Genomic DNA, 72,089 nt, shown 5'->3' with positions numbered 1-72,089 from the left:
TTTTGATAGCAGAAGCAGAATTTTTTATTATGACCTAAAAGTGTTGAAAATAATATTAACTCCTGTCATTTCACACGGTGAAACAAGTGGCAACACGCCTTTTAGCCATGAAACATATACCAATTTTTCTCTAAAATAGTCAGATAGGGTATCCCGAGTGTTAAATTTGAAGCGGATATTTAAAATTTTTAAATGTCGAGGTAAATTTCGAGGTAAATGTACATGAGAATTTCCAGAAAAAAGAATGAAATGATCGTAGCCTTAAAAGATTAGTTCTTTTTTATGTATTTAATTTTTCAAAACCTGCATTCCAATTAAATGTTATTGAATCTTGAAAATATCACATAATCTTAAATAGAATCGCAAATCACCTTCAACACTGTTTAGGAAAATTTTAAATCAGACAACAATGGTTTAAATTGGCAGGTATGTCTTTAAGGAAAAAATGAAAATAAAAATACTTTAATACGGTTGAATAACAAAAAAATTAAACATAAATTTTCTCCTTTCAAAACCAAATTAAATTCCTTTGAACATTAATCCAATAAATAAAGTCTTCTTGATTTAATTTGCATTTTTTGCTCGAACAAATAAAAAAAAAGGCGAACTTTTTTTTTGAACATGATTTTGATGAAAATATGGAAATAAAAAACCACTGCTTCCAAAGGCGAGGAAAGCGAAGCTGCTTGAAAATGGTTTGTAAAAAATCTTATCTAATGTTTTTATTTCTTCAGTTCTAAAAAAAATATACCATCAAAAGCTACTCGGGAGCTAAAAGTGCTGCGCTAGGCAGAATATTGGGCAAAACTCCATAAATTGTCCCGATATTAAAAATTCTTGTTCCATAAAGTTTCATATGCAATGAATTCCAATAAATGAGAAACTTTTGATTTCGATTTAAACCTTAAAGTGAACTCGAGCAAAGCGGTGAAAATCTACTAAATGGTAAACAATAATAAAAACATAGATATAATCACATATGTTATTTATGGAAAAGTTATAAAGAGTAGATTTTTTTTTTAGCAAGATGCTTGCCAAGTTTGATGGTAACGTTGCAACGCGTTGAGTGCTGAAAAAATCGAATTTGCAACGGGAAGCTGTTACCTGATTTCATTCGCCAATATTCAAAGCATCCGAATCAAAGAAAAGTAAACGAAAAGGATTCATGTAATATGCATGTAAAATTGATAGGAGAGAATTTTTTAATATTTTATGAAAAGACCCGTGGAATTGAGTTAAAATTCCTAGATTTGATTCCGATATAATTGAGCGGGACAATTCGAGCAAACGGAAAAGATGGATATGTTAAAAAACTAGGACATGTTCAAGAAAGCGATACGATTAACAACTCAAGACTTCATGTTGTTTTTAAGTCAAACAGCGAAAAAAAAAATTAAATTGACGCCAAGTTTAACATGGTAAGACGAAGTTTACCGGGTCTGCTAGTATCATATATAATTGACATATCTACCTACATTTTGAGCTAGAGATTTTATTGGAATTTCCTTGATCTGCAAAATGCAAAATGCAAAAAAGACAGCTTTAAATATGTTTCCAGTCACAGTGATTTTATTTGTTTGTTTGCAAAATACAAAGTATAACTGCGCCTATTGAGTCGAAGGATTTGCTATTTGCGAGATGACACTCATGTAACAAATGATTACCGATAATGTATTTACATAAATATTAAAGATTAAATTTGGCTTTCAAGATAAGTTTCTAAATTGTTCAAGCCTAGAGCATTACGCTGAAAAAAAGTGACATACTAACTGGACATACAAACTAAATCGAAGTACCTACGCTAGATTTCAAAAATTACTTATTTCAAATATTTGTTCTTGTATTTTGTTGCTTTGTAAAATGAAAACATCTTGCGTATCGCCCACATTTCATTGAACTCCATCACCTCAAATATTATTTAAAGGAAATTCCTTAATTTTCTCACTGGATGTTGCCCTTAAACGATACGCACTACATACTGTCGAATACGGTCATTCCGCTTTGAAACATGACTCTCCGAATAGAGGGAAGATAGTCATCATACCTAGCAATCTTTGCTCTTGAAATTTTAAGGAATTCTGTTCAGAGTGCTCTAGGAGCACGAACAAACTCAGGACGATTTTCCCCTGTATGAGGCAGCTGACATAAACTGCCGCTGCCATGGTCTCCCACATTGGGGTTTTTATTCTTGGCAATCGTTCGTGTGAGACGATTAGAGATTTCTTTTTTGAATATTACAAACAATTTAAACTGATCTGGTTGCTGTTTCACCAGCCCAACAGTCAATCCTTCCACATTCCGACGTTTCCGTCAGCAATCTTCATATGAAAAAAACGACTACAAAATTAAAAGTAAAAATATACTTACTGTGGTAGAGTTACACTGCGTAAGTATACACTGATATATTCTACTCCCACGCTCACATGTACGCCCTCGCTGATCATCCCACTCGCAGTCTGGTAAGTACAACATCTATGCCTGCTCCGCATTCTAAGTCTGGCTTCCGAGCGTATAGCACCGGTTACCACAGAGTGGCGACGAGTCGTGAAAAACCCGCGCGTGCGTTGAAAGTCGAAAAAGTAGCGTGCCTAAGCTTGCGTTGAAATCGTGAAATTTGCTGTTAGAAAGCTGGAGAAAAGGGTGATAAGAGTTTGAAAGAAGAAAAAAAAGAATAATTTCATCAATCCTTAGTGGGGTAGTGAGTTGAAAAAAAATATGGAAAAAATGGAAAGTTTCCCTGTTTACTTAAGCAAGATCGTAGATTCAGTGGAAATATTATAATTATTTGATTGAAATCTTGCTGGTGTACTGAGTTCTGAAAATTTTATTTCAGAAAAATTCAAAAAAGAAAAGGGAATCATAAAGGTGCGAGAATCTGTAAAACCAGTGAAAATCGTCATCTATAGAAGAAGAAAAAAGTGAAAGTTTTACAAAGCGCTCAAATAAGAGTGCAATTGAAATGAATATGGGGATCTCGAAAAAAAGGGTAAATTAGTTTTCAAAGTGAAATGATGTAGAAGAATGGAGTGAAATTTAGTAAATCCTCATCAGCCTAAGAAAAAAAGTAACTACAAGTTTCAAGTAATGATGCGCGTTGACTCCATTTTTATTTAGTTTCTCGGGAGACGCATCGGGTGTTGAGTTTCTCGCTTGGGAAATGGGCGAAAAAAAAGTGTACGAATGTGTGAGTAAATGTTGGAGATTCTGCCGTCCCCTTTACACCCACGACTTATCGAGCTGCACGAACAGGTATGTTGCCATACAGAGAATTGAAGTTAGAACTGTTCAAGAGTGTAGAGTTTATTTTGTATCTATTTTTCATGTAGCAACTAAAATGGTTCATGGTTTATAAAGACATAAATTATTCTTGATCATCATGAGGTAATAACAGAAAAAAAATAGGATCAATTCAACATTCTCTGATCAAACACACTCCTGAACAGCTACATTCAAATGAATTCCACTAACTTAATAATTATAAAAAAAAAAATTTTTTGAATCCGCCTTACATTGCGTATAATTTGCAGAATCTCTGCACCATTTCAATTTGCTGGCAATAAAAACTTTGAGCCAGAACCCAGAACGAACCAACACATATAAGATCGAAATAAATGCAACGGTATGTGGAATTGCGCCTCTCCACAACATAACCACGATCGGGTGATCATCAGCATGCAATGCTTCATAAAATAAAAGAGAAAGAGAGGGAGAGAGTGCTTTCAAGACCACTGTAGGCGATGAGCTTTCAAGAGACCATTCAGTTCGAATGGCTTGAATAGTGAGTGTTTCAATACACTGACAAGCTGAAACTAAAGTAAGCTTGGGTATGAATTTTTTGCTTGAATGGGCTGAGGAGGCAGACGCCCGGGATGATATAAAAGTGGTAGTAATTAAATTTACTGTTGAGAACTCTAGACTGAGTTGTGTTTCAATACACTAGTAAGATGGAGTTTTTACAAACCTCTTGAGTCGTCGTATTGGTAACGAATTTTACCAAAGATAGAAGCGTTTTAAAATTGGTTCGGGATGAATGATTCCACATGAATAATTCAAATCACGGGAAAAAGGAAAAAAAATGAAAATTGGTTTGGAAGAAAAGCTCTCAATGATTGGTTTGGTTTCGGCGTTGAATCGCCTAATTGAAGAGTTTCGATCAGCATGTTCAGTTCCATATTCAAAGGCAGTTTGGTGTACAGTTTCTAGAAAAAAAACGATTCTCTTTTATTCGAAACATGCTGATCATAGATGCACATGTGATTAAATTCACTTGATAAATGAATGGAAGGACAGTGTAGGTGCGTAATTTTTTCTTCAAGATGATGATCCATTTTCACTGAAATTCAATGAATCAATGTTTCTGTAGAATTGTTTACAATGAACCTCCACAAGAAGTTTTGATAAAATTATTCAATTTGATCATGTTAAAAAAAAAATCCCAAAATAAGTTTATTTTTAATAGGTGACTCCCAACTTATTTTTAGTCAAGGTTTTTGAAGTTTGCTTCAGTTAAAATTTGCACATCTACCGGCTTCTGGTATTAAAAAAAGGCATGGACCACGTATTTACGCTGGTTCGAAAATGTAATGATTGCTACCAATATCAACAAAAAAAAATCGGATGAAATTTTTTCTACAAAACATCACGAGTGTTGGTGTGAAAGGTCTGAGTTTTGGGACATGGAAATCGAGATTGATGAAACCATTGAGAATTTCATACCTCGTGTTCAACAATAGGCTGAGATTTGTAACTTTGGTAAAATGGAAATGTAAAGCGAACAAATCGCTTTTATTGACAAAACAATCAAACATGCGCCGTAAGACATAAGACGCAAATTGCTTGAAAAGGTGGACTTTACAATGGATCAAGTTATAAAAACTATCATATCTCATCAAGCAATCAAAAAAAAATCAAGTTTCCCAAATAAATTCCCAACCCCCTTCCAAAACTAAAATGTATCAGCTCACCATTAATAGAAATGGCATTCCAAGATACAAAGATTCTGGTTGAACCACCTACAGATCTAAATTTTCTGGATGTGGGAACATGAGGCACGTCCTGCTTACAACCTTCAATGTTACCGATGTTCGAATTATGGTCATTACAATCTTAAGTGTAAAAATCAATCGAATGATAGCGCTAAAAGCCGTGAGAGGTTTAGTTTTAGAAGAAACAATTCTCACTCGAGCAATTTTGGATACCAGCCCAACACTATACGTTTCCAGAACGTCAGAAATGTGGAAACTGATGAACATTAATAAAAAAAAAAACTGGAAAATATTCCGTATATAAAATAGAAAATGATAATGATGAGATCTGTCATGAAAAATAGGAGGTGTTGAAATAGACATTCGGACCCGAATTATTGACCTTAGTCTATAATTCTATTTATTTGCATATTTCCCTATCTCTTTAAAACGTAAACTAAAACTAAGCAACCAATTGTAAACAAACAAAACGAGTTTGGCTTTTTAAACCCTGAAGGTATGAGCCGTTTCAAATGAAGAATTGAAAAAAAAAGAAATAGAAATGTTTATTGATTCTGGTTCTGTTTATAATTTAATTGACGATAAGACGTGAAATTAAATCTTACGTTACATGAATAAAGAATGAAATAATAATAATAATAATAATAATACATGATAAACGAATGTGTTAACATACAAGCTGAGCGGTTAGACTATACTAAAAAAAAAACTTTTCAGGCTTATGGTAGAGTACCTCTGAAATTAAAGACACATTTTTGTGCAAAAAAAAAAAATAGAGGATGGTTCTGAAAAATCTCAACAGAAACTACTTTTTACGTTAAGAAAATAGACAACAAGCTCTTCCGGGCAAAGAAACAGCACAAACACTTGGAGTACTTCAGGTTGGACTACATATTTCAATAAGATTCGGGATAAGCGGTGTCCGTACAACGAAATTGTTTCCAAAATTCAAAAACTTTAAGTTAACCCTTCTTATAGACAGAAGTATTACCCCTGAAATTCGACCTCTTTAACGTTGCCCTATCCCCTTGTTGGAAAAAAATTAAATTGAAAATAGATAAAATACTTAAAAATGATATAATCGAACGAGTAACAAAACCTTCAACATGGGTTTTTACCATTAACTCTAATTCTAAATGATAACGAAGAACTGAGATTATGCGTAGATAAGCGACGAACAAATAAAGCAATCTAAAGAATGAATCATCCATTACCAGTTTTTGAGGACCTGGCTAAAAATTCAATGGAGCTAAATTCTTCAGTATACTTGATAATAAGCAAGCATTTCATCAACTGGCAGAAGAGAGTAAAGAAATCACAACGTTCATTACGAATTGGGGTCTTTTCCATTATACCAAGTAATTATTTGGAGTCAACTATGCATCTGAGTTTTATTCAAAACTTGATGAAACGTATTTTATTAGGTTGCAAAAATACCGTGGTTTACATGGATTCATCGATTCATATTTTTATCTAGGGTAAAGCTGAAAAAGATCACGGTCAATCGGTTCTAGAGACACTGACTAAGCTAAGGTCATTTGACATCCTGTTGGATATTAGTAAATGCCAGTTCAAACAAGTAGAAATTGAACTGGCTTGTTCTCCCGGCTAAAAAAAAAGTTAAATCTCTTCTTCAGTGCCGACAGCCAAAAAAAAAACCAAAGATTAGTTGAGTAGTTTTCTCGGACCGGTAACATCAAGATTCAATAACAAACTTAGCTATCGAAAGTCATCTCTTATGTAACTTGTTGAAAGATTCTTCGTCGTTTTGCTGGGATGCAGCTGATTGTGTGCGTTGAGAAACAACGAATTGGATCAATTGAAAATCTAGGGTACTGCGATCCTCAAAACTACACCTGGCTTGTTGTTACTGACGCTTAAAGAGTTGTACCGAGCAGTTCTGATCCAAAAAAAAAAAAAAAAAACCATCAACATCGAGCTATTAGCTACGCGTCGCGTAGTTTATCGTAGTTGTGTAGTAGTATCTAGATTGTGATTCCTACAGCATTGTGTAACCGTATACTAAGCCTTGCACACCCTGACCATTTGAGTATGAAAAGGAGACTAAGAGATCGGTGCTGATGGCCAAATAGCGACAAGGAAATGTGAAATGTGTCGTATGAAATGAAGGGTGTCGTATTATCCAAATTCCTGATCCTCCTGAACCAATGCATCGTCGACCTTTACCTAGCAAACCTCGGGTAGATATCGCTCACGATTATCTGGGGCTAATGTCAACGGGGAATATATCCTTGTTGTGGCCGATTATTACAGCCTCTATGTAGAAATCAAATTAATGACAGTCATAATCACTCAAGAAACTATCAAGTGGCTCGAAAAACAAAATGTTCAAGCACTGGGGACTTCTCAAGCGATAACTCTAGGTAATGCATTTATTCGAAATTACACGAATTTTCTAATAACATGAAGATCCACTTCAACCACACTACACCATATTGGCCACAGGCTAATGGAGGCGTGCAACGTTAAAATCGTTCACTTCTAAAAAAGGATGAAACTCACCAATGCTCTCTACGGTGATTGGAAATCAGAATTACAACAGTATTTGCAAATATACAACAGCACGCCTCACACAGCTTTCTGGAAAGCACAAAGTGAGCTACTTAAAAAAAAAAATGTTGATAAAAATGACCTGATATTGGAGCTACTGAAACATCTTCTTTGCTGAACAAGATCGATTATCGAAAAAAAAATCAATGCAAAAGAATCGGAGGATTAAGACACAGATCTAAAATTTATTCATAAGAAAAACGAGATATTGTACTGATGATGGATCTTCATACCCAGAATAAACTCTCCACGAATTTCGTGAAAGAGAAGTTCGAAGTTAAAGTCACAAATTGTATGATCTTATTTAGGTAAACCGTATGACAGGAAACTGTCATACTTGAACTGATAGAAGGTCCCTCGTACGTTCAGGAAACTCATAGTCATTGTAGTACTTTGTCAAATGGTACTGGAGTTGCACAGCTTCGTCGGTCTCTTCGAGTGCATCAAAAACAACTTAAATAAAATAACGCACAACGGAATATATTTTCTAACTAGATGACAATCGTTATCAGAAATATAAAACGAAATAAAATGTGCAATAATAAACTAAATAAATTTATTATTAAACAATTAATAATAACTTATTATTCGTTCTTTAGAGAAATGGGGATGTGGTAGAGTTACACTGCGTAAGTATACACTGATATATTCTACTCCCACGCTCACATGTACGCCCTCGCTGATCATCCCACTCGCAGTCTGGTAAGTACAACATCTATGCCTGCTCCGCATTCTAAGTCTGGCTTCCGAGCGTATAGCACCGGTTACCACACTTACTAAATGCTTTTCCTGCTCCACCGGAACACCCGGAGAGAAATTCACCCATTAGTTTGGAATCTCCCCAACATCTCCTGATCCATCGAGCCACGAAATTTCGATACCTGAAAGAAATGGTCAAGTGCCAAACATCGAGTTCCGCTACTAATTCAGCTAATTGCAAGCCACGTTTGCAAAGGTCGAAGACAATTCTGCGCCATGTATCTTTCGAGATCAACGTTTCATTTTTGTTTTAGTGAGTCCGTTCTGTTTTTTTTTAATATGTGTTTTGTTCTTATATTTACTTCATTTATATGAAAAAAGGTTCCTGTTTAGGCACCGGCACAATTTTCGGACGCGATTAGTAACCCGAACACCTTTTGATTTAACTTAATCAAAAACTACTTTATTCGGTTCGACTTGGGGGGTAATTTATTATAGAGCGATCTTAATACGGCGGTGGTTTCGTTTGGACTGTGTCAGGTAGAGTTGTCGAATATCCTCAAAACGTATCCCAAGCTTTGATTTGTTCCTCAAGAAACTACAAAAGCAGCTCACGTGGTTCTAGGATAAGGTTGCCAGAATTTTTTCCACCCCCATCCGGGCCTAGCAATTCCGGGCATTTTTTCAAAAAAACCTGGCAAAATCCGGGCATGGATTTCAATTTTTCAAATCCAAAAACCGGGCAAAAACCGGGCAAAATTTAGGTGTAATTATACATAAAAGCAAAGAAAAAATGCAAAAAAATTGAAATTAATATTTTATTAATGTAAATGCAGATTTCCAAAAACTTTTTGGAACACTTAAATATTTAAAGGTTTATAAAAGTAAATCAGCGAAATTATTTGAAACAACCGTTAAAAAATGGCCATACCGTTAATCGATTTTGCTAAAACTTACTCAAAAACTTTGATTTTTTTGGGTTTCTTAGTGAAAATTGTGAAAAATTCCGGGCAATATCCGGACTTTTTTCACGATATCCGGGCAACCGGGCCGGACCGGACTTTATCGAAATTTTGCATCAAATATCCGGGCAAACCCGGATAAAACCGGGCAATCTGGCAAGCTTATTCTAGGAGCTCGAAACATGCCGCGTTGAGATCTCGAACAATTGAAGCATCAACATTCAGAGTTAAGCAGAACGTTTTGTCGGTACCCTACCCAAGATTGAGTCAGATTTGTGTCAGTCAGAATGATCCATGCGATCGCGTCAGATATGCTACGTCAGAGTTAATGAATTCTATTTGAATGTCATGGAGAAAGATTTATGTCGAATGAAAGTCCTACTGAAAGAAGGTCCTGCAGTCGATCTTCGAGAAACACTAATAGGAGAAATTATTCTTCCCTACCTTCATCTATATATATAAAAATGAATGTTTGTCTGTCTGTCTGTTCCCTATAGACTCGGAAACTACTGAATCGATCATCGTCAAAATTGGCATCTGAGGGTTTTTGAGGCCGGGGATGGTTTCTGTAATAGTCAAAACTCCATCCGATTTAAGGGAGTGGGGGCTTCCATACAAAGTTTGTAGTTTTTCGGAACAAATTAAAGTCATGACATCCATTTTCTCGAGATTTTTCCTTCCTTTGGGCGGTTTGTTTTTCGTCTCCAAGGTCGAGGCGTCGCGAGCCAACGTCGCAAAAGGATAGTAACCGCGGCATAGCATACTGATCAGTGGGAATATTTTGGCGCGTATTTCTCAACCAAGAATATTTTCAATGCAAGGGGTGGCGATATGAAGCCTTGATGTGATTTTTTTTCTACTTGGTTCCTAGCTCATTTGTACAGCACATGGTTATGAATGACGTCTAGATGAGACCCAGATTGACATTTTGCCGATCGAATTAAACATATACCTACATTTTTTTTTGCCAAAATCTGAAATTGAAAAGTCATGGCACCCATTTTAAGATATTTTCTTTTATTTGAGGAGTTTGTTTTTCGTCTCTATGGTCAAGCAAACGTCGTCGCAAGTGGATAGTAACTAAAGCATACTGTTCATTGATCACTGGAAAAATTTAACAATCAGGCGCCTGTTTCTCAACCAGGTACCTATGTTTCTTATGCACGTGGGGGCGATATGCAACCTTGATGTGTTTTTTTCTTGCTTAATTGCACTTGGTAATAAATGACGCCTAGATGTGACACGGATTGGTATTTTATCAATCGAATCATAACCAATTGAAAGATTCGCAAAAATACATCCATATTTAGTTCGTGTTAATGTAGGTAGCATTCGACTTTTCGTTCAAGGAACATTAGAACATGTTCAAACGTTCAACTTTTTCTGTTAAAAAAAAAATTATGTTTTCTTCTAGAAATTGTTACTTCGGCCCAAAAACACAACTGAAACGAATTTAGAAAGGAAACTGGGATCTTTTTACTTTAAATAATTCTGAAAAAAACCATCGTACTTTTTTATTACATACCAATTCAAGTATGTATTTAACATGAAAAGTGTTTTTGTTCTACATGGCTGCATAAAAGAGACTTTTGATCCGCTTCGTTTTTGAAAAGCGAGACTTTAGAACTGATATTCAACTTAACGCAAAAATTTTATGAGAAATTTTAGTATACCCTTAAAGTGTTAAAACAATATACCCTCCTATCAACTTACACGGTGGGGCAAGGGCAAACGTCGAACTTTTAAGAAATTCATCTTCAAAATTATTCAATATGTTGGAAAGACCAGAAGGAGTATTCCGAATGTTGAAACTGAAGCGGATATTGAAAATTCTTAAATGTCTTTGTAAATGAAGGTCATTCCTTTTGATCAGCATTCGCTAAAAGTAAAGTAAAAACATAAATTTATACTGCAGGAATACTGCAGACATGGCCGTAGGAACGGGGGGGGTTTTGGGGGTTAAACCCCCCCCATGAGGGTCCAAAAAAAGCAAGCGAGGTATTCTACTCTACACTCAAAACTTTAAATCCATAATCAAATTATGATAATAGAGCAAATATATTCAAGAAAAACAATTTCGACTAAATATTAATGCCAAAACCTCCAAAACCCATCCCAAGTTCAAAATTTTGCTACAGTTTTTCAAAATTTCTCACTTGTTCATAGACTAAGGTTGTCAGAATTTTTTCAGCACGTATCCGGGCCGAACAAATCCGGGCTGTTTTATATAAAAACCAGGCAAAATCCGGGTATTTGATTTAAAAAATTTCTACCAAAATCCAGGCAATATCGGGCAATGTTGATCAAAACTTAGGAATTGCTCATCAAAACTCATGAAAAAATTTGGACGCATGAATAAAAATATTTTACAACTCAATTTGCTTTTTAAAGTTTGATTTAAAATGAGAACAAACCCGGCTTTTCCAATGAAATCCGGGCAACCGGGTCAGACCAGATTTTCCCCTAATTTTATATTAAATATCCGGGCATATTTAAATTGATTGTCGGACAATCTGGCAACCTTGTCATAGAAATTCAGGTCTGAATATTAAATTTTAAATTAAATCCATTTTGGAGGTTCTGATTCTATATTCCCGTAACCAAAACTGTATTTCTACATATTTTCGTATTTTTGATTCTGTATAAAGTTTAGGATTCTTGATTTTCAGTTCGAATAATCATAAGAAATTTGGAATGAAAAGCTGCTTTCCTGATTCGGTTTTGCATTTCATATCAAATTTGAATCATGTTTTTCGAAAATCACTGCATTTTCAATATTTTGATAACTATTTTCCGAATATGTAAAAAGAAGAATTTTGTTTTTCATTTTAAATCGAAGTTCTCAAACTTTATTCTAAAACAAACATTAAAAGAAGCTTCTAAGTGGCGATCCATAATTGAAAACTCAGATTCAGATTCATTTAAATTTAAATTCTGATTCACAATACAGATTGAAAATAAATAATTGAAAAAATGAAATAAGATTAAACCAGCAATACAGAATTTAAATAAAAGATTCATGAATGATGGCTCTAAAACTTGGCTCATGAAATTTTGATCTGGAATTAAGACTCGGAAATCGTATTTTTTGTACATTTCAGAAATGGTCTAGAAATTCGGAAACTGTTCAAATTCAGGAATGAGTGAACGAGTTTTTCAATCAGCATAAAATTGTAAAGGAATTTAAAAGAACATGAATATAAAAATCTGCTTGTCAATTTTCAGATTTAATTTCTTTAATCAGAAGAAGTTTGTACACACAATTCAGTTGAAAACCACAGATATAAAGTAGAATTTGAGTTAATTTTTTATGTTTTATTTTATGCAAAATATCCCAAATTATATTTTTTGAAATTACCCACAGGATTTTTATTGAGGAATTGATTCTTTATGAAAAATATTTCCGGTTAAAAAAACAAGTATCTGATCTTCACCTAAAAAATCTGCACAAAATTCTATATTTTCTCGGTGTATTGATTAACATGATTGATATTGAAGTTTTTTTTAAAGCTGAATTTCAAACTGAAATCATAAATTAAGTTCAAGTTTGCATCGAGTAGATTTGATTCGAAAATTTGTTATCGCTAACTGTTTTTTTTGAAAATTTTTATTTATTCTCCTCAAAGGTTAAATTTTTGGAATTTGCAAAAGAGTTTGGAAGATTGGGCTCGTATGAATTGAGTATAGAATTCGTTTTAAAAAAAAATTGAAGGCTAGTTTGAAAAGAACTTATTTTATGCTTCGACCTACCAGACTCTTAAACAAATTCTTAAATTTTAACTTTAGATGAAAGCGAATTCCATATTTTGTTTCTAAAGGTTTCATAAAAAAAATAGCTCATCCTTTAGGCTAAGGACCATTTTTCTAAAGTTACGTGTTAATACAAAAACTTTTAATGAAAACTTAAAAATGAATTATCATATAAATAGTAACAAATATAATTTGTTTTTTTTTCGTACGTTGTTGGGCAAAACATCACAGGTAAATATCAGTCTCCAAAACCCCCCCCATGAGCCGGTTCTTCCTACGGCCCTGACTGCAGATATATCAGTAAAACTTGATAGAACAAAAAACAGGAATACGTATTAAATCCATTTTAAAGCCATTACTCTGACGCATCTGTAAAAAAGCTTTACATTAGCACTTGCTCCAATATACGGGACAAATGTAAACTTAAAAGTTTGTTTTTGCCAACATTTTTGAATATTCAACTTTCTCCACCTACATTTTTTTTTAAATATGTATTTATATTTTTGGCCGTAGTAAATTTATCAAAAAAAAAGAAATTTTCACGGTATTTAACACATAACTAATTTAATATATTTTTCATTACCATGATAAGTGCTGTTTGGGAAAACTTCAAGCTATAATGTCTCATGTCCACGAGTTGGGAATATGGCAAAACATTTTTTTAACATCATTTTGGCGCGAAAAGGATAGATATTCAAACTGCTTCGTAGGCGAGGATGGTGAAAAAAGCTGTTTGAAAATGGTTATTAAAAATCCTTTTCATCGTTTTGTTTCATATTTCTATAGCTTATTTTTTCAACTCCGAAAAATACTCCATCTAAAGCTTTTCAGGAGCTGGAAGTGCTATTAATACAGATTATTAGAAATATACTCAAAAAACTGTCTCGATTCAAGCTATTCATCGATTTAAAAAAATTTCTCTCAATAAAGTACAATTTGCAATAAATTCCAATATGCGAATCTTTTTCTTTCAATTAGTATTATGTAAACTCGAGCCGGCTAAATTTGCCTACCTTCTTCAAGCAGTGTGGGACCAAATTGGAAATGATGGGGGAGCTCCCATGTAAATTTAAGATAAAGAGTTTTTCAAAAAAGGGACCATATTTAAAAAGGTTTTTTTGGGTACAGAGTACAAATTTCAGATATTGAAAAACGAGTTTAGAGATCAAGTTTCAGTAAATAATATATACCATCTTTGAATTGCAATTCAGAACTACAGCTGCAGCTCTCATTTCAAAGTTGTTGGTTCTGAAGTATGATGAGTTTGATTAAAAAAAAGACTCTCTAAGAGCTAAATTTGAATGAATTTTTACAAATTACATTTATTTTCGGAAGGTGTTGCAAAGCACAACGGTCAGCTAGTTGGCAATAATAGTTTCGAAGTGCCTACATTGAATTCATAGTTTCCAAATTTACTCAGCATGTACCATTCCCCTTAAGTCAAATCGTGTTAAGTATCCAAGCGAAAATTGTTCCGGTGCCTAAACATTTGGTCCTTCGAGCCGGATGACCGTCCGGAAAGTGGTTCCGGAACATAAATTGGACATTAAGAAGTTTTAAGTGAAGTTTGGACTTTGCTCGACAGCAGCAAAAGTGTGAACCATTTTGTGGTCACAAAATCGCCATCGCAGTGCTGAACATTGTTATTGCGAACAATCAAAGTGTATCTATCGGGACGCCAACTACGCTTGGCTTGGATGCAATTGCATCAGTGCATCAGTGGACATTGTCAGCCATTGCGAAAATCAGAACAATTGTTTCCGGATTCCTGAAGCCAAACTAGTGAAGTGAAGCCGATAACAGAAGCGTATTGGCCAGCAACGCAGCAGAGATCAGCTGATTTTCAACCAGCTCGACGCAGCATTCGGAGAAGCAGCAGCAACAAGAAATAATAGCAGGAAGTATTTACTGGCTTGGTGCATGAGGCCAAAGAAAGTGCAATTCAATAAAGATTTTAAGTGTGAATTGGTCTTTTTAGTTGCATGAAGTGTGTGCCCTGTCCGTAACTATAAATTGGTCTTGGTTCACTATTGGCATTTTTTACTTTGCAATTTTTCACTGGTTGTGCCCACTCGCTGCTGTTAATATCGGGTTGCTATTCTCGGTAATTCGCGTCGCGATCGGTTGGAACGTTGAGTTGATCAAACTAAGTGCATATACCCTGAGTCAGAAGCACATCAGGTGCATGTCAGAGCACATAAAGGTGCAAGTCAGATATTTTGGTCAGAATTATTCAGTACTGGACGGATTGGGTACGAGGTGTTTGAGTTTGTCAGAAAATTCAAGTTTGCTGAAGAAATTAAGTTTGTGTCGGAAAATTGTCAGAATCAAGTCTGAATTTGTCAGAAAATACAAGTTTGTTTAAGTTTGAGTCGGAAAAATTGTCAGAATTAAGTCTGAATCAGTTTGTGTCAGAATTCTTAAGTGAATATTGTCGAAAATCTTTTTCCAAAACTCTTCAGAATTGAGTCTGAGTCTCAAAATAAGCTTGTGTCAGAAACCTTGTCTGAAATATTGTCAGAAATTAAGTCTGAAGAAATCTTGTCAGAAATCGAGTCTGAATTCAAATCGTTTCAAAAACATTGTCAGATATTAAGCTTGTATCAGAAACAACGTGTCAGTTTAAGGACTTGTCTGAAAGTACAAGTCTGAATTCATCAAAATTTTGAAGCCTGTGTCAGATTACCAAAAGTGTTGCAATGTCGAGAAGTATGCTGAAGGCTTTGCAAAAACGTGAGCGGCAGTTATATGTGATTTTTGATGGTAGAGTAAGGTGGGGTTAAAGTACGAGTCGGGTAAAAGTACGTTTTGAGATTATCACAAACCGATAATAGACAAAATTAAAACTCTGGCGTGGGTTGATAGTGATTTGGAATGCCTTCATCCAGACAATGTTTTTTTTTTTTTGGAAAAATTGAAAATACTCCGAAAAATGAGGTAAAGCAGCTTTTTTGCCCAAATGATGTAATATTTAAAATAATGGCAAACATGTTTGAGCAATCAAAATTCTGGCTTTCAATGAAAGTCTTAATGTGTCTGTTTAGTTGTTTTCAACCACTAGCAAATGTCGAAGAAAGAATTGAATTAATATGTCTCTGTTTTGCACAATAAACTGTGAATCTCAAGAAACCTTGAAGGGGCAAAAGTACGAACTGCAAATGGGGCAAAAGTACGAATGATATACAGGATCTACTGAAGTAAATCTGAACGGAAAGTTTTAACTTCTTCCTAAAATTCACTGGGAACATCAGCGCATATTTTTGTTTTTACAAAGACTTGCTCTCGCGAAAAATTGCTGAAATACGATGAGAACTGGATTTCGTAAACCTGTTGAGAATGGACAATTAGTGAAGAACTCTAAATCCGCACAGGTTGTTTGCCCATGTATTAGATTTGTATCAGAAGCGAACACAGAAGTAAGCAAAGATTGATGTTAAATAATTTTCCTCTTTACTTCATGCAAAATTGGGGAATTCTGAATGGTCGTACTTTTACCCCGCATCATTCGAACTTTTGCCCCAGAGGTGGGGTAAGAGTACGTTTCGATAGCAGTTTGGCGTTTTCACTACTGCTATCAAATGCGTTGATCGATTATCTTCGTAATTTTTTAGAAGAGAGATAAAAGTCTAAAAAATACAATGCTGTTCTTGGTTTTTTAGAAAAACAACTGCTAAATTTTCTAAAAATAGTGTAGCACTAAGGTCGTACTTTTACCCCTCCATACTCTACTGATAGATTTATCCAAACCTATCACATCGGTAGTGATCGGTGCCAGTTAAGCTCGAGGTTGCAAGTGATTGGTACAGTGTACAGCGAGTTTTTCGAAATTCGGAGCAAGATTGAAATGTTGCTGGATGAAGCGGCCGAGAAAGAGCAGAAAGATGCTGACAGCGAAGTCAAAGGGGAGATTGCAAAACAGCGCGAAGAAGAGAACGACAAAATTCTGCAGCAGTTTGATGACCGATACTTTGCAATTCGAGGTGACCTCCTTAGACTTCAAAGGGGTAAACACAACCAGCAACCAGAGTCAGTCTGCGTCAGGAAATAAGTCAAGAGTAAAGCTGCCCGAGATTCGTCTGCCATCCTTCAGCGGAACAATCAGAGAATGGGTTACATTTAGAGATTCGTTCCGTAGTCTCATTCACGACAGTGAGCAATTGACAAAAATGGACAAGTTCACCTACCTCCGGTCCTCTCTGCATGGTGATGCACTGAAGGAAATAAACAACATCGAGCTGTCAGAGGCAAACTACGACGTCGCCTGGAAAATGTTAGAAGTCCGCTACGAAAACAACAAGCTAATTGTCAAGGCTCATCTCGACGCTCTCTTCGTCCTCGAATCGCTTAAAAAAGAGAACTACGACGGTCTGAACTTCCTCATTAGCGAGTTTGAGAAAAACTTGATGATGTTGCAGAAAATCGGTGAGCCAACGGAGTCTTGGAGTACAATACTAGTCTTCATGTTGTGCGCTAGATTCTGCAACATTGCGCCAATGGGAGACGCATTACGGGTCTAAGGAGGTCCCAACGTACGAAGAGCTGCTACTGTTCTTGCAAGGTCACTGCTCAGTTCTCCAATCAATCACTTCGTCAAGAAGTCCACCATACGAAGCACGTCAGACAAGATCAACAGTTTGCCATACATCCATCCGATCGGATTCACGATGCCCGTTCTGTACCGAAGCATGGCACTCACCGTTTCACTGCCAGAGATTCCATCGATTGAAGATATCAGAACGTGTTGAAGCCGCCAATCGAAGTCGAGTCTGTCGAAATTGTCTACAGCCTGGACATTTTGCGACGAACTGCACTCGTAGCAGTTGCCGATTATGTCAACAAAAGCATCACACTATATTGCATGCTACGCGATCCTCCGTTCCAAATCCGTCGAATCCGACACTCAGTCAACAGTCAATAGCACAACCCTCTAATCAAGAAAGCACCCATACTTATCCACAGCAAGCTTATCAACAGCAAAGTCACACCATGCCAATAGTTACGGAAACACACACACTCAAACACAAAATGCAACACACAATTCACCAAATACCATCACACAATTCGATTTGTCAACGCCAAGCACAAGCCACAACTACGTCGCACTACCTGTTAAGTCTGCTTCGAATATTCTGCTCCCTACCGCTCTTGTCAAGATTAAGGACCGTTACGGTAACGCTCAGATTAGTAGAGCATTGTTAGACTCGTGTTCGCAACACTGCTTAATGTCCCAAGAGTTTTCGAACAAGCTGAAGTTGAAAGAAGCGCCTACATATTTGTCAGTTCAGGGTATTGGGTCGTTTCAGTCAGTTTTGACGAAGTCCATACATGCTGAAGTCTGTCAGCGTTCGCCTAAAGTATCTAACTTCCAAAAAACTATGCAGTTCTTCGTGTTACCAAACCTTACACTACATCTACCTTCGACGTCGTTTGATCCTTCGTTCATGACGCTTCCCGATTCTGAATTGTTAGCCGATCCATTCTTCCACGAATCGAAGCGGATCGATATTATTATTGGCGCCGAGTACTTCACAGACTTGTTGAAGGATGAACGAAGGAAAATCACGAAGAATGGTCCCACGCTTCAGAACTCAGTTTTCGGTTGGATTGTGTCAGGTAGAGTTGTCGAATATCCTCAAAACGTATCCCAAGCTTTGATTTGTTCCTCAAGAAACTACAAAAGCAGCTCACGTGGTTCTAGGAGCTCGAAACATGCCGCGTTGATCGAACAATTGAAGCATCAACATTCAGAGTTAAGCAGAACGTTTTGTCGGTACCCTACCCAAGATTGAGTCAGATTTGTGTCAGTCAGAATGATCCATGCGATCGCGTCAGATATGCTACGTCAGAGTTAATGAATTCTATTTGAATGTCATGGAGAAAGATTTATGTCGAATGAAAGTCCTACTGAAAGAAGGTCCTGCAGTCGATCTTCGAGAAACACTAATAGGAGAAATTATTCTTCCCTACCTTCATTGGCAATAATAGTTTCGAAGTGCCTACATTGAATTCATAGTTTCCAAATTTACTCAGCATGTACCATTCCCCTTAAGTCAAATCGTGTTAAGTATCCAAGCGAAAATTGTTCCGGTGCCTAAACAGTTCCCTTGAAAACATGATTTTGGTTTCCATAATTTTTTTCAAAATCGATAAAAATGTCAGATTTTTTTTTTCGTTTTTAAAAATGTGACGTGGATTCACGCTAGAATTGACCATTTTTGACTTCGGTACATACCACTTTGATTTCCTGTTCTATCTGTGGAAACAAGATATCGGTGTTTTCAAATAAGTTGAAAAGAAATCAATTATCCACAATTTTATGTTCGTAGCTTTTTGATTGAATATCAAAGAACAAAGTTATACCCCTTTAAAGTTGTGGCGTGCATTCACTCAGTTTAAACAGAACAGGGCAGTAAACTGAATTCATTTCACAATATTTCAAATTATTATGAACTATTTTCTAGAGATGTCAAATTTTATGTACTCCTTTAAAAGTGATATTTTGTTATTCCAACTTGTATTTCCTTATAAAATTTTCAAAAAAAAAAAACAAATCAAATTTTGTGACGTGAATTCACTCATTCGTGCTGTTGTAACTCAACCGATTTCTAAAAAATTTAGTGTTTCAGAATTGTATCATCATTTTCTAAAAAAATCTTATTTATTTTTGTTAGAAAACGTCAAGGTTTCCTCGTAAAATTAAAAAGTTTCCTTTTTTGTCACGTGAGTTCATTCATTTGCGTCTGTTTTTGTTGGCAACTTTATTGCATATAACCAAATTCTTATTTCTACACAATGGAGCAAACGTTTTTGCTAAATTTATACAATAACAGACTTGTCAAATTTTTCAAATAATTTTGGATAATTATAAAATATCCAAAAGCTACAGATGTTTTCAAAACTTCTGGTTTTCAGTAAAACATCTCAGGTGTATCCGTGTATATTTCACTGTAAACAGCTTTATTCTTTGATTAAGGGAGTATGGAGATACTTGATCCCCTTTTCTCATTTTCATCATATCTTTTCGAGAAAATATGCTCCAAAAGTTAAGACGATATCTGAACTTGTAGATGAGCTAAAAGCGTTTTCCTGAGACTAAAAAAATTGTGATATTTTTTAAGTTACAGGAGACTTGACCCTTTACTAAAGGTGAATTGATCCCTTATTTAGAGTGCCCTGATCCTAGGCAAAAATCTAATAAAATCCAAAGATAAAAGCCATATTGCCATATTAGTTCTCATTTCACAGTTTGTAAGTATCAGACAAAGAGAATTATAAAAGTTTGTCTTCTACCCTAGAGTCATTGCATACTTTAAGGTGCAATTTTCTAGTTTTTTAAGATAGATACAGTATGTTTAGCCCTTTTTAATAGATACAGTGTCTCGATAAACATTAGTTATTGGTCAGATTTTAGTAATTTCATGATAACCAATGATCACGATCCAATCAGATGAAAAATGCAGCTTTTTGGCCTCGAGGGATCAACTAAACCCATGACATTTTGGAAAACTTCTTCTGAAAAAAATCAGAGTTTATGTGAGCTTTGAAAATATGATATTATGAAGTTTATATTATACTCTACCGATTGAAATATGTTTATTATAATTTTTTTATCTGATAAATATTTTAAAATGATAAAAAAAAGATCTTTAAATCACATTTTGTTAAATTTTTCAAACAAAGTTCAATAACTCGATTTTTTTTTCATTTGCTGAGATAACAGCATTGTAGTTTTGTTCAGTTTGACACATTTTTCAAGAATAGTTGATATTTGTAAGACATTCCTGTTTCGAGATATAGCGAAGGAATCAAGTATCCCCAGGGATCAAGTGTCCTCATTTTCCCCTACATATATCAGAACAAATCTCAACAATCGTTTTGAATACTGCAGTATTAATAAAAATAGATATATATTTTTCGTGTATAAAAGTCCTTTTGAAAAGCTGCAGTTTTCCCCTCTGCAAATCTAAAACCATGTTCAGAAAAAAAATCAGTTAGAAAAGTTTCACAAATTAAGTAGTAAGCATTTTGTAAGCGATTCCATAAACAATTATGTTATATTTTATCTTTGAATCATTTTCTAACCTAGGTTTAGGAATTTATCAATGTTACACAACATAGAAAAACCACAAAACAACATCCATGAAATCATCGTAGTTCAACACTTTCCAGGAAGTTGCTTGCCGCCTAACTTCTTCCAAAGGCAGACTACGCTGAAAGAAAAAATTTAGGCAACAAAACCATGCGTAAGCCCAGAAAAGTACGACATTCCCAAAACACTACTAAGCACCCGCACACGAGAAGCGGCGAAATAAACTATCCGTGCCTGTATGCAAACACAAATCCATCAACTAATCAAGACCCGAATGTCCCAAGAGCCTCCGAGAAGCACGTCAGGTCATCGACTATGCCTAGGCTTTTCACCCAAAACAAGCTGGTGGCCGTTTTTTCATTGTGAACTGATATTTAAATCAGTATAAATTATTCTTCAGGTCACGCCTTGGCGTCATTAGTCAATCAGCACCTGTCCAGTGTTACTCAGGGAAGGTCAGAGAGAGGGAAGCAAAGGGTTCAAATTTCGGTGATCATGAGGATCCTAGCTGTGGCAATTTGCAGCCTTATGCTGCTGGTGATAGTGAGTGGGGCAGCTCTGAAATGTGATTCTTGCCATAAAAACGAGTGCGAATGTAAAAGGAAAGTGTTGAAGGTATCGACTGTGCCCCCGGAACCGTTCAAGAAAACAAAGATCTGCGAAGAAACCTACCCCACCGATTTGCACCCTCAGAAGGATATCTGCTCCTGTACCGATGTTGCCAACGTACGGCCCCACCATCAAAACGGGGAAGAACCCAAGTTTGCCTGCTCGGATTCGTGCGAGTGCGGATATGACGAAAGTCAGCCGGAGCCAACGTAAGATAGTTTGATACATTCTGATTATTTTTTAAGTTTCCTAATTGGGTTAATTCTTCTTCCGAAAAAGTGTTTAAACCACAGAAAAGTCTAAACTGAATATAACTATATGAAGTATAAGTTATATCAATCTAAAAACAGGTATGACTTAACCAGATACATAGATGAAAAATCGTATTCGTATAACAATATTCTAAAATTAATTGATAAGGTTTTTTTTAACAGAGCCTAAACATTTATTATTAAACTTGTAAAGCATGTTTGTAACATAGATAACAAATGAACGAACCATTTTTTCCCTCTCCACAGCAAATACTCCGCCGATGCCGTCAGTCAATTCCTGGCCGTCCAGGCATCCCGCAGGAAACAGATCTCCATCTCGGAAACGGATCTGCACTTCCACGGCAATGCCCTCAAGGTGAAACCCAGCCACAAACAGGTACCAGACATCAAGGAGGAACGGCTGCACAAGTTCAACCGACAGCTGATCGAACTAAAGCCTCCGAAGAAGAAGCGTGTCTACAAGGTGGAAGAATCGTCCGAGGAGGAATATCCTTGCCATCCGGAGACGCAGGCCTACTCCGAGATTTGCTACGGTAAAGTGGAACACTCCCGAAACGACTTCGAACAGATCAAACCATACGAGGCACCGTGCGACTCCTGCCAGGATAACTACGAAGAAGACTCCTACGAAGCTCCTAGCTCTTACGAAAAAGAAGAAGAGGAAATGGAAGAAGACGAGGAGGAGGAGGAAGAAGAAGAGGAGGAAGATGATGAAGGTTATGAGGAGGAAGAAGAAGAAGAGGAGGAGGAGGAGGAGGAGGAGGAGGAGGAAGAATACGAGGAAGAGGAAAAAGACGACGAAGCCTATGAGGGTTCTGAGGAGGAATCCGACTGCAGTAAGAACAAAAAATCTTACAAAAAGTCTTATAAAAAACGCTCAACCAGAACATCAAGGCAAGCCGGAGATGACAAAGAAAGCAGCGCCCCTGCTGAGGATCAGTCGGCAGAGGACGCTTCGGTAGAAGAAAATGAGACGGAAAATTAATAGTTTCTGTTTAAGATGAACCCAAGAGACTTATTTATTCGTTTAGTTTAATGATGTGTGGTACTCTTTGTATATGTTGCAAGTTGAAGATTAAAATGTTTTGATAATAAAAAAATGTTGGAAAATGAATTGTTTAATAAATGTTACACAAAAAGTTTGATTTTTTACTAAAATACTCTAAAAGCAAAGCAATAAAGCAATACACATAAGAAAGAAATTTATACCTTAGACAAGTTGTCGTACCAAAAAACTAATGACAACCTTTTATTCTAAAAGGTTTGTTTATCTAGTTGTGTAATTTCCGTCAGTTGGGATTTCAAACTCCCGAGATCGACGAATCTCAGGGAGTCAATTTAACCTTGCCAACCTTAAGAGGAATGCTCCAGAAAGTTGATGATTTGGCAAGCCAAGTTTTATATTTAACAATTGTAAATATGGCTGTTGAAAGCAGCCAGGGTATCACTGGAGCAACCATGTTTACTAATATACAAGAAGAAATGTCTTCAGGAGATAGTTTTTCCGTTTATTCAGTCATACGAAGACCCCGTGTGGTTCTAGCCTAGCTAGCTGCTACTACACCTGGGGTATATTGTAATTGTACCAGAAATGTAATTTTGATGTTTTTTTTTTAATTAAGTTTTAATCCACCAAACTGCCTATAGGGCAATAGTCAACGTAAATTGAAAAATCAATCAAATCATCAGCTGATATGACAAATTGGTAGGAAAAATGGCCGATATGGTTAATTACCACTGGGCAGAAATGAGAGGATTTTCGACAAAAAGTTCAAAAATTCATAAAAACATCAGAATTTTTTTTATTGTATTTTCCCTAAAAGTTTAAGTTGTGTGTGAATCTTGAAACCTAGCCGAGTTCGGAGTCAAATTGTAAATTATGATTTTTAATGTAAAATGAACATTTTCGTTTTTCATAACTTCAATGCTGGCTGATTACTTATGAATTCAAAATCTGATTGATGATACTGTAATCATAATTCTATCCTTTTTTTTTAATTCTTATACCGTAAAACGGGGCACCGGGGTACCTTTGACCAAGGCCGTGCGAACGGGAGGGGTTTTAGGGGTTTAACCCCCCCCCCATGAAGATTTTTTCCAAGTTAAATTTTATGTTCAAGAAATGAATTTACCGTAGTCACGCAAAATTACTTCATCCCAAAAGGTCTTGAAAAAAAAAAAGATTTTAAAATAATGTCAGAAATTTGGCTTTAGCTTGGCTTTGGTATTTAGCCCGCCTTAATCACTCTGGGCCCAAGACATTTCACTCTTCGACACTATATAACGTTGAATTTCGATTTCAATTTAATAAACATTTGTATAAAAAGTCAAATCTTGACACAAAAAAACACAACCACATCTTTGAAATTGTTTTTGTCAGAGAAGTGTATCTAAACAAGTTTATCCATTGCTTTATTACTTATCACTTTTATAAAAAAAACTTTTATATCACTAGAAATTTCATGCTGATATCTAATATTTGTCAAGAAAGCAATTTCAGCCTTCATTTTATTTTGTGTTTCTTGATTTTTTTAATTCTCAACTCCTTAATCAAAAGGGTTTAGCTTTAGATGAATTACACATGGCCACAATTCACATTTTTCGGAGGTGAGAATAAAGAGCAAATTTTGATTGATTTAAGTGCTATGAAACTTTTGGAAATAGGTCAAAATTATTAACGTTAAATCTGCACTTATCTGACATAATTTATAATATTATAATATTACAAAATAAAATAAAATAAAATAAAATAAAGGTTTTTACCAACTTTCTCAAAGACCGCGAGAAATTTTGACTTCTGCTAAATAGTATATAGAAGTCTTATATTTTCCAACATTTTTTCACTAAATACTGAAAAAAACAAGAGCGAGTAGATTAGTAGCCTTTTTAATCATATGTCATCAAATTGATCTTCATGTAAAAAAATTCATTTTCATAATCTTGAAATGTGTTACTAAAAGAACATAACTTTAGCGGTAAGGCCGAGAAATTAATTTAACATTTTGTATTTACTTTTATCATCAAATTTATTTATCAAATTTTATTATATAGTTTTTTAGATTTTCAAATAAACTTGCCAAATTTTATTATCGAATTTATTAAGAAATTAAATATTTGTCTTAAGTTTGCCTTTGCTTTCCTACTCTGAGTTTAAGTGTTCTGAAAACATAATCTTAGAAGCCTATAAATCAAATTTTTTAAATAAAAAAAACTTAGTTTTTGCTTTTGTTCCTTTCCAATATTTTTATTGACGATGACAAAATATCATAGCTAGAAATTTAAAACCTGTGCTGTGCTGGAAAATTTATAAACGTTCAACTAATTTTTATTCTTTTGAATCCTCTTGATCGTGATTTTTAAATAATCTATAAAAGGTTAGAAAAATGATTCGAGGAAGCTAATTTTAAACTTAATTTTAATGTGTAATGTTAGCTTAACTAGCATTTGCATTTTGTTTTCCAAATTTACAATAAAACTTGAAATTCATTATTTTTATTTTCTTCAGTTTCATTATTGATCATTCAAGAAATCACTTATTTCTTAATCTGTACTTTGTCAGTAATGATAAATTGAACATGTTGGATTTTTAATATATAAAGTTATTTTCTTAAACTTCAATCAATCATGACCATTTGTAGTATTTTATTTTAAATAACTGGAAGAATTTGAATTTAAAACAGATATTTATCTCTGGATCCCTTTCAATGTAATTTATTATTTTTTCGAATTTGTTTGATGGTCAAGAGTAAGAAAATGGTTTAGAAATCACTTTTCTTATTCATTGTGCATTTTTTGCATTGTTTCAAGCTAAAATTGAATTTCGAAACCCCCCCCCCCATGAACGGATCCTTCGCACGGGCCTGACTTTGACCATCAATAAATTTTTTCACATTATCATAAATAGCTCAGCCTATAGTTTGAATTTCTGGAAACTGTTTTTTTACGTTTGAAAGCTTTTTAATTGAGTAACAAATAGACAAAATTTTGTTTGTATTAGAAATTGTTTTCTGTAAGCAAAATTGTAATTTCAAAATCTTCAAATATCTATTTTTCCGAGGCTCGCAAACAAACAGCTCTCCTGATGACCAAAAAGTATTTAAAAGCAAACGGGTGGTTGAATGTGAAAAAAACAACTTTTATTCTTTGTGTATGTATAGTTATAGTGTTCTTTTTACAGTCATTTAATGATAAATTTTTGATATTTAAAAAGTAAGGACATTTTCCAAGAGTAACACCTTATTAGGCTAATGAATAGAAATCCTATCAAATGATTAACTTTGAAGAAAAAATGGAAATTGAAATAGTGGGACGACCTAGGGGAAAGGTGAACGTAAAATTTCATTTGTATTTTGAAGTTAAAACTATTTAGCAATTATTATAATTTTTGCCCCTATATGTATGCAGCATCATTGTTTTTTCGTTTATAAATGTTTCCGAAAGAAAACGTTAAAAAGCAAGGTAGAATTGATAAATTAGAATTTGTAAACAATTATGAAGGTGTTTTGTATCCTTGATGATCAAGAAAACTCGTTAAAACCGTCAAAATGGAGACCGATCAATGTAACCCCAAAGCATCAATTCCTGAACAGCGACGAAATCGATTTTTAAATCAAATTTAAAATAGTCCAAAAAATTTCTGCCACCATGTTTTACGTTCACAGGAGTACAGTACTGGTTTTAAAAATATGAAACATGCCGCATTCCCCTTGACAGAAAAAATAATCGAAAAATATTGAAAAAAAGTGATCAATATTACCCCGGAATAATCGAAAAATATTGAAAAAGAGTGATCAATATTACCCCGGAATACGGTGCTCGCTCTTAATTTCATTTGATTTGATACAATATCATGATTTTCTTTTGATTTTTTAAATATTTAAAACTGCAAAAAATAGTCAACTGTGCCAAAATAAGCAGCTATGATGGTCATTTTTTTTTAATAACAAATCTTTAAATATAATTATTCGAAATGAACTAACTCCTTTATTATTGAAACATCTAAGTGAACTCCGAGACTCTCAAGATTTTTTTGGCATGAAATATTATAAAACTGAGATTAATCTGACTATTAATAACCGGAATACTAGCAATAAAAAAGAAATTTGTGAACTTTTCAACTACTAACTGGTGTTGCTCTTCTTGATATTGAAAAAACTTTTGACAGTGTTTGGCACAAAGGTTTAGTAGCTAAATTAGCTCGATTTGATATTCCTGTACATCTCACCAAAATTATTCAAAATTATTTGACTAGCCGAACCTTACAAGTAAGCTATCAAAATTCATGCTATTAAAAGACACCCATTAGAGCTGGTGTCCCTCAGGGCAGTATACTTGGGCCAATTTTATACAATATTTTTACTTCTGATCTTCCTGATGTACCAGAAGGAAAAGGTAGAAGATTATTTGCTGATGATACTTTGCTTTCAGCCAAAGGTCGGAATTTACGGGTGGTACGCAGTAGATTGCAACAAAATTTGAATTCCTTTTTGAATTACTTGAAAATGTGGAAAATTTCTCCTAACGCTTCCAAAACTCAACTTATTTTATTTCCCCAAAAGCTAAATTTTTAAAACCTATTGAATATCATTCCATAACTTATAATGGGGTTCCATAACTTTTAATAGAATGATTTGATCACGTGAAGTACTTGAGACTCACACTTGATCGGAATCTTACTTTTAAAAATCACATTGAAGATTTTCAATCTAAATGTAATAATACACCAAATCTCTTTATTCTCTCATCAACAGGAAATCCAGACTCTGTCTGAGGAATAAGTTCCTCATCTACAAACAGGTGTTCCGACCAACGATAATGTATACAGTTCCGATTTTGTCTAACTGCTGCGCGACGAGGAAGAAAGTCATCCATAGGATTCAGAACGAGTTTCTGAAAATGATTTTGCGGCTTCACCTTGGCACAGCACCGAAGATCTTCATCGGAAAAGCGGGCAATGAATCTATCGAAGAGATGGCCAAAAACATCATCTCCAACTTCAGAGGCAAATCGATGCAGTCTTCCATCGCAGAGATTCGTTCTCTCTACAATTAGTTTAATTTTAGGATAATTTTAGTATTTAGTTGTAAGTTTAAAATATTTTTGACATTACAGGATGTTCTCCTATGTATACATAAAAATACTTGATTGCGCTCAGCAAATTTTACTGATTAGTAACCAGCAGTTCATTGTTGAACTGAACACCTAATTTAATGTAATAATGTAATATAAATGTAATGATGAATTGGTACGAATAAAGACATATTTAAAAAAAAAAATTGCATAAAAACCATATTCAAACTTCCTTATCTCTACCCTACCTCTTTACTTTACTCAAATACAACTCACAATATTTAACCTCTAGCCCACTTGTGTCGTCTGCAAACATTATTGTATGTCTTCGAAAATTTGAACTCATTAAACAACACAAGAAATTTATTGTTTAACTCAGGCACTCGTTCTCGCCATACTCGTCAATCACATCATTTGCTTCGAAGCCGTTGTTTAGCATCTTTTGGCCAAAGCAGAATTTCTTACATTGGACCTGCTTCTTACAATTGTCTTCCAGAAGTTGTCACAAATGCTTAAAACCGCAACATTTTCAAATCGAAAGTAATACGTCACCTCAGGAACTTCATAAGCCTAATTTTCACGCCAGTTTTTCTTTTATTTTTGTTACACATATATTTTAACTTTCAAAAAAAATTAAAGTAAAGTTACATTTTTTTGTAAATATTTTTTCTAGTAAGTACATTAGCTATATCAATCAATTTTTCATTTGTTTTTTTTGTGTGTTAATTATTTATAAAATATGGATCTCTTTCTTCAAAGGAATACTCTTTCCACTGAGACTCATTCTTAGTTTAGTTTAGTTTACTTGTCTAGCTTCATTCCATCGCATTAAGTAAAAATATTTTTGTTAAGGTTCTCAGCATGAATAAATTTGGCTCGCGTTTTTTGTTTTGTTTTGTTTTTTTTTTTTTTTTTTTTTATGGCTGCCAGACATGCTGGGAACAGAAAGTGGCTCATATGAGCTTTTTTGTGTGGGGGAATGTGGTGGGCTGCATTTATATGTGTAAAAATTGTATGATTTGAATGGCTTGAGTGCATAAAAAGCTCTTTTTCTTCAACAAAAATGATACAACATAAACATGTTAACCAGAAAATTGGGTTTTTTCTTGTATGCTGGAGGAAACTGGGAATATTTACGCTCACTCCAGACTTTGCACATTCCTCGATATATCCCTTATTACCAGATTTTTTAAAGCCATGCTCGTTCGACCTGAGTTATTGTTTTTTTTATTTCTATTCTCTCATTTATTTTTAGGCATTTCGCGAATTATGAAATTCGATGTACCGTAATCCGGGGTAAGATTGATCAGTTTTTTTTTTCAATATATCTCGATTATCATATCTCTTAAGATGAATGTGGCATGTTTTAAATGTTTTAAACCAGTACTGGACTCCTATGAACGTAAAAAATGCATGCAGAAATTTATTAGACTTCTTTAAATTTGATTTAAAAATCGTTTTCGTGTCTGTTCAGAATTTGATGATTGGGGGTGTCATCAGTCTCTATTTTGACGGATTAACGAGTTTTCTTGATAATAAAGGAAACAAAACACCTTTATAATATTTACATATGCTAGTTCATCAACTAAACCTTGATTTTTAACGTTTTATTTTTAAAATATTTATAATCGAAAAAAGAACTATGATGCTGCCTACATTTAGGGGCAAACATTGTAATAATTGCTAAATAGTTTGAGCTTCAAAATACAAATGAAATTTTACCTTCACACATTCCCCTAGGCCCTCCTACTATTTCCATTTTCATTTTTTCTTCAAAGTTAACGATTTGATAAGGTTCCTATCCATTTGTCCAAAACGGGCTTACTCTTGGAAAATGTCCTTATTTTTTAAATATCAAAAATTTATCATTAAATGACTATAAAAATAGCACTATAACTGTTCATATACAAAAAAAAGTTTTTCTTTCACATGCAACAACCCGTTTGCTTCTAAATGCTTTTTGATATCATCAGGAGAGCTGTTTGTTTGCAAGCCTTGGAAAAATAGATATTTTAAGATTTTGAAATAAGATTTTTACTAAAAGAAAAAAATTTCAAATACAAACCATTTTTTTTCTATTTGATACTCAATTTATAGGCTTTCAAACGTAGGAAACAGTTTTCAAAAATTCAAACGATAGACTAAGTTATTGATAATAATGTGTAAAAGTTTATTGTTGGTCAAATTTACCCAGGTGATCAAAGTTACCCCGTTTTACGGTACAAAGGTTAGATAGGAATAAAAGTGGAAGGTAGAAAGATCAATGCGAGAGCGCTTTGGGTCTAGGTATCTATTTTATAAGTAGTTGGTAGTTGGTACAGTTGATCTGAAGGAAGGGATTTTAAGATCCACTTCGACTTTACATGAAATTCATGTGTTAGTTATGTAGATGGAATCAATGTTGTTACTACAAGACGCACGTAGAATCGATGGGATGCATCAAAGTTTACGTGAGAAATCCCGTAGTATTAATTTCTTAATTATTTTGCGTATGTATGTATGTATGTATGTATGTATGATTCCCCCATCGGTAGCATGGTCCAGCCTATGTCTGTGTGGCTTGGCCTTCAAATTGCTTCTCAGGCTTCCACGGCCGATGGTTCGTCGAGGGGAGACATCCAGAAATTCAGAGGCCATTAAAATCCCTATTTCTAAATTATACTGCGTGTTCATAAAATCGATGATTTTTGCACTTAAACTTTTTTGGCCCCAAACGCCACATTTGAATCATGCTTGGAAAAACATCTAGGCCAAGCGTGATTCGCAGAAACTTGCGGTTCGAACGAACGAAAAGATGGCAGTGTGGTCGCTCAGATAAACTCCCTTAAACTCAGAACGGATCTATCAATGGATTGCCTTCTCAGTTTGTTATCATTGCGTTTCGATACAACCGAAGTTTGGTTGCGAATCGTTATGGTCGATAGATAAATAGCTTGATAGATAGCGTTACGATTCGGATAAAATTCGGGGTCGTACCCTTTTGGTGAATGGATAAAAATCGTACAAAAGAAAACTTATATTTTTTTCTCAGGAGACAATACGAAATATTCACTGACCTCAGCGGCCATTTTGTTCCACAATCTCTTCATCTCCGAGTCGTTCTACCATTCTTCTTCATCTTCGATAGGGCGGAATTGAAAGAAGTTGGGTAGGTTGATGTCCTTTTTGACAAAATCCACCCGTTGGCCCTATACCACTGAAGTACGTCCTAGCTGTAGTGGCAGCATGCCAAATCTGGCGAAAACTTTACTGGACCTTTGTGAGATCTAATGTACGAAAAAAAAAAACGTTTTTTAAGGCACTTCTCCTTGTACATTTCGGAGTCCATGGTCTTGTTTTTCACAAAAACCGGAGTTTTTTGTCCGCAGCGGCAAATACCTTGCCAGATCAAACACTTTCTTGCCAACTTATCGGCAAAACGAATTTGAACTTGGCGGGGACATCACCCCGACCAGTGGCTTTGTAAAATTTTTGGCCAGGAAGCCGCCCAGAATCAGATTTCACGATTTTTGAACCAGACCACGTCGGATTTTTGACGTGAGTGTCCAAATCAATTTTCGCCTCGCGGCTTCCATTACGTGTAACTTTATTGGAACAATCATTACGAAATTTTTAGCACTGATAGAAGAAACATTTCCGAACAAAGTACTGTCAAAACATTTCAGATCTGGCAATTAGGAGCGCTATGGTATAATAAACAGTGCGTCCAGATTTTGGATGATCCATGCTTTAGTTTCTCTCTTTGGCCTATTGAGTTTTCACTCATATTACAACGCCTTTAGGATATTGAACTTTTGTCATTCTGGTGCCTCAATTTTTACAAATAGTTGTTGTTTGAAAGGGCACAGAAGGAAGAACTGCCTCATATGGGGGGTTTTGGTGACAAAATTTTTGCCATTTTTGCCCATTGTCCATTGCCCATTTTTGCTTGAAAAATGCATACTACACAGAATAGTGAAAAAAATGGTACTATCTCATAATTAGGGTTTCAGTTCTTTTATATTAATAGTTTCATTTCAATTCATTACTATCGAAAATAAGCCCTAAAAGTGATAAGTTTTTCTTAATTAAATAAAACGAATGAGGTATTTTGAAGGATTTATTTAAAAAAAAAACTTGTTTGGGGCTCAAATCTGTTTGTGTTTTGTTTAAGGAAATTTTGAATTTCAATTCCGAATCTGAATTCTGCATTTTGAACCTGAAGAAAAATTTTGAATTCCTATCCTGACAGAAAATTCCGAATGGTGAAACTCTGATATCTAATTTCTGGATCACCATTATGGAACTTTTTAAAGTTTCAATTCGGCATAAGAATAAACAATAAAAATTTCAAATCTAAATTTTAGAAATGGTTTGTTATTTTAAAATTTTTTAATATTCCGGAATGAATGGTTTCAAACATGTAAAATGAATCTTATTTTAATTTTAAATGCGAAACCAAGATTTGGATCAAGATTTTGTCCAATAATGAATCAAACTGAAAATCAAAAATTATAAACATGATTCAGACTCCACAATCCGGTCACAGGCAACAAATTAAGATTTATGAAAAAAAAAATTGGTACCAGAGCATCGGAAATTATTCAAACCTTAGCTCAACAGATATTTTTCCGCACTTATCCAGGCAGGAAAAATCGGGACTATTTTATCTAAAAACCTTGCAGAATTAGGGCATTCGATTTCAAAGTTTACAACCCAAAATCTTGGCAATATCCATGCAAGTTTAGGAATTCTTTAATTTAAATCAAGGAAAAAAACTCGATAGTTTGTTTACATCGAACACACCAAGCCGGTTTATTTGGATAAACTTTGTTAAAAATAATAGTTTTGAAGGAAAAATTCAAAATTCTTATCAAGCAATTTAAATTTTTCTTCAAATTTGCAAATAAGTTAAAACATTCGGGCAAAATCCGGGCCATCAGGCAACCTTAGTGAGTCTATTCTTTTTTAAAATTCAAAATTGTAGACTAAGGACTGTACCCAAAATTCATGCACCAACTTATTATGTGAAAAACTTCTGATAGCGTTTTTCGAGTACAGTCTTAAAGTTTCTATCAACAACTGAGAAAATTTCAAAAATCTATAGTAGAATTATGGACCTGGGATAAGATTTCGAGGTTTTGGTCTTAGATCTGAGTCGAGATTGTAACTCTTGGTCTTGATTAACTTAAATCGTTCATCGAAATTAAATTATGAATTTAATTTTTTTTTTTTAATTTCGAGTTTAGAGAAGAACATGCTTAACCTTTTTAGGACCCTCATGGGGAGGTTTAACCCCCAAAACACCCCCATTCCTACGGCCATGCTAACACCTGATTTCCTTCCATTAATTCTACTGATTTGTGAGCCTTATTCGACATTGTGTTTTAAAGATATCCGATAAAACCTTTTCTATATTGTTATTTATGCTAAACAACATACATGTGCCAAATGTTTGCAAAAATTAGCCAACAACACTTACATTTACATATATCTTCGTAGTTACATCATACATTGATAACACCATAATGAATACTTTTTGCGCCAAGTTCAAGAATGAAGAAATACCCGAGCGTATCGAAAGCAGCGCTCGCTGCTGATTTGGATTACAATTACAAAACAAAGCTGCAAAAGTGCCAATTCCGACAAAAAGGTATACGTAGTTACCTATTACGTCGCCGCCGGCCGCCATGTAACTTAGGCGCTGATTCTACGTGACATTCAGTCGATGTTAATTAATGTCTACGAGTGGCGTCCCCTCCACATTGCGTGACCCGTTAGCCAAATAATGACCAAATAAGTTAATAAAACTGCTCATCTTTGCTTAAGAAGTGCGTTTTTGGTGTGTGTTCTTTTATATTTGGAAATCATGCGGAATCTGATTCTGGCCGTTTGTGCAACGTGGCTGGTGCTGGTTATTTGCCAATCGGAGGCGAAGGTAAATTTTGATTCAAGAGTATGATCGAATTTGGAAACGGTGTTTAATATGTTATGAAACGACAGCCCCAAGGATGCTCCAGATGTGCAGAATCTTACGAGAAGGATGGAGACAAGTGTTGTGACGATTGTGAGCCCTGTAGGTCCAGCTTCAATATGGAACAACCACCGGATGGTGATTGCAAGAAGCCAAAAAACTACCAGTTTGCTGTCCAACATATCAAAACCCACTGCAAGGAAGAGCATCGGGGATCCTTGGATGCCGACTTCGAAGGACCTCCAGAGCAGCCATGCAAAAAGTAAGTAACAGTCGTATTGGGCTGGTAAACTCAAAGTAGGGACAGGGCTACAATGAGCTACAGTATTTAGACGGGTTTCCTTTTCTTCTACGCCTATTAAAGGGTGATACGGTCAAAATTTGGCCAAGGGAAAACGCGTGTAAATCGGTGGAATCGTTTATTCAAAAAATCAAATTAAATTTCTTTTTCAAGTTTAATTAGTATAAAATTCAGGAAAAATATTCAGTTAGGCTTGTACAGCCACCTTGTCCACCTTCTTCGCCGAAGAAAGCCAGTTTGCCTTGAACTGCTGCTCGTCCTTAGCAGTTTTTTTTTGTTCTTCTTTAGGTTCCGCTTGACAATAGCCCAGTATTTCTCAATTGGGCGGAGCTCTGGCGTGTTGGGAGGGTTCTTGTCCTTGGGAACCACCTGCACGTTGTTGGCGGCGTACCACTCCATGGCCTGTTTACCGTAATGGCAAGATGCCAAATCCGGTCAAAACAGTACGGAACAACCGTGTTTCTTCAGGAAAGGGCAGCAGACGTTTATTCAAACACTCTTTCACGTAAATTTCTTGGTTGACAGTCCCGGAAGCTATGAAAATACTGCTTTTAAAGCCACAGGTACAGATGGCTTGCCAAACCAGATATTTCTTCGCGAACTTTGACAGTTTCATGTGCTTGAAAATATCTGCTACCTTTCCCCTTTCTTTTGCCGTATAAAACTCCTGTCCCGGAAGCTGCTTGTAGTCGGCTTTGACGTAGGTTTCGTCGTCCATTACGCAGTCAAACTTCGTCAGCATCGTCGTGTACAGCCTCCGGAATCGCGCTTTGGCCTTCATATTTTGTTTATCATCACTACCTTCTTGTAAGTCGATAGTCCGGCTCGTTTTTTGGCTCGATGCCCGGTTGTAGACGATACACCCAGCTTATTTGCGGTATCTCGGAGAGAGAGGTTAGGGTTTCGCTTGAAACTACCGGCAACTCTCTTTGTCGTCTCAGCGGCTTCCGGTTTTCGATTTCCCGCCGATCCAGACTTCCTGGCTGTCAACAAACGTTCCCCAAACACTTTAATTACATTTGTAACGGTTGATTTGGCAACTTTTAGCAATTTTGCCAGCTTTGCGTGCGAGTAGCTCGGATTTTCGCGATGCGCGAGCAAAATTTGATACGGTGCTCTTCTTCTTTGGACGGGATTTTGACAACTGAAGAGTGAATTCCAAAATCAAAATAGGATCAACATTCTACACACACACACCTTCAAAATGAGGGGTGTTCAGGTTTTTTAAATGCAAAATTGAAAGAAATACGTCAAGTTGATATTGACCAAATTTTGACCGTATCACCCTTTATGCCTCTATGGGGTACTGAATTTTCTCAACATCGTGACTGTTTCCAATTCTTCAAATTGGAATTGCAATAGCATTTTTCAACGTTTCTATCTACATTTTTACCAATTTCGAAATTGTATTTATAAGTGGGCTAGCTGACCTGGTGTGCTTTATAAACTGCTTAGAAAAAATAAGTTTGTTTAAATTTTTTTATCTAAAAGACTTTCATTTCAATTAAATTTCTACATAATTCGAAAGCGAACTTTTTTCATTACGTGAATCTCAATGTAACTCGATTCGGAATTTGTTCAGAATTGCCCCTGACGGCTTCAGGGATAGCATCAGATATTTCTCGATAGCAATTAACTAAACTCGTTCATTCACAACATTACAAAGTGGACTGTATTTCTTACTTTAACATTCTACTAATTCTAAGTGGACTTCTGTCACAATACACTAGCTGGCCAATCAGGCCTCGGACTCTGCCCATTCTGGGCTTCTAACACAGGCAACTCTGGCCGCTTACTTGTGATCCTTACTCTAGGATGGCTGGTCGGGAAAAGAGGTCGAACCAAGGACCAACTTTGGCTCGATCCTGGTAGGATCATCTTCGGTACCGATGATACCCGATGTTATTTTGGCGCGCATAATTGCCGTTAAAGCCAGCAGCATGGCGATGCTTATACTGGGCCCTTTTTGAAGCTTAGGGTGGTTCAATTAGATCTTCTCGTTCCAGAACATTCCGCCCGCCTTGAAATACGACGGGACGTACGAATTTCGAAACCTGATTCCCATCGATTAGCGCCGCCGCCGTGACTGCACTGTCTGCCGTACGTTGGATGTTGCAGAGTGTAGAACCTCCGCCCGCCGTTCACCTCACCACGTTCACCAGATCTGGCGCCCTTTGTAGACACGTAACGTTTTCTTGACCTTGTTGTTCGGATGCCAACCACTTTCCAGTATAACAGCAACCACTCTCGTTGGCCGACCTCGTCTAATAGCTCTGATTCTGGGTGCGTGTAAAAGGAAGTATCACTTTCAAATTTAAACTATTTATTTAAGTATACTTGACCTTTGAAAGTGAGCACTGATCTGATTCCCATGACCACGATCAGCGCTCCAATGCTGACTCAGTGCTGACTTGAAGCTCAAATTCTGCCTCCGCCAGTTTTTCAGCCCATAATCGTCTTTTAGACCATCCAACAGTTGAGAAAAAAACATTCTAGTTCCCAGACTCTACTGACTCAAATCATACTCATAATGTAGCTGAACAACTGCTTCAAGCAGTTCCATAATACTGACGCAATTCAATACTCGGCCCAACGCAAATACTCTTACTCTTACACGGCAAATCAATACAATACTAAATATTACTTTAGGCAGACCTTAATTTTTATATTTGATGACCAACCAATGAGGGGCAAACCCAAAAAACGCAAAATAACTTTTCACGTCAACAATTCCATGCGGACCAATCGAAACCAGGGCATTAAAGTACAAATCTTTCAGTGACATCGAATGTATATATTTATTCATCCATTATATAAGGGTACCTGCATGGATGCAAGTATGGTGCTTCCCCGAACAAAACATGCACCGTGATTTTTTAAAACACTCCTTTGCAAAATGCCTTTGATTGAAGCAATTGAAACACAATCGTTTCGCAATTACAAAGTCGAGGCGAACCTTCGCAGCCAACCTTTTGAATCCTGTACAATCATGCAACAAATGCGGCGAAGAGCAGAAATGGCACCCCGAATTTTTCAGCTGTTTTGTTGGGCAGGCAGCATCGAACGTGATTTCAATATTGGCCGGTACACGACCCGTACCAGCATCGTACAGACCAGCCGTTTCTTCGAGTGCTCTGATTGCAGAGGAATATGCGTTGAGCGACTCATTACGCTGCGTTAAGGGCACCCGATTCCTCTGATACACTGTGTCCGCCACAGCCCGCTCGTGTTTCAGGAGCTCTAGTGTCGACCTGATCCAAATTTGACAGGCCTTGCTTGTTACCACGTTCAGCTTTGCCACAGCCATAGCAGCTCCAAACAGTTGCACGTGGAAGTTTGTAATCATCGGATCCCTCACAAACGGCTGTCTCGTCGCATTGGTGAACTTTACTGACCGCTTCACCTGACGCTTATAAGAATGGTGACCAGTTTTGTTCACGCCCATTTCGGATTTCTTTCCTTGTACAATACGGCCTGTAGAGTAAAACGAATTGCCAATTTCATAATTCTGTTTACTAAGCACCACTTCAAATCAAACACAATACGAAAACCGAAACAATAACAAACACAACCTTCTATTCACTTAAGGGCATCTGATCCACTTCGTCAGATCCCTCTCAGACTCTAAACCTGCCTTGAAGCCATAGATCAATCAATACTTTAATATGACAAAAATCGACTTCCATCCAATATGGATTGCAACACTTTCGAACCATCCGATATTTCTTCTATGCGTCTACAAAGGAATCACCTTGATGCATACAGAAGCTTAGGATGCTGGACTGCAACTTATTTGCCTTCCCGGTCACACCATCAATCCACCGTTTATTGAAACGCTGGTTGAGATGTGGCACCTCACTGGTAGAAAAAACTTTTCTTGCTTATGCCGTCCAGATTTCGCTTGCCGAAATCGATTGAAGTACCAAATATGCAATCCATTTAATCTATTTCCCAAACTGACTCATTCAAGGCTCAATGGCTTAACAAACTACTCTCAACGACACAATTCTGAATGTTGCTGTCACTAACAACAACGACTCACGCAAACTAAATAAATCTTCCGTACACAATTCTCGATACTGTTCCAAACTGACTCATTCAAGCCTCAAGGGCTTAACAAACTACTCTTACCACCACAATTCCAAATGTTGCTTTCACTAACAACGACGACTCACGCAAACTAAGTAAATCTTTTGCTCTCAAGTCAAATAGTTTTCAAACTCGTTTTTCATCACGCTTGAGTAACAACATCTAAGATGGACCTCTGATCCATATGATCAGGCATTCCCAACAGGCGATTGCTCACAACCACATTTCAGCAACGTCAATACCTACATGCTTGTCCTAGACCCAACGCGTCAATAAGGTGACGGTGTCTAGGATGGGCCTCTGATCCCAATGATCAGGAACTCCCGGCATGTAAGTCAATATACCTCGTGTGGGGCGTACATGCTTGTCCTAGACCCAACGCGTCAATTAGATGACGGTGTCTAGGATGGGCCTCTGATCCCAGTGATCAGGCATTCCCGGCATGCCATTCTTGCGACTTCCATTGTCACAAGTACTTTAAATCGACGCAACTGACTCCATACGCCTCAAATCGAAAACAACACTTTCCATTTTGGAGCACATGCTGTACAAATAACCAACCATAATCTTCAAAGCTCTCACACGAGGTAGACACCACTGTTGCTTTGAACGACAAATATGAAGCAATCCCTTGAAAAGACGACATTATTGAATTGAGGCATCGTAAATTCTTCTCAATATAACTCTTACGCTACTCCAAAAACTATGACTTGATCCAATATAACTCTCCACCTCGCTATCACATCCAAATGCGATAGTGGTTGAGACACGCCTGGTATTTCTGATCCCGAACCTTGAACAAAAAAACTTCAATCCAAATCCAAATGCGACAATTGCCAATCATCAACAAATATTGCTCAACGCAACTAGGTTTTTCCTTTTAGGTTTTATAACCAATAATTTTATAGATGCGACTTTTGCTTGACTGTTGACATTTTCTCACTCAAAAAATTGAAGTAGCCACCATAATAGTGCTTGTCATTCAAGGCCTTCAAATATCCACAGAAATCAACGACACTCTTTTGGATTACGTTTAGGAACAATTTCCTCATGCTTAAGCTCCTTATACTGTTTCGCAATAAGTATGGTTTAAACTTAAAATATGAAAAACAACAAATAAATCGATTGATTGCATTTGCAGCTCCAAAGCCCACAACTGTTTCAAAGAAATTGATACCAATAAATTTTTAGTTTACCAATTTTCGCTTAAAAATTAGATACATAATCAAAATAATATCAATCTATGTTTAAATGCTCAGACGGATTTTCCTTTATCCTTCAATGACCAAGCAATTGATTGTACGCAACTTTTATTCAACTTAGTATTGTTGATTATTTATCGATTCTATCACTCACTCAACCACCTTGAGCCAGTCACAAATTTTGTACTGCTATGGTGATACTGTTTCCGGAATATTGTAAATTTAATAGCAAAACAATGGCAAGGTTGGACTTTACCTGCAATTATTAATTTGCGACTAATCAGCTGCCTCAAGAACCTTGAATGCTTAATTCCGGTAACCAATTTCCTGTCCGCATACACCGCCATTCTCATCCGAACGTCGATCGGGAAGAACCTGATGTAAACTCTGAAGAAGGCGATGTTTTCCCCAATGTTGTAGGGAAACAGGAGAGCACACCATCTCACAAATGACAAATAACCAACTTTTATGCTCGCTGTTAAGCGACGAGTAAACTTTTTCACAACATACATTGCGATCCAAGCCGTAACAACAAATTCAACCCGACGAAACACTTAAACGAATTAATGAAAAGCGAATAAATTTTCATCAACCGCGCACAACATCACTCTACACCAACACTGTTTATTTTCCTTATGACGTTTCTCCTTTGAACCATTTTCCAATCGTTCCTACCTTTTAGAACCAAGGTGAACACATAGCAGAGTGGTGAATTTCGGGAAGATAGATGATCCAAAAGACTAGCCGAGAAATGTAAGTAGGTTGAATTTTTTGGCGAAGCTTTCTGTGGAAAATCAATTGTATTCAGCGCTAATAGGAAACGTACAATGCCAAGTTAACGAAACCAATATTTCAAACAATCTATGAACTTCCAAATGACGAATTCTTAATCACATAATAAATTGATTTATAAAGCTAACTTACACAACCCATCATACTTAGATCAACATGGTTTTCCGCATTCAAATTATGGTTTTGGTGGTGAATTTCAAGTTTGACGTTTTCCTCCAAAACATTTTCGAGATAATGTTTCAATTTTTCATCCTCAATTCCATTACTATTCTCATGTTGATTAACTAGTGTCTTTATAATGGGATTTGTAGCGACAGTAAATGAATGAACGGCCAGGACATTAACGAAAGCTGAAGTAACATAATTCGAATGATTCTCAAGGTAATGTACCACAAAGTAAACTTACTCTCTTTCACGATTCAAGTGCCCAAATTATTTAACGAAGTTATGAAGAAACGACTTTCAACAATCAACTTTGTCTTCAGATTTGCTTTTTTCTGTAGACTGGGTGGCACAAACGAAAACCATTTTGCAAAGGCTAGACAGCTCGAAATCACATACGCTTTCACACAAATTCCAAGTACAAAACTCTCGTACACACAATCTGATGCATATCTCTTGTAGATAATCTGGCTCGATAGGACCAAAATGTTCAGATTTGCCCCTGACGGCTTCAGGGATAGCATCAGATATTTCTCGATAGCAATTAACTAAACTCGTTCATTCACAACATTACAAAGTGGACTGTATTTCTTACTTTAACATTCTACTAATTCTAAGTGGACTTCTGTCACAATACACTAGCTGGCCAATCAGGCCTCGGACTCTGCCCATTCTGGGCTTCTAACACAGGCAACTCTGGCCGCTTACTTGTGATCCTTACTCTAGGATGGCTGGTCGGGAAAAGAGGTCGAACCAAGGACCAACTTTGGCTCGATCCTGGTAGGATCATCTTCGGTACCGATGATACCCGATGTTATTTTGGCGCGCATAATTGCCGTTAAAGCCAGCAGCATGGCGATGCTTATACTGGGCCCTTTTTGAAGCTTAGGGTGGTTCAATTAGATCTTCTCGTTCCAGAACAGAATTCTTTTCTGAAAAATCTTGATTAAGAATTTGTTTTTAAATTAATCTCTCTCATTCAAAATGAACCTTTGTTATAGGGATATTTTTATTACCTGACAATTTGCGCTGGGGGTCTTCAGATCTTCCCCAAAATTGAAAATTGGGGTAATTTTTACGACTTAAAAACACATGTAAATAAAATAAAACCATATTTCAAAGCTACATAACTTTATTATTTTTCATCAGAAAACATGAAATAGCACATCAAAATACATCGAAATTTTACCAGCTTTTCAAATAAAATATTTAAAACTTTTTTAGTAATAACCTTAAACATGAAAAATTGTGAATAAGCTTTAAATGGTGTCTAAAAGTACCGTCTGCATCACTGAATATTCTGCAAATGATACCATTGTATAGCCCAATGATTATGATGCAACTTTCATCTGAAGACACCAAAGTGGGCCAATAACTCTTTTAAGAGTTATAAAAGAAATAATGACAATAATTTTTTTTTTGCATCGAAAACAATCAATGGTCGAACAACTGCACTCACATAAGAAGGTAGCTCGCGCTTCTAATAACATGCTAACAAAAGTACTTATCAGAGCAGGTAAAAAACACTATTTTCGTGCTTTGTATAGTATTTGTAGCAAAACTGATTTCAAGTTTCAACCAATAATCTAAATATCATATTGTTAATGTAATGGGAATGTTGCTTTTACAGCCTAAATATATACTGTATCCATTAACTTTTCGATCGAAGATCATTGTAAAGCAGGGTGAGCAAACCGCGGCCCTCGAGACATGTTTGTGCGGGCCGCGAAGCTTTTCTCACTTAAAATATATTTCACGATTTTATTTCTAGATTGTTATTTATCTTAAAATAGCAGTCTTTACTAAAAAAAAAGATTCATCAATAACTTGATATACACGTCACTTGTTTGCAGTTGCATTTGTCTCATAATCATCCAGATTATTGACATTTTTTTAGGATTTTAATTTTTTATTGAGTTTTTTTAAAGGAATATATGCAATATTATATATTGGAAAAACGTAATATAGGAGTTAAATAGTTAAGTTATTATTTTTAGTTTCAAGTAAAGTTAAAATTGTATGATTAAGTGTAATATTTTTATTCTTAATTAATGATGGAAATGAGGAAAGTTTTATATTAAAGACTGGGAGAACGATTATAAATTTTTTGTCGACATAACTCAGCGACAAATTCTTATTTCTCGACAAATATAATATCTTTAATCCTGTTGTTCAACCCGAAATGTTTGTAACGAATACACAGGGGAACAGAACTTTTGGTGCTTATGTTTCAATAACTGATTTTGTGAGATTTTGGTGTCCTGAATTCAAAACAATTTACAGATTTCGTCTATCACTTCTAGTGTCTTTGATATGACGTGTGAAAATTTTCAAATTGATCAGGTTTTAAATCGATCTTTCATAACTGATAAACCACGAATTCTACATAAAAAACAAATGCTGATTTTCAATCACTTGCCAAAATATTCTTGTTTCAAAGATACAACGCTTTCAAAAATTGAATTCTACAATTTATAGAAATTCAAAATAAAATATCAATTACAACTTTTTCTGACATCATTAAAGACAATTATTGAAAATTGGATGATAAACATTTGAATTTTTTCAACTACTTTGTTGAAGACTGCAAAATGATTTGACTCACGGTTTTAAAAATATAAAAGATGATTAAATTAAGTTTATCTTTTCTATAATTTTTTTAATAATTTCCATTTTTGCAGGTTTGCATAAAAAATAATAGAAAGAAAACTTCCCTAACCTTTTTCTCAGAACCCAAAATAACTTGTTGTCTTGTGTTTTGTGTGATGCTATTTTCAAAAATTTCATAGCAAATCATGCCAAACATTGATTAAATTTAGTGATTTTACTTCTAAATTAGCAATCCACATTACAAAAGTTTGAAGATTTCCTTTGATCCAAAAACTTTCAAATGTCCCAATGCCGATTTCTTGCTCGTCCACGCTTCCTCAGGAGTCATCAATTCCAGTTGACTCGCAGAACTTCGGTTGACCAAGTATGCCGCGGTTGACACGGCCTCCGCCCAAAAACGTTTGTCCAACCCGGCATCGTTCATCATTGTCCTGGCCTTCTCGACGAGTGTTCGGATCATCCGTTCGGAAACTCCATTTTGCTCTGGAGTATACGGACAGGATGTTTGATGGATGATACCTTCTTTGTTCAGCAATCGTTTTATCGCCTCGTTGACATATTCGGTCCCATTATCCGTTCGCAAAATCTTCAGGGCTCGTCCCGTTTGTCGCTCAACCATCGATTTGAATTTCTTTAAAACGTTGACCACCTCAGCCTTCGATTTCAGGAAATAGACAAATACTTTCCGCTCGAAGAAAAACTTTCGCGCGCATGCTTGCCTTTTGCGCACTCCACACAGTCGAAATGGTTTTGCTTGAAATGAAAACCGCTCACCATGCCTTCGAACTTCCGCATACCATTCTGGTTCAGATGACCAAGCCGTCGGTGCCAGATGCTTGCTTCAGTTGTTAAAAACGACATCTCACCACCATGCGTGCGATTCAATTTGTACAGACCGTCGACTTCAGTACCAGATGCAATAATTTCGCCGTCGTCGTCTTCCACCTTGCAGCCACTTGCGTTGAATGTAACGGTAAGCCCTTTCTTGCAAATCTTGCCGATTGAAAGAAGATTGGTTGCCAAATCTGGAACAAGCACCACATCTCGAATTTCGATTGGTCCTTCTGCTAGTTCGAGATTCACCAACTCTTTTGCGACTGACATCATGCGCCTTGGTTGTTGGCCGTGTCCACCGATTGCTCGTACGTCTCCAACCTCTTGAAGTTCGCTGTGCTCCTCGTCATGTGACAACTTGCTGCCGAATCGAAAAACCAGTCTTGATCATATCCTTTTCGAACGGCCAACATAGCAGAGCTTTCTTCGATTTCGTTTTGTTGCTTTGTTTCACATGCTGGGGACAATCAGCAGCGAAATGGCCAAGACCTCCGCAAGAAAAACACCGTTTTTCTTTCTTGAATCCAACGCCGCTCTTCGGTCGCCTTTGCTTCTGCTTCGTGAAAAGCGCTTCTTCGGTTTGAGCGCCATCTATCGGCCACCTGACATCCTGGAGAACCTTCGCCTTGATAACGTCCGCCGTAAGTTCGATCCCAGATGCTTGGAGTCCCATAATCATCGGATTGTAATATGATGGGAGCCCCTTGAGTAGCAACGACCCTAGCCATTGGTCGTTCACCTCAAATCCGATCTCGCTCAGATTATTTGCCGTTGTCACCAATTCGTCCACGTAGTCTTCAACGGAACCATGCTGCTCCAGCTTCACCGATGTCAAACGATCCAGTAAGCCACACCTTCGAAGACGACCGTTATCTTGAAACGCCCTCTGGAGTCGTTCCCATGCGTCCCTCGCGCCGTTTGCCTTCTGCACGATGCTGTAGTTGTTTTTTGTCACTCCCCCTCCCACCATCCCGAGATTTTTCAATACCAGGTGTCAAAAGAAGGATTTCAAATTTGTTCTGGCCTTATTTTGTATGGTTGAATAAGCGTCTATAGTTGCTCGAAACCAGGAGAATTTAAAAATAACATATCTTTTAAAAACATATCCATTAACCACCTATCCTTTTGAACTTGGATTTAACTATAATAAACATAAAAAAAATGTGATCAAGCCAATAAAAAATAATAGCCATTTTTTTAAATTTATTATACTTGATGTTTTGTCAACCGCAAAATATAGAAAAATATTTGCCAAACCCTTGACATGAACATTTGTAAAAAGAATCTCATAATTATTTAATTTGTTTAAATTTGAAGGCTTAAGATGCATTCTACGAACAATTTACTCATCATCCACAAATCAACATCACTTACTTGTTCTTCTTCGTTTCAGATACTACAACAATTACTTCAAAATACAAAAGCCTCATTCGCCCCCGTGCCCGGAAGAGATGGATTATCATGACTTTGAAATTGCTGCCCCGGTCGTCCCAAAACGATGCAAATCTTTGAAGCTGACAGCTAAAATTGACCACCATCCGAGACGTTCGTTCAATTCTGATAACAAAATAATCACAACATGTACTAATCGAATTTCCCCAATTACAGATTGCGCCTGTGAACATTGCACGTATGTAAAGTATCCAAATACAACAGTTTCTAGGAACAGTATCAGTGAAAATTGTAAATCAAACATTCGAGTGAAGCGTTCAATAAAACAGAACGCTCACCAAAGAAAATTACCCAGAAATCTTGGTTCAAAACAAAATCTTCTGAAACGATCAATGATAAATGAGAACGTTTTCCAGAAAGAAGGGTATATTTGTCGTTGTGTTCCGGAGAGTGAAAAAAATAAATTGTTCTGCACACCAAATGAAACTTCGGGACCTGTAGCACAAAATTTAACTCAAACAAATTCAAACAATACCCTTGATGTAGATCCTATGTATGTGGGATCGGCGTTGCCACCTTCATACGAAGAAATTCAAGAACAACTGCAAAAAGCTACAGTCACGGGTGAAACCGAAACGATACCCGAAATGCTTAAAAATTTCATTGGCATATATTATGATATTTACAAAGATAATCGAGAGCCTAAAAATTATTCATTGTTAATAAAATATGGTACCAAAAAACCAAAAATAGACGAATATGGACTACGTACGTTCGAAATTGAACCAATTGATGGGTTTTATGAACCATCTGCGTTGAACAGTTTTGCTAGCTTTTCAAATAAGCTTATTGGTCAATTTATTGATATTTCACGGGGTCAACCTTTCGCCAACAAACGCGTCGCGTCCAGCAATAGAAATTCTATAATCAAACATTTTCCATTCAAACGCAATCAGAAACGTCAATGCAGCATTCGAGAATCACCCGACGAAGCATGGTCTGATGAGTAAGTTTCAGTAATCTAGTTTATTTTATTTATTTTAGTTAAGCCAACCTGACTTCGGTGCAGAACGAACGACTCGGACAAAGAGACTGACGACCATCGAGAGACTGAATCGGTTATGTTTGACTGGATGAGAAATCTACAGAATTGTTTTGTCAACTTCAACACGACGCATTAATGTTTATTTCTAAGACAATTTATAGGACTGCAATTTCTCCAGAAACCAATCTACTGTGGTTTTGCCAAATGAAATAAAACTATTTTAATTGAATTTGTGTTACATCGAGTAGCATCTCATTTATTTTTTATTTGTTGGTAGTTTTTACTCCGGAACAATATCAATAAAACAACAAAAATCTATACGCTTATTATTTTATTTACCCATTGCATATATCACATATCAGAGACAAAATCATGTTGCAAACTAATCTTACAGCTATTTCATGAACACACTAAGATTGCAATTTATCCGCTCAGGACCATGATCCTCTGAACTACACGAAAACAGCACAAAATGATACTTGAACTGCCAAAAATGAAAGAGTTTCCTCGGGTACAGGGAGATAGCTAACCGAATCTCGTAGCACTCCATTTTTTTTCTAAAATTGAATGACCTTTTTTCGAATACTCGAAATTCGATCTAATTCAGAGCAGCGATTTCCTGTAATATTGATACCGGCAAATAACTATCTAAACACTCAGATTTCAATCTTTCTGCTTGGAATAGTGATCCTCCGAACCACAGGAAAGTTGCTCAATTTTTACGAAATTCGAACTAAAGACCACCGTGACACTTCATTTCTACTGTAATTAAGGATGCCTTTTCGACGAGTGCACAGGAACTTGAACTATCCCCGTGAATTCAAGGCAATGTTCTCCTGTATCACTGTAGGCACCTTCCTTGTCAAATTTTTTGTCTCTTTCTGACTTATATTGAAAAACAATAGGATTGTTGTTCTTTTTTTCACATGTACACACAATTTTCAAATGGCAATCATCTCAACTCGTAATTTTTGGCGGTTATTTGTTGTCTTCTTTTTTTTTATTTACAAAGCAACAGAGTATGTTTTGGTGTTGAAAGTGGTGTGAAGTGCAGAAAAAGTGAAATACATAAAAATGTTAAAATATATATGAAAATTTTTAAAAAATGTGTTACTTTAGGCATTGGGATTGATTTTAAAAATAAATTGAATTCAGAACCAACGTAAAAGAAGCAAAATTCACTATAAACCACAGGAGGAAACCGTTTCGAGCTCACATAAAAATATCAAATCTCCCTGCAAATTACGGGAAAATATCATTTCGAGTCTACATGCGAGTTTTACAGTTTTCTTCATGGGCTGTTTTTCTGTCCTAAGATTGTCCTGTAATTTCAGCTGTTGAAAATATAGGACAAAATCGTCCCGACCACAGGAGAAAATAAAAAGTCTGTGTGTTTGTTTTGGATCATTAATCCGCATTATCAATTTCTGCCGGGTATTTTATTATCGCTCGTAAATGTACCAATAATAACTGTTAACAGTTTGTTTTGAAGCATTTACTGGCGAAGCTAGGCATCGATTTTAACGTTTAACTGACAGACAGTGTGTGTGGCCTAAAATTTGAAAGCCGCTGCTGACAGCTGGGTTCCAAGATAAAGGACCGTATTTGATGAAAAGCTCTAGATCGAAAGTACCACAAAAAGAAACAAAACCACAAAAAGAAAACAATCTCGAGCCTACAGCGGATTTTTGAAACTCCCAGCAAATTCCAAGATATGTCTGTTTTAAAACAACAAGTCAATTTGAATTTTAAAAATGTTAAATGTCTACTCTAACTGCCATAGAAAGTTTGCAGTAAAAAGTTATGAAAGTGCAAAGTTCATGACGCTCCTGGGTGTACGGTTAATTTTGAGACTAACTGTATATCAAGGCAGACGTCAAGCAGATTTCTGAAAACCTGTATGCGATGGATAAGGATAAGTTTGATGTTACCGAGGACCTCAGAACGAAAATGATCTCGTAATTCGCCAAGAATTTGATTTGACAAGCGTCTTTGCCTTCTAAGCCAATGGTCATGCACGCTCTTTTTTTTTTAACTCAAAATTAAGTATGACCGAGGTTTAAAACATAGTTCGATTCTATGAACTTTAAGTTAAGTACACTTTTTCCTCCTTGCGATGGATCAAAACGGAGTTCGAACTGCGAACTCAAAATTGATCCCTTTTTTTCCTTCGGCGAGGGATCAAAGCTGAGTTCGACCTTATGAACTAAAAATTGAACTTTCTTCGTTGGACTGAAAACACTTAGCGAGTTTAGTCCGAACCGGAACCAACGAACACGTCGCAAAATTTTGTCGCATCGGAACAATTACCGGAAGACTATGAAGAAACTTTATAATGAAATGCATGGTCACCCTGTCAGCGTAAAATTCTGTCCGTCATTGTCATCATATGGGAGCGGTCTTGGAATGTCCAGAAACTTCCGGAAGTTGTTTACTTCCCGTGGGAAGTGACATCCGGAAGTTTTCTTTGACCAGGAGTGTCAAAACTTTCCACCGTTCTGTACCGGAACAGCAACATTCGGGTACAACAAATTTTAATCATCCTTTAATTCCCTGAAAATAAGCTACCCTCGAAAAAAAGGATAAATTCGAGTTCGGCTGCCGAACTTAGTATTGAGTATGCCTATAAGAACTTAGTTTTGCTATTGCCCAGTTAAACTCAAAGTTGAGGGATGCCACCGAAGTGCTGTTTTGAACCAAAACTACTTAATTTTGAGTTTAAAAAAAGAGCGTGTGAGATTGAATCCCGGTCGTTGAATAATCTGACAAACATACACAGCAAGAAATATTCGTGTAAATTTAGATCGAAAACGATGCACGAAAACGGAACATCGATTTTTATGTAAAATTCTATCGCGGTGTATTTTTATCAAGGACTAGCTGATCCCATACGAACTCCGTTTCGCTTTCAACTTAAAATATGTCATGAACAATTTGTATGAAAGTCAATAGCCAAGCATTTTCCAGATTCATTGTTAAGTAATAATTGCAAAAATATTGGACGATCACTTCGTCTGTCGTCTGCTTCTAAATATGAAATCATGAATAAAAAACCACGTGTATAAATTTCTCTTATATAAACTTTGATATCTGAAATCGATTGCCCTTCCTTCAAAACTCCCGTGTGCAAATTTTCAAAGCAATCCATTGTATAATAACGTCAATATTGCTTAAAATAGTGAAAAATTAATTTATATGGACGACCCCTTTCGTCGACCCCTGGCAAAATATTAGACATCTGAGATCGATTGTCCGTCCCTGTACTGTCCCTGTAACTACCGTGTAGAAATTTTCATCTCAATCCGATGCATAATAACGTCGATATTGCAAAAATATTAAAAGGTTTATATGGACGACCCCTTTTGCCGCCCCCTTAAACTGAATTGAATACCTGAAATCCATTGCTCATCTCTCAAAACCCTCGTGTACCAATTTGCGTCTGAATCCGATGTATAATAACGACAATATTGCATCAACAGTGAATAGTTGACATGGACGACCCCTTTGGCCGACCTTTAATTTTAGTTTGGATAAGTGAAATCAGATGTTTGTCCCAAATAACACCTATGTGCAAATTTTCATCCCAATCCGATGTATAAAAACGTCAATATCACTAAAATACTGAAAATTTAATATGGACGACCCCTTTTGCCGGCCCCTCACACTAAATTGGATACCTCAAATCGATTGCACGTCACTCAAAACTATCGTGTACCAATTTTCATCTGAATACGATGTATAATAACGTCAATATCGCAAAAACAGCGATCAGTTAATATGGACGACCCCTTTGGTTGGTCCCTTACACAAAATTTGACACCTGAAATTGATTGCTCGTCTTTCAACACACTCATATGCAAATTTTAAACACAATCCGACGAAAAATAACGTCAATATCGTGAAAACAATATTTGTCTTGTATGGACGACCCCCTTCAGAAGGGGTCATCCAAAAATCTGAAAACATTTTTCATCCTTCCTGGCCCTAATGAGTATGCATGCCAAATTTCAGCTCTCTAGCTCTTAAGACGGCTGAGTCTATAGAGGACAAACAAACAAACAAACAAACAAACAAACAAACAAACAAACAAACATACATAGTCTCGTTTTGCCAGTAGAGCAGTGTGGACGTGTTTAAGTCAGCAGAGAATCGCTCTTTATCGGTTATCTTTTATTCGCCAGTTCACGGGACTGTGCTCTCGAAAAGCACAGAACACAAACACCAACAACAACAAGTGATAAGATGGCTGCACCAGCTTATCACCTAACCTCAAACGGACCACGTGCCAACACGCTTGTAATGGATATGTCAACTATTCCATCAAGAAAGCTCAACATGGACATTATAGCTAAATTCGTTAACGAAAAGTTAATGATTGCTTATTCCGACGTTAAAACACTGCAACACAACACTGGAAAGTCACTAGTTTTCGTTGAAGTAGCAAGTGAAGAATTAGCAATCACCGCAACAGAAAAAAATGGAGGTGCCCACGTTTTGTCGATCGATCAGGAGAATTTCAAGGTCAATGTGTTCATGGAGGACGGGGCAACTACAGTTCGAGTTCACGACATTTCACCACAAACGGAAAACAAGTCCATCGCGAAAGTGTTGGAAAAGTACGGACAAGTTCTTTGGCTCAAGGAGGAGATTTGGACGGAACCAACCGTTCTGAAGGGGATCAAGAACGGGATTCGAGCTGTGCGAATTAAACTGCATACAGCAGTACCTTCGTACGTAAACATCGGTGGAGAAGTGACGTTGGTAACATATAAACACCAGCAGCAGACGTGCCGGCATTGCCATAAACCGGTGCACTGGGGCCGAAAGTGCATTGAAGCGAGTTTCATGGAGTTGCCAGTTCAGGGAGGCAACATAAGCGAACGTTTGATTGCATCAGGAGTCAACTACGCAGGAGCTCTGAAAACGGGTGTTTCCAGAGAAAACGAGGCGGGTGGAACCACACAAGTTGGAGAGAGGGCCGCAATGATAAACAAGAAGAAGCAAGCAAAACCGAATGAAGAGGTAGGTGTTAATTTCACATGTTTAAATGATCTAGTACGGAAGAATAATAGTGCTCCTCAGAGTAGTGTCAGTACAACATCCGAAAGAATTACACGCAAATCATCACAGTACACTAACACATCAACACGAGAACATAAATCACGGTCAAGGTCGAATGTGCGCAATTCACGGAAAGGGGTGGCGGAAGTGGGTGGTGATGACAATTCTGATCTCATCCGCAGTATGCTGCAAAGTAATGCTTACGGGGGACTCATTTCCGAAGACGATGATATTGAGAGCGTGAGAGAGATGAGTGATCGGAGCATGAGTGGCAAGTTTAGAAACGATTTGGGTAACAAAAATTTTGAAAATATTTTGAAGAATAAATAGACTTGAAGTATGGCGAACTTTTTATCTTATAATATTGGATCAATTAACATGAATGGTATTTCTAATGAAAATAAAATAAATGCATTAAAATCCTTCGTTTTTCTCATGGAATTAGATATTATTTTATTACAGGAAGTATACGAAGCATTTGAAATTGGTGGATTTGAAATGTTTTCAAACATAGATCAAAATAAAAGAGGAACAGCAATATTAATTAAATCTCATATAAAAACAACACATTTACAGTATAGTTTAGATTCGCGTATAATTTCATTAAAAATAAACGATAATATCACTATATGCAACATATATGCAACATCAGGGAGTGCAAATAAAAGAAACAGAGAACAATTTTTTAAAGATGTTTTACCTCATTACATAAACGGTGGATTAGGAAAATTAGTGATTGGAGGTGATTTTAATTCTGTAGTTAATAAAAAAGATGCAAATCATGATTCAAATTACAGCCCTGCTCTTAAATATGTTGTTGAAAACATAAGCCTTGTTGATTCATGGGAACAGAAATACAAAAACAAAACTGATTATACTTTCATTCGAAATGGTTCCGCAGCGAGATTAGATCGGATATATGTATCGAAAAATATGATTAATGATATAGTTGACGTAAAATCAAATGTGTGTTCTTTTTCAGATCACAAGGCTGTGATTTTAAAAATGAAATTTCCGAATTTAGGAAAACCATTTGGAAGAACGTATTGGAAATTAAACGATTGTGTATTCACTGATGAAAATATTGCAGAATTCACTCAAAAATGGAATTACTGGAAATCACAAAAACGAGATTTTAATTCTTGGCTTACATGGTGGAATGATTTCGCGAAAGTAAAAATTTCATCCTTTTTTAAATGGAAGCAAAATTTAATTAGGAAACAGCTCAAAGATTCTTTAGAGTTCTTTTATTCAGCTTTAAAACATTTGCACAACGATTATGTTAATAATCCCGCGCTTATAAGTGAAATAAATAAAGTAAAAGGTAAAATGCTAGCTATACAAAAATCTATGATAAAACTTTTTTACAACAATACAAAAACATACATTTCAGGAGAAGATATATCGATATTTCAAGTAGGAGAACAAATTAAAGCAAAAAGTAAAACATTGATAAAATCATTAGAAATAAATGGAAATGAAGAATTTGATCAGGATATTGTGACAAATACTATATTGGAAAATTATACTAAAGCATTTCGAAAAGAAAACGTATCTGGAAGTTTTTCATTCGAACCAAGAAATAAAATTCCCTCGAATTTTGACCAAAATAGATATTTGATGAATGAAGTGTCGGTGGAGGAAGTTCAATTAGCATTAAAGCAAAGCCAATCAAGAAAATCACCCGGATGTGACGGATTACCCAAATGTTTTTATGGTAAACTTTGGAATGTTATAAAGACTGAACTGATATTTGTAATAAATGAAGTGATGAATGGAAACAATTCAAAAAAATTTATGGAAGGTATCATTATATTAATAAAGAAAAAAGGAAATGATAATTCCCTCGCAAATTACCGACCTATCACGTTGTTGAATTTTGACTATAAGTTAGTTGCTAAAATTATTAAAACCAGAATATCGAAGTTTAGTCATTTAGTTTTATCAGAAGAGCAAAAATGTTCAAATAAAGAAAAAAATATTTTCGAAGCTACGTGTGCTTTGAGAGATAAAATATGTGAACTCAATATCAAACAAAATACAGGAATTCTAATATCTTTCGATATGGAAAAAGCTTTTGACCGCGTTAATCATTGTTATTTACTAAAAATTTTAGAGAAACTAGGTTTTAATAGAACTTTTATAAATTTTATCAAAAATTGTCAAAACCTTTCTTATTCACGAATTTCGATTAACGGTAGGTTATCAAATGAAATAAGAATTGAAAGATCAGTAAGGCAAGGGGATCCTTTATCAATGTTTCTGTTTTGTGTGTTCTTAGAACCTCTTTTATTTAAACTAAAAGATGTACTGAATGTGAACGATGATTTAATAAATTGCTATGCTGATGATATTAGCTTAGTTATGATTGATTTCAATAAGTTAAACGTAATTAGGCAAATTTTCAATCAGTTTGAAAATGAATCAGGATCTAAGGTTAATTACTCTAAAACATCTTCAATGCTCATAGGAAAGAGAAGGACATTTAATTTTCCACATTGGATTAATTTAAAAGAAGAAGTAAAAATTCTTGGAATATGGTACTGTAACAGTAGCAAAATAATGATTGACAAAAATTGGAATGAGATGATAAAGAAATTAAATTTTAGTTTGTATAATAATAAATTTAGGAATTTAAATTTGATTCAGAAGGTTATTTTTCTGAATACATATGCTTCATCGAAAATTTGGTATTTAGCATCAACGATTTCAATAAACAAAAAGTACATCGCGAAATTAAAATCATTATATGGGAATTTTCTTTGGATGAGACAAAATCTTAGAATCATGATCAGTTATGTTTAAATAAGAAAAAAGGTGGACTTGGTTTAATATCTCCTGAGTATAAATGCAAAGCATTGCTTATAGCAAAATTTCTTAAATTAAATCACACGTATTTGAGATCTATAGTTGATAACATGCAAAATCCTCCAAATATAAAACAAATTCCATCAAATGCTCATTTTTTAAAAACAATTTGTTTAGAAATACCTTATATTCCTATTAATTGTATTGAACATCCATCAACTAGTAAAATTTATGATCATTTTGTACAAAAACTTCCAGAGGCACATATATCTAAAAAGTATCCTTCGTTTAGATGGAATATCATTTGGAAAAACATATTCACAAAATCTATTCAGTCAGACTACCAGTCCTCGTGGTATCTTTTGGTGAATGAGAAAATTTTATGCGCGGAAACTCGATTTCGTTTTGGAAATGGAACATCACTTATTTGTGATTTTTGCCCTCAACAGGTTGAGGACATAAAGCACAGAATAGTAGATTGTTCTAAAGTAAGAAATTGCTGGTGGTATACGGTTGGTAGGATCAAGTTGTTAAATAGATTAAAATTTAGAAATTTTGGATATTTAGATTTGAAATTCCCTGAATTGCGTGCACTCACGAGAGTAGAAAAAAATCAAACAATATATTTGTTGACACAATAGGGGAGAGTGGGGATACTTGATCCCCTTTTCTTATTTTCACCATATCTTTTTGGAAAAATTTAGCAACTCGCCGTCTTTGACATTTTCTGACAGCTTGTAATTTCAAGTTTCTATGCTCCAAAAATTAGAACGATACTTGAACCCGTTGATGAACTAGAAGCATTTTCGTGGGAGTAAAAAAATTGAGATTTTTCTGAAGTTAGGGGAGACTTGATCCCCTATTGAAGGGGACTTGATCTTTTATTCAGGAAGCCCTAATCCTTGTATAAAAATCAAACAAAACCCCAAGATAGAATGTTAATTGACTATTTTGGTCACGTTTGTTCTCATTTCACAATTTATAGCAGACTTAAGAAAAAGATTCTATAACTTTGTCTCAACGCTAGTAACATTGCATACCTAAAGGCGCTATTTTTTATAATTAAGAGAAAATTAATTATTTTTGCTCTTTTCTTTAGACAATTGTTTGATAAAATTAAATTTTTTGGATAAATATTAGTAATTTCGTAATCAGCAATCATAACGATCAATTCAGAAGAAGAATATGCCGTTTGGAAGGGGGATCAATTGTACCCAAATCTAGGGGATCAATTGTACCCATAATCAACATTTTAGAAAACTTTTTCTGAAAAATGTTGGGAGTTTTCCATTACTTTGAAAATATGGCATTATGAAGTTCATTTTACGCTCAAACGATTGATACATTGGAACAAATATTTTTTTCATAATTTTCCCATGTAAGGAACATTTTTAAGTGATGAAAAAAGATCTTCAAGTTACATTTTGTGAAATTTTTAAAACAAAGTTCAATTACTCAAACAATTATTTTGTTAAAATTTTTTAAACTACAAGCATTCTTATTTTGCTCATTTTGGCACATTTTTCTAGAACATTTGATCTTTGTAAGACATTCCAGTTTCGAGATATAGCTGAGGAATCAAGTATCCCCAGGGATCAAGTATCCTCATTCTCCCCTACTTACATTTTATACTCTACACGGATAGAACTGACATTGATCTGAGTGTTTTAGTTTTAAATTTTTAAACAAACATGTGAAATTGGCACTTATCTTTGATATTGTAAAAAATCTATTTTGCTTGTAATGAAATAACATAAGAAATAAACAGTTTTGTAAAAAAAAAAAAAAAAAACATACAGAAATTGCTTTTTATATATATAGATGTAGTTTTTGAGGCGTGTAAATTTAGATCAAAATCAATGCACGAGATCGGATCACAAAAGCCGCCGTGTAAATAAAAATACACAGGGACGTAAATTTTAAAATTTACTGTCGTAAAAGTTGATATTTTTGCTTAATATTCAGGTTTTTGCTAACTAAAATATGAATATGAATGAATACGCCGCATGTATTAGTTTTAACTAACATTTATTTCCAAAACTGAACATAAAAAAAAACATCACGGAAGGTGTCGCAGCCTGGAATTGTTACATCCGATGATTTCCAGCACGGGGACGTTTTTCGGATCGAACAGCGAATGGTTCCGGAACAGCATAGTTTTTCTGTCAGCATCACCTGCACCCTTTAATTGTTCTGATAAAGCTTTCTCCGGATACCAGCCTTGCGAAAAATCCGACCTTGCTGTAATGGAGAGAAAACTAATCAGTTTCAACCGCATTCTTCATTGCATGTCTCATAAACTTACTTCTTTAAATGACTCGTTAAGTGCTCCTGTAGATACGCCTTTGTACGACTCGTTTCCGAATAATTTTCCGACTTGTTTACTTTGTGCCCGACACGTAAACTAACTTGAAATATAAAAAGGCACAAGTTAAATATTTGCATTCAATTTTAAATCAAACAGATATAATTTTACACTGTTTGTGATATAATTTTTTTGACCGGTTTATTTCTGCATCACGCAATGTAAAATCAAATCAAAACAGTTTATTTTTATTCAATTTTGGAAAAAAAAGACTAATATTACATGGAAAAAAGTTTAAAATTACATCTTTTTGTAATTACTAGAGTTTTTTTTTGATAAGGTCGCATGAGCCACTCAATGACTTTCGAGAAAATCGGTGTGAAAGTTTTGAAACAGCTTTTAAATTCTCATTTAAAAAATAACTGTCGGAATTGTTCGGAAATTCGTTCTCGTATGCAAAAAATAGACAACAAATATGTTTGAACATGTGATACGGGCATTAGTAAGTTCTTACTGGTTTAAATGTACTTACGTCCTATTGTATTGATTATCTTGCTCATACGTCGTTTCGCAAATCATTAAGTTTTATCATAAAACTTGTTTGAACATGATCGTAACTTCGATATTCTGTTCCGTTCCGTTCCGTATGTTGCATGAAATGAATTCCAAAACAATTCGAACTCATGTTATAAAAGGAAGTGTCTGTTCAAATTTTCTTGAATTGCTGTTGTCCGGGACTGTCCATCAGGAATGTTTCAATTGGACTGTACAATTCTTGTTGATACTCTCATGACACGGGCCTTAATTCCGTTAACCGATCAACGAGTGCGGAAACATTTAATGCTGGATACATCTGTTGTAGGATAAAAATGTAATGCATGTATCAACCAATCAAAAATAACACTAATTTTACTTACCCAGCAATCAATTCAAGTCATTTGTTCTATTAAAATAGCTTAAGTCTCTCTCACAAACAATGCTCTTCTAAACTAATAATATTTTTAATCATTTTCACTATTTTGATAAGCATTTACTGCGAAAATGCTAAAAGACCTATGAACCGCACTTGCCGAAATGTTTTTAACGTCCTTTTGCATCACAGCAATCCAGTGCTGCGCAAAACGTCGTTAAAACCAAATTGCACTCGAAAATGAGAAAGTCAACATACGTCTTGAATTCAAATCATGTTTTTAAAGAAATTTATTGATCAACTGAAACCAAATTTTTACCTAACATAGAATTCATGTTTGTCTATCGTTTCTAGTCAAAAGCTTGATTTTGTTTATATTGGTTAATACGACTTAATCAAAACTAACTCTAGATTACACTTAAGAAAAAATAGATCATTCGTGTTTTAGATTTCGTGTTTTTTTTGCTGTGTAGTACAATGAAGGTTGGCTGTTTTAGCATTAGTGAAATGCAAGCCGGGTAGGGGAGAGGCGGGCTATATGCGCATATTAAGGAAAGCACTCATTTTCTCCCATATTCCAATAGATAGGAGTCTGAAAACTATATACACATGAGCGGACATCTGTTTAACATACGTTAGAGCAGTTTTTCTGTTAAAATCTTTAACAGTTTTTGTGAAAATAATTTTTTAATAAAAGAAGTCAAAATAGCCGATTTCCGAAACTGGCGAGCTAAATGCGCATATTTATGTTTTTAGCTATATTTCATTAACACTTGTAATATTTTGATATTATATAATTAAAAATGGTAGAAACGGATGTTAAGCATACATCAAGGCTGAAATTTTGATGAAATTTTTTACATAACTAGTTCTTTTGCATGAAACATAGTAAGGTATGCCATATAACCATATTTCATGGTAATATTTTGTTCATATCGTATTTTTATCGGATCAGTATGAAGTTATTCTTTTTTCGCTGTAATATCGTGATTTGAGCGTAAATTTGATGTTCAAATGATAAAAAGTAAAAAAAATATAAGACTTATCTATTTTTCTTGATATAGGCATTTAACCTGCCTTGATATGGGCATTCAGAACCTGTCTCTTATTCCAATATCTTATCATATAGAACCTTGCCAAAAGCTTCAATTTGTTGAATATCCAATTTCCAGATGAATAAGAAAGAAAAACCATTAAAACTTATGTTCACAGAATCTGTACGCACGATAATTAAAGTTCAATATATTATATCAAAATTGACAAAAATCTTGTATGAATTTTTAAATTTTTTTGACTTTATATAACAATCAAATTTCTTCATGCCATGTGTCAATAGCGTATTACCCTCAAACTGCACTGATTAGATACGTGGAATCTTCAGCCATATCGTCAATCGGCTGTATGCGCATATTACCCAACATGCGCATTTAGGAATACTTCCCCCTATATCTTGTAATTGTACGCTTGAATGATGCAGTACATGCGTGTGGATGGATCTTTTCAAGGGAAATAAGATTGCACTTAGAGACCTATTTATATAGGTAGGTAAGTGTGTACTCGCAGTGCTACCGGTGAACAGCAGCAACTTCAACCAATAGTGCAGGGGTGTCAGTAGCATAACATAGTTAAAGCAGTAAAGTTTGGGTAATTCCACAATAGATCAAATAAATCGTCGCAATGGACTCTCTACCCAACAGGAAAAATGGATAATGAATAAGCAATTGTATCTCAAAGAGTGCCTTCAGAAGCGGCTCTTTCCTTTCCTCAAGACTGACTATGGTCCGACGCTCTTCTGGCCAGATTTGGTATCCTGCCACTACTCCACGATAAGGGTAGAGTGTTACTCGGCGAACGGAGTCGATTTTCTGCCGGAAAAGCTGAACCCTTCGACTATCCGGAACTGCACCCAATCGAGAAGTACTGAACAATTATGAAGGAACACCTTATAAAACAACTTAAAGTTGTGAAGAATGTCGAAGAAATGAAGAGAAGCCTTGGTTAACACATTCTTAAATCGTGTAGATATTTATGACTGGTATTAAGGCTAAGGTTCTAGCTTTCGGTTCAACATGAGAAATGAAAAAAAGGAAACATGTCAAAACAAGCTCCTTTTGTTTCTTTATATGTACTACCTGGAGTCTCCAGGCTGGAGATTCTGTGGGAATCGGATGAAAACTCGAATTTCGAGATTAAATTGTGCGGAATCTGTCGCTAGCAGGAGACTATCTACGATCGATGCCACCTTCTTCAGTAAAAAGCGTCTAATACGCTAAACAACTAGAAGCGTTCCACCTTAAAAAACTGGTTTGTCCCTGGTGGATTCCATTCGCTGCGTCTTCTGTGCGTGCCTATTTGCCAAACTAAATACAGTAACCGCAGAACAGAAACCAGCACACATAACCCCTAATATACCGTGCTGGAAATCTGGTGGTCAGCATTACGTCCGTGAGTGTTTTTTAAGTTCCCACACCTGATTGTAATATAAGAGAAACAAGGGCACAGACAAACCCACATCCACGAAGACATCTAACCGTATTTCAATGAACCGGGACTTTATCAATCAGAAGAAGTTAATCTCAAACAGGAAAGTGGTCAACACCGTATTCCAGCAGCAGCCTAATCACATCAATGCCTTTTGGAAGCAGATTGCTGAAGCGGTAAATACCATGTAGCCGTACTTTGATCTAAAACAAAGGCGTAGGAGCTAATTCACACCGATTTCACTGGCCTCTTAGGTCTTATGTACAGCAACCCGAAAATTCTGGTCATAGACAACGCAGAGTTCAACACCATGCTATTATTGAAAGAAATTACTCACTAGCTGAGGAAAGGGGGTTCTAGAGAGATTTGTGAATTTTAGCGTTGGTGTTACAACCTGGAAGGTAACAGCTGTGGTAACAGCTTATTGGAGGCTTTCGTGGGATTTGGAAGAAAAGCAGTGTAATGTTGAAGCTAGAAGCCTAGGAAGCATGGAATACTGAACGAATCATTGATATCACATCCACTAGCCCATCACTGACAGCTAAGAGTGGTATGACGACTATCCAGAAGCGGAGATAGAAGACCAAAAATTTTCACAAATAGATCTGTGTTGATACTCTGAGCAAGAAATATCTCAAGTCTAAAGTTCCAGACAAACGCGAAGTAATGTTACCTATCATCTAACAACACCGGAGGCAGGAGCAATTCCTCAAAAAATCAACTCATGATAAAATCCGTTTTTCAACTGCACAATACCACAAGAATACCTCAGTACTTTTCTAAAAAGTATTTTGGAAAACAAACAAAATTAACACTCTTTCAAAAACAACAACTAACAATAAATTTATTATTTTTACTTTCTATCATAATCTCCCGCACAGGTGCCATCTTCCCTGCAGAAGACGCACATACACGAATCGTCCGCACTTCGACAGGGCTTCCGGGTCTTGAGAGTCGGTTTCCTGGTCGTCGTCGTCGTCGTACTCGGACAGGGCGCTTTGGTGGTGGTAGTCTTATTACATCGTTTCCGAGGCTTTGGAGTTGTTGTTGTTGTGGTCGTTGGGCACCGTTTTGTGGATGTGCAATCCGATTCTTCACTGTCGTACTGTTTCGAATTGCTGTATCGATTCATGTCCACTTCCTCGCTTTCTTCTTTAAGGTATTCTCTCTGGAAGACCAGTTTTGAGCGTTCAGTAGTTTTTTCATCTTCGTAAGAACTTGCACTGTCTCGCGACCTTAATTTTTCAATCTCTTGATTGCACAGTTTGCAAGGACACACTGTAGAAGGAGCCTCTATGCATTGTGAGTTTTCTGGATGATAGTTTACGAGACAATCCAACAGTCGATTGATGTTTTTGTTAGTTTCTCTCAGTTGATTAATGAGAAACGATCGGAGACAATTTGGCCTCTTTTTGGGATACTTTGGCACCTCAATGATGTCTTCAGAAGATTTTTTGTTTTCGTAGATTGATTCACGCTTTTTTAAAGTCGAATTTTCGTCTCTTTCAATTGATTTGTTAATAAGATGAATCAACGGAGAAAGTTGTGCCTCGTTCTCTCGCTCTTCATATGAAAATGTATCGGGCGTATCATTATCTTCTACTGTGTTGATGTCCTCTATGCCTTTGACCTGCAATAGTAACATAATGCACTGATCGAACAAATATTTAGAACGATTTTCATTCGTAGGATCACTAATTATGACTTACCTGCATCAAACATAGAGCACAAACTACCAAAAGGACCAATTGAATCCACACTGGGGTCATTTTGAGCGACCATCAAACAAGACTATTTATCGAATTGCTAATGTAGCACTTTAAGTAGAAGGCCATTAAATGACGAAGACCCCGTCACTGCACAAAACATAAGCTTAATCCCGAAAGTTACTAATACGTGACTTATCGGTTAACGGGGCCTCGTTCGGTGGAGGCGTTGGATTTTTTTCTTTTGATTTGCTCGATGAAGCCTTCCACAATTGTTGAAATTGTGTGTTTAGTAGTTTATTCAATAATTGACTAATTTTCTTGGAATTAGTTCTTTTGCTGACTTGCTGATCTTTTGAAAATATCAAAACTTTTATCAGATGAATCAAAAATCTTCAAAGTATTGTGATTTTTGAATAAAAATTTAAGATTGTTTTTAATGTTGCCGATGTATTTTTTTTTGCCAATCGCACGCGTTTTTCTCTCCATCCGCGAAAATTTCATAAAATCTTTAAATTGATAAGAAAATGTCTAAAAGTGTTTAAATATGGTGGGTGGGAAAAATTTAAAAGTGTGCACCGGATTTTCCGTGAATTCCCCGCGAAATATGTTTAAGTTTGAAAAGATGCCAAATAGGTGGCTACATAAGCAACCAGATGAAAAAGTCCACGTTTCTTCTGTTACTGTGTTCCAGCAGCGGTGTGTAGACTCGGTTCGGAAAGAATCATTCGGCTGATTTTTTCCGAGTTTAACTTGTTGTGTGCAGTGATGTCAACCTTCCAGATTTTGTCTGGATCTTCCAGACTTTTTGGACTTTTGCCAGACATTTTTTTAGGTTTCCAGACTTCCAGACTTTTTCCATTTCTTCCAGACAATTCCAGACTTTTGTGTTTGGACATAAATTGTTCTAAGATTCTATGAAAATTCAATTTTGTCATGGTGTAATATGGCAGGAAACAGGGTGGCCACCCATTCGGGAAATGTGGGAAAAAGACGGGATTTGGAATCCACCGGGAAAAATGCAGGAAAAAGCCGGGAATTTCTCCCGAAAAGTCGGGAATTTTCGGCTCGATGAAAGTCTGTTCAATGAAGTTTGAACGAAAAAGGCGAAACAAGTAAAAATTGATTCACAGTTGATCATCAATCTCTTTCCGATTGGCTTCGACCGATTTCTACCAGGTCGAAATGGATCCTCCTACCGTGTTGGATCGGTTTTGACTATAGTTTTAACTTGCTTCATTGAACAACGGGAATAACCGTAACGAAATCGTTAATCCAGTATGCTCGTTATACTCACTCGAGAGATGCCGAGTCCTATTAAAACAAAAAAAAAAACAATCTGTTATAGAAACTATTGCAAATCGGAAGCGAGAGGCGGCCGAGGAGGCGAAATAATTGAAGCTTCCATCCGACGCTCATAGAGAGGAAGCATGATGGACGAAAAAATTTGTACTCGGCCAACGGCCAAATACCGAATATTGTCCTTTTAAACTATTCGGCCAAACGAATATTCGGTCGACTACTCCAGAAAGTTTTAAATTATAAAACCAAGAGCGATTATTTCATTTTCCTTATATTTGTTCCATTGTAATACCCCTCATGTTTTGAATCGATCATTTCCAATCAGATGATATTACCATATGATGTATTACGAGGTCTTTTTCAGGTAGGGGTTTCTCTGATATTCAAAATGTCTCAAAGAATTGAAAGGACATCAGATGACTTGTCGCTGCTAGGGCGTTAGTTACCAAAGATATTTGGATCCTGTGAAATCTGGAACAAAACATGTCAAAGCAGGTGCTAAGCAACTTGAAATTGCTTATTTGATATTGAATTATATGAAGGTCGAATTTGAGCAAAATATCTTCAAAATAGTAGTTTCAAAGAACGATGATTTTTAACTTAAAAATACCATACTTTCCATCACACGTTTCTACATGGTCGGGCAATTCAGGACGATTTTTGATAAAAATATAAAAACAAAGGCAAATCTTAGAAATCTAAGTCTAGGTAGGTGGTTTCAAAAATAAATATTCGGATTTTTGTTTTGTTTCTTGTTCGGGAATTTCATGTTAACATGCGGGAAAAATGTGGGAAATCCAAAATGGATTTCGAGTGGCAACCCTGAGGAAATGAATATAAGAACCTATGAACTATGAATTCAATAAGGGTTCGAAACCTTGGCAAATGCTTTGAGGATGTATGTTAAATTGAGACTCAGACAGAGCACGTAACTGATATAGTGACAGAAAAATACTATTGTAACATTGAGATCTGGGGACCAAAAAAAAGGTCGCCACCTTCAAAACTTAGGTGTCCAGACATTTGCAGAAATTTCCAGACATTTTTTAAAAATCTTCCAGACTTTTCTGAAAAATAGTTGGCAACCCTGGTTGTGTGCAGATTGATTTTATCTTCGTTCCAATCATGACGCGATTGCACACAAAACGAAGAGAACAGTTCCGAATTGATGTTTTCCATGCCTCGCAGGAATACAATAACACCAACGAAACAACAGAACGAAGCTTACCGTACATGAATGCTCACGAGCGATCGTTGCCTGACAGACCGAGTTTACATTCCTCGCACACTTCTCTCGCTCGTTTCCCGTTCCCTTGTATCTATCAATTTAAGCCACGCCCCCATGCGTTGTCCGATTGATGTGTTCGGCTGCCGAACGAAAACGATTTTTTTTTAATTCGCAGAACTGTTCGTTTGCTTCGCTGATGTTTCCCCCGATTGCTGTTTACTCCAGGCAAGTTTACTCCTGCCGAGTTTACCCGAAGTTTACTTCCTGATGCTTTCCGAGTTGAACTTTAGATAGCATCATTGCAGATTGAGTTTAACGAAATAAAATCGTTCTGCAAAGAAGGGCAAAGTGCGAGTATGTAGACTCGCGATTTTAACATCTCTGTGTCCCAGATGTCTCTGCGTTTTCTGCTCCACAGTGGGCCCGGCTGTTTCATGTTTTCTATTATTCAAATGTTTTTATGTTATCATAAAGGAAAGCAGGAGCAAAGACAAGAATAATATTAATATTTTTTTTTTTTATTCTAAGGGATCAGACATAAGTTCTGACTGTGGAAGAACATCAATTTGAATCGAATGGAATGATGTTCTGCAAACTGATCGGTGCTGGACACACAATTACTTAAATTAGTAAACAAATTGCTTTACGATATTTGAACCGAAATAAATGGCGATATGGATATTAGAACGATTTAGTATTCCAATTTTCATTTTGCTAACCATTTTTTTTTTAATTTTGGAAACTCAATTACAAAACACTGACTAAAAGATTTCAATATTTAAATGTTTAAAATATTATTTTCAAAGAAACTTTAAAGTTCCATTAAATAATTGGTAAATGATCCTTAAAATTCTATTCATGTTAAGTTAAGCTGGCTAAAATCTTACAACCATAACTTATATCCCTTTGGTTCCAAGGGCCTTATATGTCATAAGATGATTAGTTTAAGGAAAATTATATTTTTCTTTATTTTGGTATGCGGTGGAAAACGAAGGACCTCATTCTGCGAGTTTGATGACGTGACTTCGCAATGGTCTCGTAATTTCAGAAAAGTTCAGATGAGCTCTGAAGACCGATCAAAACTTAACCGATATAGCGTGCGGAGGAGTTATTGAAATAACCACTTCAAGTAATTTAAATTTTTTTCATGAATTATCATGAGATTAGCTTCATTTCTTTCTCAGAAAGTATTTCGATCAAATAAATAGTTTTTAAGGCACACGCATTCTTCACTGTCCTATTTCTAAATTAACTACGCTTTACAGAGGAATACCGTTAGACCTGTACTATCTTACGGTTCAAGACTTAAGACGGACAAGACTTTGAAACCGAAACACATAAACTTTTTTGCTGGATGCTGGTTACACAACTTTCCATAAATAATATTATTAAAGTTCAAACTAACTTCAAACGATAACGAAACTGTGAGATGAATGGTAGACTCATTTAAATTCAAACCTCGGAATTATCTCCCTTCATCACTCTATTGTTACCACTTTAATTCTGATCAAGATTATACTTTTCATCGATGCGTTTGATTTGAACTGTACGGCATCAAAATTGACAGGCCTTCCGTCTGGGAATGACAATCTGCACTTGCATTCAAATGCGGTGATCGACTAATGATTATCATAATGTTGTAACCTCTAACCCACTCGGCAAATTAGTATGTATACAACCCAGTCGAAGGTGAGCATAAATGCATCAGCATTGTCTCCGTCAGCTGTTGTTCTGCTAATTATGTAACTGTTATGCATATGTATGCAGTTTTCGGCCAACGCGAGACGCGACGCGCTGTGCTGTGAACTTCATCGTCAACAGGCTGAGGTTAAAGTAAACAGTCAACACAGTGGGTTTTATCGCCAGAAGAAAAAGGCATGCCTAAATGCAAACTGATCTTTGGCCATACCAGTTGATAAATAACCTCTGCAGCGTACATCACGATGTTCGCCATTTTAGTTCTGTTATCAGTTGTGCTAACGAATTTCTGCTGCTGCTCGGTAAGTGCTGTGCTAGTGCCCGATAGCCGAATTCAGGGCCCAAATGTGTCAAGGACGCCACATTCTTTCCCGTCCGAGGTGCGGCTAATATTGCTGCGACTTTTGCGCCGTTTAGGCAAGACCCGTTCCGTTGCTCCTCCAGGCGTTGACACACATTCGATCCGGAAACGTGCCAACTCTGTCAGTAACTCTGCCGCGGGTCATCAGCAGAGGTCACCGTTGGTCGAGATAATGCTACGCATACTGGACACCATTCAAGTAATACCGAAAAGACGTGCGAGAAGGATGTTGTCGCGGCCAGAACGCTCGATTCGGCAATTTAAACCGTACTATGCCCTTGTGCTAGCTTCGGTAGACGACCCAGCGAAGGTCAAGTGTAGCCTGATGGTGTTTTTTGTGTTTTTGATAGCACATCACATATGAATTAGAAGCTTCAATGAAATTTAACAGCTTTTATTTCGGGCACTGGCTCATGGAATTCACTAGAATAGATCATTTTAATCGTTATGGCTTGACATCTGACAATTTTTTTTTATTTAACCACTTTTAGAACCACGTGAAGTTAAAATATACAGCACCGTTCTTAATTGTATAGAAATTGGAAGCACGCACTTTGTCACTTCAGCTTTGAACTTCCATAACTTTTTAATCTGATGATATTTTTTGATCAAATTTTCTGCGTTAGATAGATCAACTATCACACTATTATATCAACAAATTTGAGCTTTCTGGAGTTTGTGTGGCTTGAGATACAGTAAATATACGAAAATCGGACTTTTTGGACTTCTACCATTCAAACTGCAGTATCTCAGAAACTACGCTAAATTTTTTGTTGAAATTTTCAGAATGATTGTTGAAATATAAAGCTAGCATGTCTTAAGTTTTTGAAAAGTTCCATGGATGGGACAAAAGTTTCGTGAGGTACGATATTTCAGGCATGAACCTAGAAAATCTTATTTTATGTTTAACAATCAGTAAATCAATTTCAACCAAAAAAAATCAAAAAAATATAGAGAGATTGTAATTTCAAAACACTTAAATAGACCATTTATTCCAATTTGGTTGAAAACGATATTGTTCTCATGAATCGTCCAAAATTCTATACAAATCGCATTTTTAGGTTCATGCCTGAAATATTGTACACCGCGTAACTTTTGATCTCATCGATAGAACTTTTCAAAAACTTCAGACATGCTTACTTTGCAAAAAATGTAGCGTAGTTTCTGAGATATTGCAGTTTGAATGATAGAAGTCCAAAAAGTCCAATTTTCGTATATTCACTGTATCTCAGGCCACACAAACGGCAGAAAGCTCAAATTTTGTGATATAACAGTGTGATGAATTGATCGTATAACGCAGAAAATTTGATCAAAAAATATCATCAGAGTAAAAAGTTATGGAAGTTCAAAGTCGAAGTGACAGTGTGCGTGCTTTCAATTTCTATACAGTTATGAACGGTACTGTACATTAGGGTGACAATGGATGAAAGGGAAAAATTTCATGATCGAATTTTGAAAACCGACCATAAACATTCTGAAGATTGGCCCAGAAAACTGACCTGTGAAATTTCAGCTCAATCGGTCTTGATTTAAAGGTGGCTCAAAGTGCTCAGAGTCTCGGGTTTTTTATCCTCAAAAATCATCGACAGAGGGAGCAAAGGAAAACGGAAAAATCGAAATTTCAATTTTGATGCAAAATGACTGAGAAATTCATGAAACGTCGAGGTTTTTTGTACAAATCAGTTTTAAAAGTTTTGATTTTTGTATCCAAAATCGAAATTTTGAAAGTAAGTTCAATCGAAATAAATAAAAAAAAACTTAGATCCTTAAATACGATTTGAACGCTGATATGCGCTTTGGTGAAAAATTGACATTACAATTTACAAGTCATTTTCGTTCAATTTTCTTTTGTTTGTTGAAGAATAGTGCCCAGTGTTAAATTACATTCGCTCGGCTTTTGCCCGGTTATGGATTGCAAAATTTATAATCGAATGCTTGATTTTTTAGGTTGTTTCTCCCAAATTTCAAAATTGGGTGTTATTATTGTCAATGCTGTTGAAATCCAAAGTTTTCGCGATGGTGATTGGTAACCTTGCCAACCAGCGATGACGAGAAAATCATCTAATACCTCGGCAATCGGTAACCTAAAGAAAGAGACTATAGTAAACAAAGAGGCGCCATCTGCTGTAGGGCTGCCTTTAAGACAGCTTGGTTCTGCTCGATTGGAATGACACTGACAGAAAATAAAAAATTCCAATCGTAACATTTGTCATTGCTTGTGTTATGTTAAGAACAGTATCAAAGGCAAATTGGAATAAAGAGTGGCCCGGATGCGCTCTGAAGAAATTCTCGAATGCTCATAGTGTAGGAATGATCGAATCTTCAAACCCTCTACAGCACACCCATATATGGTTAGGTACTAGGATTTGTTTCACATTTTATTAACTTAATTCAGTTTTGTAAAACATTTCAATTATTTAAATGATTATCAATTACAGGTAATATCCAAAAAAAATTAAAAAAAAAACTCACAAATATGTCTTTTTGATTGAAAATCAAGGAATCATTTGGACTTATTGAAAAAATGTAAAAAAAACTCGTTAAAAAATGAGAGCTCTTAACGCATTCCGGACCAAATGCGAAGTATCCCGGTTTTTTTTCCGGCCGCGAATGTGATACATTCAGTAGCATAACTCAAATGTTATAAATTTAATCATGAAAGTGGATTGGATTTTGAGACAAAGAATGCCTAATATCGGTGTTTTTCGGCTTCGATTTCTTGGCGGTCCTCAATGTGTTAAAATATGGCATTATGAAGTAACTTTTCATTCAGTTTCACACACAAACTTGAAAACCTAAAAAAAGGTTTTTTTTGGGTTTTCGAGTTGACAGCGGTCTGTTTTTCTATGATGTAATTTTGGGAGCGTGTAAATTTAGATCGAAGTCGATGCACGAAATCCGACGATGAAAGCTGTCGTGAAAAAATACACAGGGATGCAAATTAAAAGTCTTTTCATCGTTAATATTAAAAATATTTGTAAAAAATTATGGTTTTCGGTGTTACGATTCTCATTAATGAAAAAAATCATGGGATTTAATTTTCGTGTGGTATATATTTACAAAAAAACACCTAACAAAAAAACTGTCATCCACTACCACGAACAGGGCTAGGCTGGAAATGTTGTATATGATGATTCCTTTATTATAAAATTTTTTTTACAGGTCAGTGTTTTCAGCATGCTCGGATGATGCCTGACTACTGTGATAATTGCAGGAAACTTCACATCATTCCCCTGGTAGATTCTCAACAACTGGCCGTTTCTATAATTTAAAAAGAATTTTAGTAATTTCATATTAAAATACTTTAATTCCCTTTCATATACCTATCACTTTATAATACACCTATCCGACAGAATTTTGCCTGGGCAGATAACAACCGAGACTTCCGAGCAACAGTTTTTGGCTAGGCGTACAAGAACCACCATCTCGAGTCAAAGTAATAAACATTTATGCCGCGAAAAAACATAGCATCTGTTAATTTTCACATAGTTATTGATGTAATTTTAGATCAAACTTGTAATATCTAATTCAACAAATATAAATTTACACTATTTGTGATATAAATTTCATCGATCGTTTGAACTTTGCATTCCGGAATGTAAAATTAAACCAAATCAGTTTATTTCTATTTACTTTTTTGAAAAAAGACTAAAAACATCAAAAGACACATTCCACCGTGACGTGAAATCGCTTTCCGGACTTTTCTGCACTGTTATCGTTCTAGAAGTCAACCAATTTACTTGAAAATGAAAAAAATTGAAGCAAACGGTCGCAAATTGAATTTCCTTCAAAATGAATACAATTTGGTCATTTTAAAATTTAAGTTGTTTTTGTTATGACTAATTACTTTTGTGACGTGAATTCACGCTAGAATTGACCATTTCGGACTTTAGTACATACATCCTTGAATTCCTGTTCTCTTTGTGGAAATAGAATATCGGTGTCTTCGAATGAGTTGTAAAGAAAATAATTACCCACAATTTGATGTACAGAGCTTCTCGATTGAACAACAACGAACGAAGTTATGTTAAATACTAAAAAGATTTCTGAAAAAAAATCATCCATATATTAAAATTAATGATTTTGTAAAAGTTGTCAAACACTCCATTTTTTTCAACAAAAAAACTGATTTTCAAAATCATCTAACATATGTGAAAAAAAACTTTTTTCTCTTTTTTCGTTGGTTTCGTGTAATTTGAATTATCAAAATTAAAGACAATTTTGAGATTTTTTGATACGCGAACGGATAAAAATCACTTTTGAGCGGTACAAGCGCGTGGAATGTGTCAAAAGGAGTTGAAAATTACGTCTTTTTTAAATTACACTGGCGAAAAAATAGATCACTCGTGTTTTAGGTTCCGTATACTTTTAGAAATTTGTTGCTGTGTATTTTTAAAGTTCCCATTTAAGTTCACGTGATTTCCAATTAACCCTGGGAGTTGTTTTTTTTTTTGACTCGATTGCTTTTCCAAATTTATGCCCTAAAATCGATGGAAATAATAAAGATTTTATTGTTGGAAATACTGAATAAGCTTTGAAGAGCTAATTTCATAAAAATTTTGGATTATTTTTTTGTAAAGCGGCTGGCAAATCTTTTTGCAAACATCGGTAAGATCACTACATTCATTTTCATAGAATTGAATTTACTTTAAATTTTCATTTATTTAGATACGAAATCTCTTCTTTATGCGTAGATAGATAAATTAATGTTTAAACGAAAATCATTTCATAGCGAAGAAGTACAGATACATCGCTACCATACTGATTACAAATTTAATCAATAACAAAATGCTTAATGTACAATGCATAGATGCAGAATGCACATGTTGTCGCACCAACATCTTCAAATCGTTAAGTATAATAGTTGTTTTATTACCCTAGATTCCCCTGTTTGGCGTCGGTTCGATGCCATTGATGGAATCATCGCTGGAGCAGACAATGGATACTGGTGGTCGTCACCGGCCCGCTGCGTCCCATTCTTCGGATCAACTCAGCATCGAAGAGCGAGACTCAGCCGATTACAGCGACAGTTCCAGGGAAAATAAATCGTTGATCGATTCTGTCGAAACGGATGAGGAAGATGGTGAACGGATTTACGATTTGATGATTAAAATTCTACATATTCTGGACAAACAAGCTCGTCGCGACACAGAGAGGGCAAGGAGACTGCACAATTTAAAGAATAGTAGTTCCCCGGTTGTTAACCTCGTGGACGCGGAATTTTTGAGTAGCGATGATCCCGAACCAAGCGGTAACCTGGCTGACAGTGATTAGTAAAATTCGTAACTAGTTAGGTTTTTTCAACTAGAGAAGAAAATTTTAATTTTTAATTATTTTCTTAAGAAAAATTAAGATACAACTAGAAAAATTGAGAACGTTAGAAACCCATTCAACTTTTATGAACAAATAAAACGACTTTAAGGAAATCAATTAACAATGATTTTGTTGGCGTTTAACACCCTGGTTTAAGAAACGAGAAGCTCTGACTGAAGGATGTGGCACACACCTTAATCACGCGACAACTGTTTGCTATGTTAATCTGTTAACCCTCATCCGCTCTTGACTGGCTTGCGAAGGAAAAGCTCCCAACGATAATGAATATTTAAGTGAAAAAAATGGCTTGCTAAGGACAAGCCCTTTTTTTTTTATTAGTTGATCACCCAGGTGGTAAATCCTTTTTACGGATTGCATTCCAAGGCACGGCGAGCGACCGAGTCCCCCCAGTATGCTACTCTGGGTCCATGGGTGCAATTGGACGACTCATGATACTATGTACCCCTACGCCATAAAGTCCACCTGGGGCCTCTGGCCATAATTCCCATCCGGACCTGCAACGAAGGCTG

At 35.8% G+C, this 72,089-nt stretch overlaps 1 protein-coding gene across 3 annotated transcripts; it reads left to right on the top strand.

The window, feature by feature from the left end:
* The first annotated feature begins 33,732 nt into the window (after positions 1 to 33,732).
* On the top strand, positions 33,733 to 71,550 carry LOC129758470 (uncharacterized). Of its 3 annotated transcripts, XM_055755975.1 has the most exons (5): positions 33,733 to 33,923; positions 33,989 to 34,221; positions 45,343 to 45,494; positions 45,558 to 45,579; positions 46,386 to 46,690. In XM_055755975.1, exons 1-5 carry the CDS (start codon positions 33,855 to 33,857, stop codon positions 46,387 to 46,389), a joined length of 480 nt encoding a protein of 159 aa, XP_055611950.1. In that variant the 5' UTR covers positions 33,733 to 33,854; the 3' UTR covers positions 46,390 to 46,690. The 3 variants fall into 3 exon arrangements, with proteins under 3 accessions (XP_055611950.1, XP_055611949.1, XP_055611951.1); XM_055755974.1 differs by having other exon boundaries at positions 45,558 to 46,690; XM_055755976.1 differs by lacking the exons at positions 33,733 to 33,923; positions 33,989 to 34,221; positions 45,343 to 45,494; positions 45,558 to 45,579; positions 46,386 to 46,690 and adding exons at positions 66,051 to 66,187; positions 71,128 to 71,550.
* The last annotated feature ends 539 nt before the right edge of the window (positions 71,551 to 72,089 follow it).

Source organism: Uranotaenia lowii, chromosome 3 (genome assembly GCF_029784155.1).
Source record: "Uranotaenia lowii strain MFRU-FL chromosome 3, ASM2978415v1, whole genome shotgun sequence".
In the NCBI taxonomy this organism is placed as follows: Eukaryota; Metazoa; Arthropoda; class Insecta; order Diptera; family Culicidae; genus Uranotaenia; species Uranotaenia lowii.
This window is presented reverse-complemented; position numbering and strand designations above follow the sequence as displayed.

Bases quoted from the DNA above. Each gene is read 5' to 3' on its own strand.
- LOC129758470 (XM_055755974.1), top strand. From the start codon at position 33,855: ATGCGGAATCTGATTCTGGCCGTTTGTGCAACGTGGCTGGTGCTGGTT. The intron at 33,924-33,988 runs GTAAATTTTGAT...ATGAAACGACAG, and splicing joins TTTGCCAATCGGAGGCGAAG to CCCCAAGGATGCTCCAGATG. The intron at 34,222-45,342 runs GTAAGTAACAGT...TCTTCGTTTCAG, and splicing joins CCAGAGCAGCCATGCAAAAA to ATACTACAACAATTACTTCA.